This window comes from Ictidomys tridecemlineatus, chromosome 15, assembly GCF_052094955.1.
Source record: "Ictidomys tridecemlineatus isolate mIctTri1 chromosome 15, mIctTri1.hap1, whole genome shotgun sequence".
Classification (NCBI taxonomy): Eukaryota; Metazoa; Chordata; class Mammalia; order Rodentia; family Sciuridae; genus Ictidomys; species Ictidomys tridecemlineatus.
In genome coordinates this window covers 2412450-2481950 of record NC_135491.1, presented here as the reverse complement: position 1 = coordinate 2481950, position 69501 = coordinate 2412450, and the positions used below count along the sequence as shown (strand labels likewise).

The window sequence follows — 69501 nt, the reverse complement described above, 5'->3', positions numbered from 1 at the left end:
CCCTGAACCCAGGACACTCATAGCCATGAGCACATCCATGACCCTGAACCAGGACATTCACAGCCATCAGCACAGCCATGACCCTGAACCCAGGGCATTCATAGCCGTGAGTTCAGCCATGACCCTGAACCCAGGACATTCACAGCCATGAGCACAGCCATGACTCTGAACCCAGGGCATTTATAGCCATGAACACAGCCATGACTCTGACCCAGAGCTTTCACAGCCATGAGCACAGCCATGACCCTGAACCCAGGGCATTCACAGCCATGAGCACAGCCGAGACACTGAACCCAGAACATTCACAGCCATGAGCACAGCCATGACCCTGAACCCAGGACATTCACAGCCATGACCCTGAACCCAGGGTATTCACAGCCATGAGCACAGGTATGAATCTGAACCCAGGGCATTCACAGCCATGAGCACAGGAATGACCCTGAACCCAGAACATTCACAGCCATGAGCACAGCCATGACCCTGAACCAAGGACATTCAAAGCCATGAGCACAGCCATGACCCTGAACCCAGGGCATTCACAGCCATGAGCACAGCCATGACCCTGAACCCAGGGCATTCACAGCCATGAGCACAGCCATGACCCTGAACCCAGGACATTCACAGCCATGAGCACAGCCATGACCCTGAACCTAGGGCATTCACAGCCATGAGCACAGCCATGACCCTGAACTCAGGACAATCACAGCCATGAGCACATCCATGACCCTGAACCCAGGACATTCACAGCCATGAGCACAGCCAGAACTCTGAACCCAGGGCATTCACAGCCATGAGCACAGCCCTGACCCTGAACCCTGAGTATTCACAGCCATGACCCTGAACCCAGGACATTCACAGCCATGAGCACAGCCATAACCCTGAACCCAGGGCATTCATACCCATGAGAACAGCCATGACCCTGAACCCAGAGTATTCACAGCCATGACCCTGAACCCAGGACATTCACAGCCATGAGCACAGCCAGAACCCTGAACCGAGGATATTCACAGCCATGAGAACAGCCATGACCCTGAAGCCAGAGTATTCACAGCCATGACCCTGAACCTAGGACATTCACAGTCATGAGCAGAGCCATGACTCTGACCCAGGGCATTCACACCCATGAGCTCGTCCATGAACTTAAACCTAGGGCATTCACACCATGAGCTCAGCCATGACCCTGAACCCAGGGAATTCACAGCCATGAGCACAGCCATGACCCTAAACCCAGGGCAATCACAGCCATGAGCACAGTGACGACCCTGAACCCAGGATATTTACAGCCATGAGAACAGCCATGACCCTGAACACAGGGTATTCACAGCCATGAGCACAGCCATGACTCTGAACCCAGGGTATTCACAGCCATGAGCTCAGCCATGAACCTGAAACCCAGGGTATTCACAGCCATGAGCACAGCCATGAACCTGAACCCAGGGTATTCACAGCCATGAGCACAGCCATGACCCTGAACCCAGGACATTCACAGCCATGAGCTCAGCCATGAACCTGAACCAAGGACATTTACAGCCATGAGCTCAGCCATGACCTTGAACCCAGGGCATTCACAGCAATGAGCACAGCCATGACCCGGAACCCAGGGCATTCACAGCCATGAGCACAGCCATGATCCTGAACCCAGGCCCTTCACAGCCATGAGCACAGCCATGACCTTGAACCCAGGGCATTCACAGCCATGAGCACAGCCATGACCCTAAACCCAGGGCATTCACAGCCATGAGCACAGTCATAACCCTGAACCCAGGACATTTACAGCCATGAGAACAGCCATGACCCTGAACCCAGGGTATTCACAGCCATGAGCACAGCCATGACTCTGAACCCAGGGTATTCACAGCCATGAGCTCAGCCATGTACCTGAAACCCAGGGCATTCACAGCCATGAGCACAGCCATGACCCTGAACCCAGGACATTCACAGCCATGAGCTCAGCCATGTACCTGAAACCCAGGGTATTCACCGCCATGAGCACAGCCATGACCCTGAACCCAGGGCATTCACAGCCATGAGAACAGCCATGACCCTGAACCCAGGGCCTTCATAGCCATAAGCACAGCCATGACCCTGAACCCAGGACACTCATAGCCATGAGCACAGCCATGACCCTGAACCCAGGGCATTCATAGCCATGAGCTCAGCCATGACCCTGAACCCAGGACATTCACAGCCATGAGCACAGCCATGACTCTGAACCCAGGGCATTTACAGCCATGAGCACAGCCATGACTCTGACCCAGAGCTTTCACAGCCATGAGCACAGTCATGACCCTGAACCCAGGGCATTCACAGCCATGAGCACAGGTATGAATCTGAACCCAGGGCATTCACAGCCATGAGCACAGCCATGACCCTGAACCCAGGATATTTACAGCCATGAGAAGAGCCATGACCCTGAACACAGGGTATTCACAGCCATGAGCACAGCCATGACTCTGAACCCAGGGTATTCACAGCCATGAGCTCAGCCATGAACCTGAAACCCAGGGTATTCACAGCCATGAGCACAGCCATGAACCTGAACCCAGGGTATTCACAGCCATGAGCACAGCCATGACCCTGAACCCAGGACATTCACAGCCATGAGCTCAGCCATGAACCTGAACCAAGGACATTTACAGCCATGAGCTCAGCCATGACCTTGAACCCAGGGCATTCACAGCAATGAGCACAGCCATGACCCGGAACCCAGGGCATTCACAGCCATGAGCACAGCCATGATCCTGAACCCAGGCCCTTCACAGCCATGAGCACAGCCATGACCTTGAACCCAGGGCATTCACAGCCATGAGCACAGCCATGACCCTAAACCCAGGGCATTCACAGCCATGAGCACAGTCATAACCCTGAACCCAGGACATTTACAGCCATGAGAACAGCCATGACCCTGAACCCAGGGTATTCACAGCCATGAGCACAGCCATGACTCTGAACCCAGGGTATTCACAGCCATGAGCTCAGCCATGTACCTGAAACCCAGGGCATTCACAGCCATGAGCACAGCCATGACCCTGAACCCAGGACATTCACAGCCATGAGCTCAGCCATGTACCTGAAACCCAGGGTATTCACCGCCATGAGCACAGCCATGACCCTGAACCCAGGGCATTCACAGCCATGAGAACAGCCATGACCCTGAACCCAGGGCCTTCATAGCCATAAGCACAGCCATGACCCTGAACCCAGGACACTCATAGCCATGAGCACAGCCATGACCCTGAACCCAGGGCATTCATAGCCATGAGCTCAGCCATGACCCTGAACCCAGGACATTCACAGCCATGAGCACAGCCATGACTCTGAACCCAGGGCATTTACAGCCATGAGCACAGCCATGACTCTGACCCAGAGCTTTCACAGCCATGAGCACAGTCATGACACTGAACCCAGGGCATTCACAGCCATGAGCACAGGTATGAATCTGAACCCAGGGCATTCACAGCCATGAGCACAGCCATGACCCTGAACCCAGGGCCTTCACAGCCATGAGCACAGCCATGACTCTGAACCCAGGGCATTCAGAGCCATGAGCTCAGCCATGACCATGAACCCAGGGTATTCACAGCCATGAGCACAGCCATGACCCTGAACCCAGGACATTCACAGCCATGAGCACAGCCATGACCCTGAACCAGGACATTCACAGCCATCAGCACAGCCATGACCCTGAACCCAGGGCATTCATAGCCCTGAGCTAAGCCATGACCCTGAACCCAGGACATTCACAGCCATGAGCACAGCCATGACCCTGAACCCAGGGCATTCACAGCCATGAGCACAGCCATGACCCTGAACCCAGGGCATTCACAGCCATGAGCACAGCCATGACCCTGAACCCAGGGCATTCACAGCCATGAGCACAGCCATGACCCTGAACCCAGGGCCTTCACAGCCATGAGCACAGCCATGACTCTGAACCCAGGACATTCACAGCCATGAGCACAGCCATGACCCTGAACCCAGGGCATTCACAGCCATGAGCACAGACATGACTCTGAACCCAGGACATTCACAGCCATGAGCTCAGCCATGACCCTGAATCCAGGGCATTCACAGCCATGAGCACAGTCATGACCCTGAACCGAGGACATTCACAGCCATGAGAACAGCCATGACCTTTAACCCAGGGTATTCACCGCCATGAGCTCAGCCATGACCATGAACCCAGGGTATTCACATCCATGAGCACAGCCATGACCCTAAACCCAGGGCAATCACAGCCATGAGCACAGTGACGACCCTGAACCCAGGATATTTACAGCCATGAGAATAGCCATGACCCTGAACACAGGGTATTCACAGCCATGAGCACAGCCATGACTCTGAACCCAGGGTATTCACAGCCATGAGCTCAGCCATGAACCTGAAACCCAGGGTATTCACAGCCATGAGCACAGCCATGAACCTGAACCCAGGGTATTCACAGCCATGAGCACAGCCATGACCCTGAACCCAGGACATTCAAAGCCATGACCTCAGCCATGACCCTGAACCCAGGGTATTCACAGCCATGAGCACAGCCATGACCCTGAACCCAGGTTATTCACAGCCATGAGCACAGCCATGACCCTGAACCCACGACATTCACAGCCATGAGCTCAGCCATGAACCTGAACCAAGGACATTTACAGCCATGAGCTCAGCCATGACCTTGAACCCAGGGCATTCACAGCAATGAGCACAGCCATGACCCGGAACCCAGGGCATTCACAGCCATGAGCACAGCCATGATCCTGAACCCAGGCCCTTCACAGCCATGAGCACAGCCATGACCTTGAACCCAGGGCATTCACAGCCATGAGCACAGCCATGACCCTAAACCCAGGGCATTCACAGCCATGAGCACAGTCATAACCCTGAACCCAGGACATTTACAGCCATGAGAACAGCCATGACCCTGAACACAGGGTATTCACAGCCATGAGCACAGCCATGACTCTGAACCCAGGGTATTCACAGCCATGAGCTCAGCCATGAACCTGAATCCAGGGCATTCACAGCCATGAGAACAGCCATGACCCTGAACCCAGGGCCTTCATAGTCATAAGCACAGCCCTGACCCTGAACCCAGGACACTCATAGCCATGAGCACAGCCATGACCCTGAACCCAGGGCATTCATAGCCGTGAGCTCAGCCATGACCCTGAACCCAGGACATTCACAGCCATGAGCACAGCCATGACTCTGAACCCAGGGCATTTACAGCCATGAGCACAGCCATGACTCTGACCCAGAGCTTTCACAGCCATGAGCACAGTCATGACCCTGAACCCAGGGCATTCACAGCCATGAGCACAGGTATGAATCTGAACCCAGGGCATTCACAGCCATGAGCACAGCCATGACCCTGAACCCAGGGCATTCAGAGCCATGAGCTCAGCCATGACCATGAACCCAGGGTATTTACAGCCATGAGCACAGCCATGACCCTGAACCCAGGGTATTCACAGCCATGAGCTCAGCCATGACCATGAACTCAGGGCATTCACAGCCATGAGCACAGCCATGATTCTGAACCCAGGGCATTCACAGCCATGAGCACAGCCCTGACCCTGAACCCAGGGCATTCACAGCCATGAGCACAGCCATGACCCTGAATCCAGGACATTCACAGCCATGAGCACAGCCATGACCCTGAACCCAGGGCGTTCACAGCCATGAGCTCAGCCATGACCCTGAACCCAGGACATTCACAGCCATGAGCACAGCCATGACTCTGAACCCAGGGCATTTACAGCCATGAGCACAGCCATGACTCTGACCCAGAGCTTTCACAGCCATGAGCACAGTCATGACCCTGAACCCAGGGCATTCACAGCCATGAGCACAGGTATGAATCTGAACCCAGGGCATTCACAGCCATGAGCACAGCCATGACCCTGAACCCAGGGCATTCAGAGCCATGAGCTCAGCCATGACCATGAACCCAGGGTATTTACAGCCATGAGCACAGCCATGACCCTGAACCCAGGGTATTCACAGCCATGAGCTCAGCCATGACCATGAACTCAGGGCATTCACAGCCATGAGCACAGCCATGATTCTGAACCCAGGGCATTCACAGCCATGAGCACAGCCCTGACCCTGAACCCAGGGCATTCACAGCCATGAGCACAGCCATGACCCTGAATCCAGGACATTCACAGCCATGAGCACAGCCATGACCCTGAACCCAGGGCGTTCACATTCATGAGCTCAGCCATGACCCTAAACCCAGGGCATTCACAGCCATGAGCACAGCCATGACCCTGAACCCAGGACATTCACAGCCATGAGCACAGCCATGACCCTGAACCCAGGACATTCACATCCATGAGAACAGCCATGATTCTGAACATAGGGCATTCACAGCCATGAGCACAGCCATGACCCTGAACCCAGGGAATTCACAGCCATGAGCTCAGCCATGACCATGAACTCAGGGCATTCACAGCCATGAGCACAGCCATGACCCTGAACCCAGGGCATTCACAGCCATGAGCTCAGCCATGACCCTGAACCCAGGACATTCACAGCCATGAGCACAGCCATGACCCTGAACCCAGGGCATTCACAGCCATGAGCACAGCCATGACCCTGAACCCAGGGCATTCACAGCCATGAGCACAGCCATGACCCTGAACCCAGGGCATTCACAGCCAAGAGCAAAGCCATGACCCTGAACCCAGGGCATTCATAGCCGTGAGCTCAGCCATGACCCTGAACCCAGGACATTCACAGCCATGAGCACAGCCATGACTCTGAACCCAGGGCATTTACAGCCATGAGCACAGCCATGACTCTGACCCAGAGCTTTCACAGCCATGAGCACAGTCATGACCCTGAACCCAGGGCATTCACAGCCATGAGCACAGCCATGACCCTGAACCCAGGGCATTCAGAGCCATGAGCTCAGCCATGACCATGAACCCAGGGTATTTACAGCCATGAGCACAGCCATGACCCTGAACCCAGGGTATTCACAGCCATGAGCTCAGCCATGACCATGAACTCAGGGCATTCACAGCCATGAGCACAGCCATGATTCTGAACCCAGGGCATTCACAGCCATGAGCACAGCCCTGACCCTGAACCCAGGGCATTCACAGCCATGAGCACAGCCATGACCCTGAATCCAGGACATTCACAGCCATGAGCACAGCCATGACCCTGAACCCAGGGCGTTCACAGCCATGAGCTCAGCCATGACCCTGAACCCAGGACATTCACAGCCATGAGCACAGCCATGACTCTGAACCCAGGGCATTTACAGCCATGAGCACAGCCATGACTCTGACCCAGAGCTTTCACAGCCATGAGCACAGTCATGACCCTGAACCCAGGGCATTCACAGCCATGAGCACAGCCATGACCCTGAACCCAGGGCATTCAGAGCCATGAGCTCAGCCATGACCCTGAACCCAGGGCATTCAGAGCCATGAGCTCAGCCATGACCATGAACCCAGGGTATTTACAGCCATGAGCACAGCCATGACCCTGAACCCAGGGTATTCACAGCCATGAGCTCAGCCATGACCATGAACTCAGGGCATTCACAGCCATGAGCACAGCCATGATTCTGAACCCAGGGCATTCACAGCCATGAGCACAGCCCTGACCCTGAACCCAGGGCATTCACAGCCATGAGCACAGCCATGACCCTGAATCCAGGACATTCACAGCCATGAGCACAGCCATGACCCTGAACCCAGGGCGTTCACATTCATGAGCTCAGCCATGACCCTAAACCCAGGGCATTCACAGCCATGAGCACAGCCATGACCCTGAACCCAGGACATTCACAGCCATGAGCACAGCCATGACCCTGAACCCAGGACATTCACATCCATGAGAACAGCCATGATTCTGAACATAGGGCATTCACAGCCATGAGCACAGCCATGACCCTGAACCCAGGGAATTCACAGCCATGAGCTCAGCCATGACCATGAACCCAGGGCATTCACAGCCATGAGCTCAGCCATGACCCTGAACCCAGGACATTCACAGCCATGAGCACAGCCATGACCCTGAACCCAGGGCATTCACAGCCATGAGCACAGCCATGACCCTGAACCCAGGGCATTCACAGCCATGAGCACAGCCATGACCCTGAACCCAGGGAATTCACAGCCATGAGCTCAGCCAAGACCATGAACTCAGGGCATTCACAGCCATGAGCACAGCCATGATTCTGAACCCAGGGCATTCAAGGCCTTGAGCAGATGAATGAGAAGTTGCCTTTTAACCAGTGACCTCAGTGACCCTATGGTGACATAGAGAGAGTAGGACAAGTTATTCTAAGTGAAGGCATAGCTTACAGCAAGTCCTACTGAGGGTGAAAAAGAGTAAGAAAAAAGATAAATTGGTTACTGCAAACCCACAGTTTGTGTTCTAATGGTGCATGAGAGTCACCCAGCAGGGGTTGTTTGGGCATATTTATGAATGTATGTGACAGATTTCTCTATTTGGATCCCAGCACCTTCCCCTGCCCTCCCCTCCGCACTGCATCCCATTGGTCCCTCTTTCTAGTCCACTCACCTCCCTGATCTTGAGGACACTGAGGACATTTACAAATCTCAGCCACAATGACCCCGGGCAGAGAGAGGGCAGGTGCACCTGGCCCAGGTGGGGGATGGAAGTGGCCTATCACAGCCTCAGACAGAATGATGGAACATCTGTGCTATCGTCCAGCAGCCTGGAAAATGCAGGTGAAGGGCAGCACCCCCAGTCTACACCGTGCAGGAGGGACACGTACACAGAGAGGGTTGGGACTATCCCACGCCATGAGCACTGGAGCCCTGCTGTGAGGGGGCGTCCTCAGCCCACGTTGTCCCAGTGTCAGCAGCCACCACAGCTAGATGGCCAGGCCCACTGGGCCCCCAGGGAGTGTGGGAGTGGCCCTCAGCTTGCTTGATGTCATCTCAGGTCACCCTGCCTGTGTGTTTTCTGTCATCTGCGCCCATGAGCTCACCTCTAAGGCATCCCCACCCAGATCCATGACCCGCAGTTTCCCAACATGTTCACCCAAGAGTCCTGCACTTCCGATCTTTGCCCTCGATACTTGGCACTGAATCCAGGGGGTCTGCACTGAACCGCAGCCCCACCCCCTTTATTCTGTACCTTGAGACGGGGTTTGCTGCGTGGCCAGTCTGGCCTTCGACTTGAGGTCCTCCTGCCTCAGCCCCGGGGAGCCCCTGCGGCTGGCCCAGCCCTTCTGGGTGGCTCTGGGATGTGTGTGGAGAAGGAGATCTGTGCGGGGAGCCTCGGGGTTTGGCTCATTCTTCTGTGTGGGGTGTCCAGCTTTCCCAGCACCATTAATGAAGTGGTCCTTCGCCCACTGTGAGTTCCTGCCAGTTTGGTCAAAAGTCAATCAATGGTCAGGCTGAGGCAGGAGCATCCGAGGTCAAAGCCAGCCTCAGCAATTTAGCGAGATGTGAGCGTCGTAGCAAGACCCTCTCTCTAAACCATCATAAAAGGCTGGGATGTGGCTCAGTGGTCATGGGACCCCGGGGCCAATCCCAGGGCTGGAATGGTCACTCCGTCCCAAACGCATGGCCCCACCTCTGGGCTCGTGGGTCTGTTTCTGTGCCAGTGTCACACAGCTCCTGTCATACAGCCTTGCCGATGGCCAGGCCCAGCAAAGCCTCCACCTTCCCTTCCCTGGCTCCAGAGGGTCAGGCTATTCTTGTGACTCCAGGAGAATTTTAAATAGTTTTTCTATTTCTGTGGGAAAAAAGATCTTGGCATTCCCACGGGTCAGCACGTTCTGTCCATGGCTTTGGGAACAGTGGCCTTTCCACCTCATTTCCTGCAGTCCCTGGGCCTGGGCACCTCTGGACGTCTGTGTTACATGTCCTCGTTACTCTGAGGCTCTCAGTGGACACCTGTTTTACGTCCTGTGTTACATGTCCTCGCATTTTCCTTTCTGACACCACTGTGCATGGAGTGGTCCTCTAGATGTCCCTTTGGACAGCTTCCTGTTGGTGTGTAGCAGTCTCCCTGCTCAGGATGGGGCCGTGGCTCTGCAGGGGGTCCGCCAAGCGCACCTGAGCCTGGTTGGGCTCCCAGCAACGCAGACAGGGAAGGATGCGTGTGCGCTGCGTTGACTCCGCACCTCCCTTCTCTGAGTTGCTGACCAGTTCTCCGGTCCTTCTGGCGGAGTCTTGAGGCATCTGCACAGACAAGGCCTCGAGGGTGTCTTCTTCCTTCCCTCCTGGGAGCCTCTCAGGGCGGGGTCAGCCTGGCGGCCCTGGCGGGGATCTGGGACAGCCCTGCACGTGGGTCTGAGGGGAGACCCCTGGAGCAAGGGTCGCTGGCCCGTACTTCAGGGAGGGAGGGTCCTATGCACCCAGGAGGCGCTCAGCACTCACAGAGCTGTGTCTCCACAGGTGAGCTCTCAGGAAACAAGGCCCTGCTCAAGGTCACACAGGCAGGGGACAATAGAGGGACATTTAAATAAAGCCAGCTTTCCCCCAGAATCAGATGTGGACCCCATCATCGTCCCTCAGGTGGAAGGCAGGACACGGGTGGAAGAGCGTCCCCTGGAAGGAGACTGGAGCCCAGGAGGCAGGGAGGGGTCTCTTATGAGGAGCCGTTTCCCAAAACACTCTAGTCCAAGCTCCAATCAGAGAGAGCTCTATTGACCAGGCCAGGGACTGTCACCCACCTGTAGAGACTGCAGCTCTGGGGACAGCACAATTTCCAGGCCTGCGTCTTGAGAATTTAAGGACAACAGCACAGGCTCTAGTGTCACTCAGAAGTCGCCTACGGCAGATTCACTCTGTCCCAGGAGGGGACACAGGACCCCCGAATGCTGTTCCCAACAGCTCAAGGCGCGGCTCTATCAGGCCCCCTTCAGGCTGGGCCTCTCAGCAATATCCCCTGGTGGTCAGTACAGATTCTATGGTGGACAAGGCCTCTCCTCTGAGTGGTCAGCCCCCAGTGACCCCCTGGACATCCTGGTCTCAGGTGAGGAGCCCAGAGGGTGCAGTCAGGGACCCAGACTCTGCACAGCCCTGTTGGGGAGCCCCAGGAGGTGATGGCCAGGGTGATGTGGGGTCTCAGGAGAGAGACAGGGAGGGACAGAGAGGACAGAGACAGGGGGACACAGGGAAAGGAAGAATCAGAGACAATGAGACAGACAGAGAGCACAGGGTCCTCAGAGAGAGGCCCTGGGAGGTCTCAGCTCAGAACAAGCTGGGGCCACCCTCACCCTCCTTCCTCTCTCTAGGACAGCTCCCTGTCACACCCTCCCTCTCAGTGCAGCCTGGTCCCACAGTGCCCAAGGCAGCTCGGTGACAGGAAGATGAGGAGGAGTGGAGGCTCCCGGGGAGGGTCCTGCCCCCAGAGGAGGTAGAGAGTGGGCACCTCCCACTGTGGCACGTCCACTGCTCAAGGTCAGGCGGAACTAGGAGCAGGAGGGATGTAAGGAGACTGGTGGCCCTCAGAGGGGGCAGGAGGAGACTGGGGATAGGAGAGACCCCCTCCCCTCCTGAGTGAGTCTCCATCTCAGAGTCAAAACCTGAGAGTGTCCACCCCAGCACCCACTCCTATGGCCAGCAGACCCAGGCTGGGGTGGCCTTGGGCAGGGCCCTGCTGAGCTCACCTGTGGCCCACCTCACTGCCCACCTGGGACGGGGAAGGTCCTGCACCTGCTCCCTGGGGGACCCTGGGCTCACTGTCCACTCGGCCTCTGCTCCTCACTCTCCTTTTACTGTGTGGCCTCTGCAGCAGGGTGACGCTGGCCTCGTGGAATGCCCCTGAGGTGTTTTCCCTCCTGTCATCTGGAACAGCTGAGACGCCACTCTACTGCTCTCTAAATGTCTGGAGGTGGCAGGAAGCCATCCCCACCGTCCTGTGATCTGAAGGGGACGTCCACGTGGCTACTCAGTGCCCTCAGCAAGGACGGCCCGTCTCCCATATTGGTCCTGACTGAGCCTGGGCAGGTGCACGTGTGTGGGAGAGAGCCGTCCTGCAGGTGCACGTCTCAGCTTGGCATCCTGGGGGTCCTCCTGGTCCCCTGTCCACAGCTCATTGGCACGGGCTGAGTGTCCGCTGTTTCCCTGCGTAGCTTACTAGGGTGGGCCCAGTGTGTGGCCCTAAGCCCTGACCCTCCCTGTGTGCAGGTGGCCAGTGTCTGACTCTTCTGCCTCTCCCTGATTTCCCTTTCCTCCCATTACTAATTGTGGCTTTGGTTGGCTCCTGTTTCCTGGTTCCTGAGGTGGGTGGCCGAAGGCGGGTCCAAGGGCTGGCCGTGGTGCTGGTCCTGTGAGCGCCCCTGAGATGCAAGACGAGCTGCATAGGCTGGGCTTCCATTTGGGGTTTCTCTCGAAGGAAGTGGATTTCCCTTTTTCAATTCCTCCTTGACTGCTGGGTATTCAGAGCCTGCTGTTTGGTTCCTGTATTTGTGAAACGTCAAGTTCCTCCTGACCTGAGGTCGCATGTTGTCCCACTGTGTGCAGCAGCTGGTGCTGGGACCTCTGTCTGCTCCATCTCTGAGGCTGTCCTTGGGCCCCACATGCTCTTCCTGGAGACCAGCCATGCGCAGTTGAGAGGAACGTGCACTCTGCTGGGTGGAGCATCCTGTGAATGCAGAGAGGTCCGTCTGCTGAGGTCCTGTGAAATCCCTGCTTGTTGGCTGCTTTCTGCACGGATGACCGGTCCACTGTGGGACAGGGCTTGGCCTCCCCTCTTCCTACCTCTCAAGGGTCTCGCCTTGCTCTGGCCCCGTTTCCTTCACAGGGAAGGGAGCTCCGGGGTTGGGAGGTGTTTCCACAACCGCATCTTGTGGAAGAGACCCTTGGGCTGTGGCAGTGGTCATTCGGTCCCTTTCCACCCTTCTACCTGAAGTCTGAATTCTAACCCTGAGGTGACAGTCCCTGCTTTCTGTGGCTCCTGTTTGCGGGGACACCACGGTCATGCCCTGGCTGTCACCTCCTGTGTCCTCAGGAGAGGCGAGGGTCCTGTACGCAGCACACACTCGGGCCTTGCTGTGGTCCACCTAGACCCTCCATGTTTTTAACTGGAGAGTCCCATCCATGAACTGCAGGTCACCACGGTGCTGAGGCCGGCTCTGCCCTCTGGTCATGTTTCTCGGTTCCTTTGTCTCCCTGGGTTCCTCTGCCCACCCTCCCGTCTTCCCTTGTGATTTCGAGGGCCTCTGCTTCACCCACCTCCTTCCTTTCTCTTTTCATCTGTGAACAGCTGCGATCTCTTTCTACACAGAACTAAGGTCCAGCACCGACGACTTCTTGTTAGCATTGCCTCATCCTCAAACGTGGACACTCCAGCCTTCTTTGTCGTCTCACTCCTACAATGTGTCCCTCCACGGCCACTCTGAACAGAGTGTCTGCTTTAGTGATTCACGAGTCGGTTCTTGGTTCCTTCCCATCTTCTAAGATGGTTGACAAGGAGGAAAAGGGTCTGACCTGGGTGTGGACATCCTCTGCTGTTACTTCCTAGGATGCTCCTGATGCCCTGCAGGTGAGGTCGGCCTTGCTCACTCTGTGTCGTGGGGTGTATCCTCGCTGGGCCATCTGCTGGAGCTCCCTCTGACGGGGCCCTAGGGGTGGACGGTGGTGGTGGACGGTAACGCGCTGCCCTTCAGGCCCAGGGCTTCCTCTCCCCCCATCCCCCTGCTGCTCCCTGCTCCCCTCCTGTTCCTTCAGAGCTCTGTGAGTCACTCTTCATGGATCTGCACAAGGTGAGAGCCCCTTGGTCAGGTCGTGAGGACCTGCATGATGTGGTCCATTCCTTCCCCCTCCTCCCTCTCTTGTCCCTCCTGCCCTCCACCAGGGCCCTCCCTCAGGGCAACTGGTCCCCCTTCTGTGTTTATGAGTCTCCCTTCTCCCCCTTTTTAACTCTAGCTCCCACGGAGGAGAGACCAGGTTTTGATTTGATTTTCTGAGTCAGGCTGGTTCATTCACATGATTCTCCCCTCCCACCCGTTCCCCAGCCAACGACAGAATTTCCCCTTCCTTACGGCTGAGGGGAGCTCCTGTATATGATGCCGCATCTTCTTTGTCCATTCACTGGACGGGCACCTGGGCTGCTCCATCCCGTGACGTGGTCACACGGGGTCCATTCTAGTCTGGAGGCGTCTCCAGACTTTACAGAGTGGTTGTACTGATTCAGCCCACAACACTGTCAAGTGCACTTTACCCTCCTCCCAGCTTGGATGACCATTGCGCTCCTCACATTGGCCTTTCTGTCTGCAGCGAGGGCGAACCTCAGTGGAGTTTTACTAGGATCTTCCTGATTTCTGGAGACGTTGAGCCTTTTATTCATACACTTCTGTCCCTTTGCGTTCTCACTGTCACAGGTGCCTGCTCCGTTATTTGGCGCCTCCACGTGTCTGTCTGGTCCAAGCCTTTGGGGTTCTCCCTACACTCTGGACGCTGAGGCCCAGCTGAAGGAGCAGTGGCAAGACTTTGCCCCACTCCGTAGGCTCTCTCTTCTTGCTCTTCACTGTTCACTTCATGGGAAGCTTTTAGATTTGATGCCGTTCTACTTATTGATTCTTGGTTTCATTTCTGGACCTCATCTTCTTATTTATCAGTGAAGCATGATTAACTCTGGGAAAATGGAAGGTTTATTTATGGATTTCTAAGTTGCATTGTTCTCATTTCATGTACAAACATAGGAATCTACTCATACACCAATATTTAAACACCTACACTCTGTAGGAGCACATGTCATTTGGGAACATACACATTTAAGCTGCATGTATGTCTGTCACCCTGGGGTGGACCACCTAGTGGCCATGGGCGGTGGAGGCAGTGAGCAGACCCAGGGGTGCTGGCTCAGCTCTCTGAACCCTTCAACCCCCTGCTGTTCCCTGTTTCTTAGAAGCAGCTGGTGCCACCAGCCCCTCCCACAACCTGTCAGACCCCAGCACTGGGGAGTAAGTGTCGCAACCCCCAGCCGGCAAAGGAAGACACGACACAGGATTCTTCTTTCAGCAGTTTATTCAGGCCTTTACTTATGTGTCTCTGGACACTTCTTCTTTTCCAACCAGCACCCCCCAGCCTAATAAAGCATACCAAGCCGCAATGCAAAGCCACCACGTGGACCTTTCTCATAGGGTGTTTTACAGCAACGTGCCATCTCTCCCAAAATAAGGAGTTGTTTATCACAGGTCACGGCGCTTATCAGCGCCATCTTGTAATGGCGACCACGGTCCGCTGACACGGCTCACCACAAGTAAGGGCACTGGGTTATGGGCTGTGCTCAGGGGTCAGTCCCATCCAGATAGGTGGGCGATCTGTGGACCTGAAGGGTCCCTGGGGTGACCTGGGTTGCACTGGCCTCCGTGACCCCTTGGTCCCCATTGCAGCCTCACCCCATAGGGACCACACCGTGGACAACGTCATCCGCATGGTCCTGGCTGGCTTGGTCCTGCTGGTCCTCAGGATCCTGCTGTTTGGGACTCGGCACAGCCAGAGAGGGACCCAAGATGAAGGCAGGAGGTGAACATGGAGGGAGCAGTGCATCTCCCTGCAAAACGGAGCTGGGGAAACACACCTGATGCTCCCAGGAGACGGGAGGAAGTCGGGTGTGCATCAGGAGGGTTGGCTGGACGCTGAGTGGACGTGGCTTCCAAGGGAGACGTCTGGGCTGAGGGTTGGGATCCTCCTCCAGGAGGTGGGGGTAGAGCCTCCTAGTCCCCCTCCTCCTCACACCCCAGGACCCTGGGTGCACCCACAGCCCAGGACCCCCACGTGTTCTTGTCCTCAGTCTCTGGGCCAGGATCCTGTGAAACATCATTAAATATTAATGACCACACTCCCCTCCTGATATGAAGTCTCGATCCTCTCTCTCTCAGCATGGATTTGTAGTAACTGAACAGAAGAGTGAAAGATGCCTGACTTCCCAAGCGGAGTCCACGCTCACATGTGGCACCCCCCGTGGGCCCAGAGCCCCTGAACTTCACCAGGTGTCACTCTTGGTTCCCAGAGACATCATTGCTTGACATTGGCACCCGGTGTCGGAGGGACAGCCGGATGGTGCTGGTCCATTGCCCTGTGAAATGAACAGCGTCCCAAGTTGTCCCTTTGCTAGTTACTGTGGGGTGCACACTCCCTGCCAGCCAACTGTTGGTGCCAGTCTTCCTCCTGGATATGGGTGGGAGGCTGTGGGTGGGACGTCATGAGGGCCAGGGAGTCCACTGTGCCACAACCAGGCTGGCCTCAGCGTGCACCGGGCACCTACGCTGCCTTCACGTAGCGATCGTGATAATTGTTCTCCCAATTAGTTGTGCATTTCAAAAAATTGTGATGCCAAGGTCCGGGAGACCAGGAGCCAGGCAGCAGCCGCCTTGTGGGGTAGAATGGGGGCTGTGAAGTCCAGCACTCTGTGGAGAGGGAGGCTGGCCTAGGTAACCACGAGAGGGTGGTGGTGCTGGCTGGTTAACAGGAGGAGAAGGGCCCTGGGCTCAGGAATCAGCCCTGGGGAGAGAGTCCCACTGAAATCCAGATAGAGTCACCGTGTGACAGGAGTGGGGCTCTTAGAAGTCACATGATTGAAGATAGAATCCCACCCACCAGGACAGGGGCAGGCAGACTGTCACAGGGAACTGTCCTCTGTCCTAGACAGCAGCACTTCAGGTCTGTCCCCTGGGTGGGGGAGGACACCAGGAGATCCTCTCCACACCCCACACAGAGGCAGCCTGGGCCACCAACATGGCTGTAACACAACCTGTGAGCAGCTGGGAGGCCTGGCTGGGTGCTGCTGGGGGACCTGCAGCCACCTGGGGGTCCTGATGCACAGAGCAGGTCCACCAGGAGGGGGCAGCAGTCCCCTTCCTGGGCTGAGCCTGGGTGGACAGCCCTCAGCTCCTGGGTGAGGACCCAGAGTGTCCTGCTAACTTAAAGGGACCCGGCTGCCCCTCAGTGGGTGAGTCAGGCGGCCATGCCACCCTGGGTGAGGACATGAGCACACCTGATGTGGCAGTGAGCTGCTCCAGGGTCACCTCCCCTGCCGGGTGTGGCTGCTGTCCTGAGCATGGGTGACGAGCAGCCTGGAGGGTCCCCTGCAGTGTCACCTTCTGTGGGGCTCTTTCTCCACACAGAACTGGGCCCAGATGTAGCAGTGGACACAGGCAGGACATATGGGGTCTTAATATTTAAGGTCCCTCCAAACCCATGTGGGAAGTGGTCACCATGGGCGGGGGGGACTTGGGGAGTGACTGAGGGCAGGGCCGTGTCCCCATGCCTGGGGCTGGTGTCCTCATGAGGCCATGGTGCTGAGGGGAGCTCTTCCCTCCCACCTTGTGCAGTGAGAGTGACATCTTGCAGCAGAGAGGCCAATGCCGGCAGCTGGACCTGGCCGTCCCCACCTCCTGACCCCTAGGAATCCTTCCTGTGATGACTGGCCGCAGGGCATTGCTGAGGTGCTGTGTGGCCTAGGGGACAAGTGACCTGAGCCTTGGTGATGTGTGCCTCTGGACAGGGGGACGTGTGGGCTGGGGGACCGACACAGAGCCCAAAGCCGGGTCTCTTCCCATCCTCCAGGGGCACTTGGTGACCTTCACTCTGTCCTGGGCTTCAGGACATGCTGCGTGGGACGGTCCTCTTCCCCCAGGGAATCCGTCACCATGGCCTGGAGAAGGCCTGCTGCAGACCCAAGGCCTGACCTCCCTCCCCTCTGGTTTCCTCACCCCGCACATCAGCAGGAGGAAACGCGTCCTGAGTCCTGAGTCGTCTTCCTCCAGGATTGGGGAGACTCGGGCAGGAGCCCACGGCTGCCGGTCACCAGGACGTGCTGGGGTGTTGTGTCCTGGAAAGATAAGCTGAGGTCCTGCCCAGACGTGCGTGAGCGTGAACCCCGCTGGGAACAGGAAGTTGCAGGTGACCTAGTTCAGGTGGGAGGGGCAGGGGTTGGGGTGCCCGAGTCCCAGGCTGCTTATGCACCAGAGAGAGGAGGAGCAGGCACAGGGAGACAGCAGAGGCAGCTGGAGTGAGAGTGGACACAGCATCCTCAGACCACAGAGCAGGAGGGTGTGAGGTGTCCAGAGGCCGGGGCAGGGGGCAGAGGGCCACCCCAGGGGGCAATTGAGCCCTGCCAGGGGATCCTGTCCTAGAAGGCCACCAGGTGGCACAGGGTCTCTAAGTGACAGCCCTGTCCTGATACCTGGAGTTCCTGCCAGCTGTGGTGCTGCCCATCTGAGGTCCAGCCCCCTGAGAGGACAGGCTGGGGCATCAGAGCCCAGAGCTGGAACCATCCTGCAGGACTAGCAAGACTCGTCCCAGCGACCTTCACTGCTGGGCGGGCAGAGCTGATGGGAGCTCTCCTGTCACAAGGGACAGTGACCCTAGGGAAAGAGCAGGAGGACCCCGGGAGGACAAGCGTGTCGGGCCCAGGCCCAGCTGAGGGTTCTAGGGGGGACGGTAGTGTGCAAACCCCCCGCTGCCTCCGTGACCACGCAGGGCTTCACAGTCAGTCACCCTGGGAGGCCCAGATTTAAAGGCAGTGACAGGAGCCATCAGGCCCAGAGGAGGGTAGTTAGGGGAAGTGAAATTCCATCCTATGTGTGTGCATTACCCATCCGCACAGTGTGAGCACACGTCCCCACACGCACACACACTCACACACACTCACACACACAAACCTCTCAAAACAGAAAAAAGCAAAAAAAACATGAACTACAGTTGTTGGGACAAAACCTCAAGAAATCTCTGAGACGGGGCCTCAGGCTCAGTGAGCAAAGTCTGTGGACAGGAGTCCTCCAGGCGCCCTCCAGGTGGTGCCCAGCCACTGTCACCTGAAGGGAAGATGGCATATCTTTGGACAAGAACAAGAGCGAGCTGGAATGGACCTTGGCTGCAGGTGTTGGGTAAGGAAGGTCTTTCTGTTCAGGGGCCTTAGCGGGGGGTTTACAAGAACAGGGGTCCGAGGTTTCTCCTGGCAGACCCTTTCTCCTGGTTCCTTGTCCTGCACACAGGAGGCAGTGCCCTTGGGGACCTCCGACTCAGTGCCCGCCCGTGCAGTCTCCTCATCACATAACTGAGTACAAGTCTGCAATACAGAGTCCCTTTCCTATATTTAAACATCATATAACTATCCAGAACACCATCCAAAGGCCTGATATGACTCTGAGACATCTACAGTGCCTCACTGGGGGCTCCTTCTTCCTGCCCAGGGGGGTGTAAGCTGCCTGAGAACTTAGAGATAATTAGTGGAGAACAAACGACTCTAAGAAGTTATGTAAGTCCCCAAGAATGTCAGGGTCCAAAGTGCTTTAGGTGGCCATTTGGAGCCATTGTCTGAATCACATTGGGCCACGCTTGGTTCCTTCAGGTCTGGGCCCAATGGAGAAGCTTAGGGTGAGTCAGCAGACATGCCAAAGGGAGTCAGGGAGGGTGCTGGGTGGACTTTCTCCCTTGGGGAGCCTGAGTACTGGGGGATGGAGGGCCCAGCGTCCTTGGAGTCTCCAAATCCAGAGACATGAGGAGAGGAGTCTGCCCAGGACGGGCCGTCACCATCGCCAGGAGTTCCAGACTGACCCCAGTGGAACCACGCTCTAATGGAGTGGAGATCTAGATCCAGTGCTGGGAGAGAGAGAGAGACAGAGAGAGAGAGAGAGAGAGAAAGAGAGAGAGAGAGAGAGAGAGAGAGAAACTAGACCCCAAAAAGGAGACTCCCCAGGGAAGAGCCTGTGGGGGACCAGGTGGCCAGAGCTGGATGAGTGCCTGAAGCACTCCACTGAAGGACACTCCTGCGGGTGTCACCACAGCAGCTGGGATCCCTGAGGGACAGCAGGGTCGATGGTGAGACGCACCTGATCCGCGTCCCCGCACCCAGATGTTGGGACAGAAAGCTGGAGTGCGAGACAGGGTGTCACACTGGGTATGAAGGTTTATTGACCGGAACGGCCAACCAGGCTGCCCGTCGGGGGCACAGCAGTGAGTGTCGCCAAATGGAAGCTGATATACGTTTTGGACAGAAAACAAGAGCCAGCGGGACTGACCTTGGGTGCAGGTGGGTAAGGAAGGTCTTTTCTGTTCAGGGGTCATGGGGGAGGGGTGAAGCAACAGGGAGTCTTGAGTCTCTTTTTCTGGCGGTCTACAAGTCTTGGTTTGGGGTCAAGATGGAGTCCCAGATCCAATTTGGGGTTCTGAATGTCGAGGACACCCCGTTCACAATGATGTGGTATTTAAATGTTTATTTTAATGTTAATATTTAAAGAAAGAAAAGCAGAAGCGTGTGTTAAGAATGGGGGTCTACAGGGGGAAGGAAAAGAGGTGAACACCACACACCAGGAGACCCTCCAGGAGAAGTGGGCTGTGTCTGCTGGGGGTCACCCTGCTGAAGGGGGTCTCTGCTCTTCACCTGGATCTGACTCCATGACCACAGGTGGCCATTCACTGCTGCAGGAGTGACAGCAGCACACCCCAGGGGTCCTGGAGCGCCTGGTCAGTGGGCGGGCCCCAGCCCTGACCCTGTGGGTCCTGAGGGTCAGCCTGGGCCTGCTACAGGGGACACAGGCCCAGGGTGGGAATGAGGAGGCCTCCAAGGAGCGTCACCCAGAGCCAGACACGCCTCTCGGGGGAAAGCCAATGGGGCCTCCCAGACCTGCCCCTTCCCTGGGACAGCCAAGGGCTGGGCGGGGCCCTGGGGAGGGACACAGACCTGGAGGAGCCTTGAGTGGACACAGGGAATACGGAGGCAGCCCCGCCCCTCACCACCTACCTTCTTCTGGTCCCAGGAACCTCTAGGGGAAGGAGGCCGCACCCCCAGGGCCCTTCCCTAGAGCTGGTCACTTAGGTCTGGTTGTACATGGAGGGAGGGGGACATGGCACAGTCACACCCTGGCTGTTCTGGGACTAACCTGGCTTGAAAAACTGACACGAATATTTCAGAGAGGAAATCCCAGACCAAATACTCAGACAGAGTCAGAAGATGAACTTTTTAAAAACTGACAGTGCATTCTGCCATGAGCTGACCCCTCTGCTCTCACAGGGAGGGGACCAGCCGCCACAACTGAATGAGGGCACAGCAGGTTGGCACAGAACTCAGGTCACGTAGTCACTGCCCTGCCCAGTAGGTTGAAGTGAGACCAGGACAAAGTGGGGACTTCAGAGGGCTGAGTAGGACACAGAGGAGGCAGGACACCCACAGAGGAGGGTCTCCAGGGAGACGGGGTGGGGGGTGCTGCTGCCTGAGAACAGGAAAGAAGAGTCACACAGGACCTGCTCAGCAGAGAGGCCACACTAGACCAGGAGCCCCCAGGACCTTCCCTGGCCCCTGCGTCCTCTGTCCCCCACACGAGCTCCAGCTGGCTCACAGCCAGGTGCTCAGGGTCTGCTGCTCTGCGCCCACCTGCAGCAGGAACCTGCACCTTCCCCAGAGCCCCTCCAGGGCTGGGAGACGACTGCCCAGCAAGGACCAGAACCCTGTGCCCAGGACGGGCTGAGGGAGCCCCGGGGAGGCCCTGGGAAGAGGACCAGCCCCGGGTCACCCTCACCTGGAAGGGGCCGGCTCAGGAGGGCACCAGGGAGTGTGCTGCTGCGTCCTGGCCCTAGAGGGACGAGGACAGGTCAGGCGACAGCAGAAAGGGTGAGAGGGCAGCACTGCTGTCTGAGCCGCCTGCAGGGAGCCCAGGCCCTCCCCACCCAGTCCTGGGGACAAGAGCCAGGCTCTGGGAGGGCAGTTCCCCTTCCTGTGGGCAGCTGATGTGACACCCCACACAGGCAGAACCCGGCCTCCAAGTGGCCACACCCTGTGTGTGACTGTCCTCCAGCTCTGTGACCTCCTCCATCTGGACCCTGGGACCACGGGAGGACACACCATGACCCCCACCCTCACGGCCCTGCTCTGCCTGGGTGAGATGTGAAGGAGGGAGGGGACACCCTGTTCTGGGGAGACCCAGCCCACAGCCAGGCCCTGGCCACCAGGAGACCCAGGGCCCAGGAGGCTGTGGGGGGACAGGGCCTGCTCAGGCCTCAGGGGCTCCCCTCTCACAGGAACTCTCTTCCAGGGCTGAGTCTGGGCCCCGGGACCCGAGGGCAGGCAGGTGAGTGTCCCCAGCTGTCCAGGTCCTCCTCCTGGGGACCAGGAGCCACCCTGGGCAGTGGGTGGAGAACAGAGTTGGGGGCTGAGGCTGGGGAGCCTGGAGGGGGCTGGGCTGAGGGCTGGGATCTGAGGGGCTGTGCTGGGACCCACATCTGATCCCCTTGCAGGGACCCTCCCCAAGCCCACCCTGTGGGCTGAGCCAGGCTCAGTGATCGCCTGGGGAAGGCCAGTGACCATCTGGTGTGAGGGGTCCCTGGAGGCCCAGGAGTTCCGTCTGGATAAAGAGGGAAGCTCAGTGCCCTGGGACAGACACATCCCCCTGGGGCCCAGGAACAAGGCCAAGTTCTCCATCCCATACATGACTGAGCACCATGCAGGGAGATATCAATGCCTCTATCTCAGCCCTGCTGGGTGGTCAGAGCCCAGTGACCCCCTGGAGCTAGTGGTGACAGGTGAGAGGACACTCAGGGGTCCCTGCCCCAGGCTCTGCCCTCAGGGAGGGGGTCTGCCCCCAGGGGTCCCTCTCACAGCCCAGCTGGGGGTGGTGTGGAGGAGGGAGCCATGAACACCTGCCTCCTTCTCTCCTAGGATCCTACAGCAAACCCTGGCTCTCAGCCCTGCCCAGCCCTGTGGTGACCTCAGGAGGGAACGTGACCCTCCAGTGTGGCTCAGGGCAGGAATATGGCAGGTTTGTTCTCACCAAGGAAGGAGGACACCACCTCACCTGGACCCTGGACTCACAGCAAGACCCCAGTGGGCATGTCCAGGCCCTGTTCCCTGTGGGCCCTGTGACCCCCAGCCACAGGTGGACATTCACATGCTACGGCTACTACAGGCATGAACCCCAGGTGTGGTCAGGACCCAGTGACCCCCTGGAGCTCCTGGTTTCAGGTGAGGAATATTCTTTCTTGTTCTATTCAGTTTTGAGGAAAATGATGTATTCCTGGAATTTTGAACCCAGAAGTGTCCCAGGTAAGGGCCTAGAACCTGGGGCTCCTGGGCCAGAGTCGCCAGGAGTGACAGGGTGACCTGCAGGCAGGACGGGGGGAGGCAGGGGGTTGGCAGGGTCCAGCCCTCAGCCCAGGCTCCTCTTCCTCCAGGGGTGTCCAGGAAGCCCTCCCTCCTGACCCAGCAGGGCCCTGTCCTGGCCCCTGGAGAGAACCTGACCCTCCAGTGTCACTCAGACGTCACCTATGACAGATTCACTCTGTCCAAGGAGGGGGCACAGGACCTCCCCCAGCGCCCTGCCCAGCAGCCCCAGGCTGGGCTCTCTCAGGCCGACTTCCTGCTGGGCCCTGGGAGCAGCTCCCACGGGGGTCAGTACAGGTGCTACGGTGGACACAGCCTCTCCTCTGAGTGGTCAGCCCCCAGTGACCCCCTGGACATCCTGGTCTCAGGTGAGGAGCACAGAGGGTGCAGTCAGGAACCCAGACTCTGCACAGCCCTGTTGGGGGGCCCCAGGAGGTGATGGCCAGGGTGATGTGGGGACTCAGGAGGGAGAGAGACAGGGAGGGACAGAGAGGAAAGAGACAGGGGACACAGGGACAGGAAGAATCAGAGACAATGAGACAGACAGAGAGCACAGGGTCCTCAGAGAGAGGCCCTGGGAGGTCTCAGCTCAGAACAGGCTGGGGCCACCCTCACCCTCCTTCCTCTCTCTAGGACAGCTCCCTGTCACACCCTCCCTCTCAGTGAAGCTGTGGCCCACAGTGTCCTCAGGGGAGATTGTCACCCTGCTGTGTCAGTCACAGATCAAGATGGACACTTTCCTCCTGTGCAAGGAGGGGGCAGCTGATCCCCCCCTGCGTCTGAGAGCAGAGTACCGAGCCCCACGGTACCAGGCAGAGTTCTCAATGAGAGCTGTGACCCCAGCCCTCGGGGGGACCTACAGGTGCTATGGCTCTCACAGCTCATCCCCCTACCTGCTGTCACGGCCCAGTGCCCCCCTGGACCTGGTGGTCTCAGGTGAGTGACCCTGACCCCATCCTCTGTGAGCTCAAGGATTCCCCCAGGGCCCTGCCCAGGACAGCTCTGGGTGGGATGGGAGGGAGGGGCCTAGGGAGGGTCGGCCAGCGGGACTCACCCCTCAGAGAGGATGACCTCGGGACAGCTCTGGTGGGGGTTTCCCTCTAGTGGACGATGCACAGTCACGTGCTCTTCATGAACCTGTTGGCCACAGAGGTGTCTCCTGAGAAGTCTCTGCTCAGGTCTTTGCCTGTTCTCTAACTGGATTCCTTGGTTTTGTGCTGGGAAACACTGTCATATGCACAGGGACAACTGGTCCCCTCCATTCTGCCGTCCCTCTCTGCCCCCTGAGGACCTCTGCTGAGCAGGAACCTTTCAGTTGGACGCTGTTTTTGCTTGTGTGGCCTCTGCTTTGGGCTCTTATCCAAAAGTCCCTCCCACTGCAACTTCCTGAGCCGTCTCCTCTGTGTTTCTGTCTAGTGCTGCCAGAGTCTGACTTTAGATTTAATAATATTAATATTGATCTTATTTAGATTTTGGGTTGGTTTTGTAGATGGTGAAGACCAGGGTCAGGGTTCCTCCTCCTTCGAGTGGGTGCTCAGTCCTCCACACAGTGGCTAAGGGACTGTCCTCTCCCATGTGCTCAGCTCTGTCCAAACACGTGGGGGTGGGGTGTGCACTTGATCTGCCTCCCTCTGTCTGGATCCCTAGGGCTCTGTCTGGCTGAGCCAGTGCCCTGTGGCTGTGCCTGGGAAGTCTTTGCCCTGTATTTTGGATCAGGTGGCGTAATGGTCTGGCTGGGCACTTCTTGCTCAAGATTGTTAGCTCTTCAGACACATTTTTAGGTCCCCCCAAACCTCTATCATTTTTTTCTGATTCTGAGAAGAAGGTCATTCATATTTTTCTAAGGATTACATGGAATCTGTCCATTGGGACAGCATTATTTCTTGGAAGCCACAGACAGGAGTGACTTGATACCCACTGTGCCTTCTGTTTACAGCTTGCTGGGCACAATGCTGTGGGGTCCGTCTGCCCAGAGCTCCGTTTAAACCCTTGGTTGCTGGCTGGCTTTCTGCCGGGATGATCAGTCCCTGAAGAACAGGGCTGGACACCCTCCTCTTGTCACATCAGGGTCTCCCCGGGCTCTGCTAACGGTGGCTTCACAGCACAGGGTCCTCCGGTGCTGGGTGGGGTGTCCACAGCTCTATCTTCTGGTTGAGGAGCCTCCCTGGTCATCTTAGTGGCCCTTCCATGTCTTCCTGCCCTTCTTACCTGTGGTGAGTTCTCCTAACCCTGAGGTGACAGTCCCTGCTGCCTGGGGCTCCTGTTGGCAGGGGTAGCTCTGCCCTCCCCTGGCTGTCACGCTCTGTGACTTAGGTGAGGGGAGTATCCCCTCTGCAGCATGCAGTTGGGCCTTGCGTCGTCCACCCGGCCCCTCCCTGTTTAAATGGAGGTTCCACCCATTCAACCCCTGGTCCCAGGGATGCGGAGGCCTGACCTTACACCTTGGTCCTGCCTCACGGTTCTGTGGTCCTCCTTGGCTCCCGTCGCCCACCTCCCGTTGGAGGGTTCCTGTCTCACCCTGTTTTCTTCCTTCCCTCTCCTCTGGGCACCAGCTGCAGCTCCTTTATTCACAGACTCAGGGGGTAGACATCGGTACCTGGTTCTTCATATTGTCCCCTATTCAAGACACTTAAAGTTCAGGTTTCTTCACTCAGAGTGTGAAGTTTTCTCCTGCCATTTTCTACATCATGACTACTCTAAAAATTTTTTTCTGCTTTAATAATATATGAGTAGGTTCTTTGGTTCCTTCACATCTTCTAGAATAGTGACAATAGACACAAAAAGCTATTTGGGGTGTTAATATTAGCTTCTATTGAGTCACTATGGATGCGTTCCTGAGAGTTTTCCTTTTTCCTTGTTGTTACGTCTTTGTTGGTATCACACCATGACACAGGACACTGGGTTCATGTTGAGGTCATCCTATGACAGCAGGGAACACACTTGCTCCACTTCAGTCTCTCATACTCCACGTCCCTCCCCTCCCTCCTGCCATCCCTCCTCCTGTCTGGTGCTCAATCTTCTATTCCTTTAGATCTTTGAAATTACTCCTTTGTAGAAACCCATGGAAGTGAAGTCCACCTGTTCCATTCACATGGGGCCATGGCAAAGTGTGGTTTGGGTCATCCCTGCCCTCCCTTTGCTATCCCTCCTCCCTCCACCAATCCCACTCCTCAAATTAACCCATCTCCTTCCTATTTTTATGAAAAGATGAGTATGATTTTTAACCTCCCTCCCACTTCCCCTTACTCTGCCTTCCACATGTGCCAGGACACATCCAGCCCTGACTTTGCGAGTCTGGCCTGGTCCATTTCCCATGACCTTCTCCAATTCCTCCCATTCTCCAGCGAATGACAGGATCCCATTCTTCTCTGTGGCTGAGTGCAACTCCGTGGTATATGGTGCCCCATTTTCTATGTCCCTTCATCTGTGGGTGGGCACCTGGGCTGGGCCATCCCTTGGCTTGGTCCGTGGTGGTTCTCCTCTAGTCTTTGAAGGGTCTCCACATGCTGTCCAGAGCGGTTCCCCTGATATTCAGCCCACCCCAGTGTGGGGGTGCCCCTTCACCCTCCTCCTCACCAGCACTTACTGACACTGAATTCTTCATCCTTGCCCTTCATCGGGGACTGAGATGGAGTCTCAATGTAGCCTTGATCCTGATCTTTCTGGTTTCTAGAGAAGTTGCCTACTTTATTCATAGGTTTTTTCCCATTGGCAGCTCTTTCCCTCATAGTGTCTCTTTGTTACTTTGCCCATCTCTTTGCATTTCTGCTTTAATCTTTTGGTTCCTTGTATCCTCTGGACATCAGGCCCAGTTTGAGGAGGTCAGGTAAGACTTTGTTCCATGCTGCAGGCTCCCTCTTCTCGCTCCTGTTCCCTTTGATATGAACCTCTGTGATTTGAAGCCGTCTCCATTATTGATTTTGGTTTTGTTTCTTGTGCTTATCTTCTTATTTATTAATGGAAGGTTTATTAATGGATTTCTAAGTCACATTGTTCTCATTTCATGTACAAACCTAGGAATCTACTCACACACCAATATTTAAACACCTACACTCTGAGGAGCACATGTCATTTGGGAACATACACATTTAAGCTGCATGTGTGTCTGTCACCCTGGGGTGGACCACCTAGTGGCCATGGGCGGTGGAGGCAGTGAGCAGACCCAGGGGTGCTGGCTCAGCTGAACCCTCCAACCCCCTGCTGTTTTCCTGTTTCTTAGAAGCAGCTGGTGCCACCAGCCCCTCCCACAACCTGTCAGACCCCAGCACTGATGAGTAAGGGGCACTGGGTTATGGGCAGTGCCCAGGGGTCAGTCCCATCCAGACAGGTGGGCGATCTGTGGACCTGAGGGGTCCCTGGGGTGACCTGGGTCTGCACTGACCTCCGTGACCCCTTGGTCCCCATTGCAGCTTCACCCCACAGGGACTACACCTTGGAGAACGTCATCCGCATGGGCCTGGCTGGCCTGGTCCTGCTGGTCCTCGGGATCCTGCTGTTTGGGACTCGGCACAGCCAGAGAGGGACCCAAGACGCAGGCAGGAGGTGAACATGGAGGGAGCAGTGCATCTCCCTGCAAAACGGAGCTGGGGAAACATACCTGATGCTCCCAGGAGACGAGAGGAAGTCGGGTGTGCATCAGGAGGGCTGGCTGGACCCTGGGTGGACATGGCTTCCAAGAGAGACATCTGGACTGAGGCGTGGGGTTCTCCTCCAGGATGTGGGGGTAGAGCCTCCTAGTCCCCCTCCTCCTCTCACCCCAGGACCCTGGGTGCACCCACAGCCCAGGACCCCCACATGTTTTGGGCCCTGGTTCTCTCACAGGTTCCTGTGATACACTAAATATGAATGGCCACATCCTGATATCAACTATTGATTCTCTCTCTCTCTGAACATGGATTTGGATTAACTGAACCAAAGCAAAAGATGCCAGATTCTCAGAGGAGTCCACCCTGACAAGTGGCACTCCCTGTGGGCCCACAGTCCCTGCATCGTCTCCAGGTGCCACTTTTGGTTCCCCAGAGACATGATGGCTGGGCATGTGGCATTGCCACCTGGTGTTGGAGGGACAGCCAGATGGTGTGGGTGGACTCTTCTGTGAAACAACAGTGTCCCACTTTGTGCCTCTCCTCATTCTCATGGGGTGTAGGTCCCCTCAGTCACCTTCACGGTGCCAGTGTGGCCTTCTGGATCAGAGGCCAGGATCCAGTGGGGGGGACCACCATGAGGGAGGGGGAGCCCGCTGTGGCCAGCCAGCATGGCCTCGGCAGCTCTGGGCACCTACGCTTCCTTCCCTGAGAGGTCGTGATAACCCATTCCCAATTATTTGATGCATTGCAATAAAACTGTGATGCCAACCTCAGGGGACACCAGGAGCCAAGCAGCAGCCCCGTGGGGGGAGAAAAGAAGTCTGTGCAGTCCAGGCTCCTCAGTATCAAGTGCAGCTGGCCTGGTCACCACGGGAGGTGCTGGTGCTGGCTGGTAAACAGCAGGAGACATGGTCTGGCACTGGGGAATCAGCCTGGGGACAGGGTCACAGGGTGACAGCAGTGGGGATCCTATGGGTAAATGCCATCAGGTAGAAGCCCACCTACAAAGAGACAGGCAGGCAGAGCTGTCCCAGGGAACTGTCCTCTGTCCCAGACAACAGCACTACAGGTCTGTCCCCTGGGTGGGGGAGGACAACAGGAAATCCCTCTCCAAACCCCCAACAGAGGTAGCCCCGGGCCACCCTGGGGAGGGAGGACAGAGCCCACCCTCCAGGCCCAGGCTGTGACTGAGGCTGAGGCTGGAGGAGGCCTAGAGAGCCCCTTCCCACTCCCCAGGGAGCAAGGGCAGGGCAGGCCAGCAGGTGAGGGGCTAGCTGGACCACGTGACAGGTGCCCTGTGCCACCAGCTGTGTGGGGACCCTGTGTACATGTGATGGCACGGGAGCTGTGACCCTGGGCATGCAGGGGCGCTGTGTGTGCAGTGAGCTGTGTGTGGAGTGACCCTGCCTGAGGCTGAGGGGAGCTGGGCTGCAGGAATGCAGGGCATCAGGCCCAGCCCTGGGGACGCCCTCTCCCCAGGACACTTACCACCCTGTGGCTGAGCGTCCCTCTGTGAGCAGCTGGGAGGCCTGGCTGGGCGCTGCTGGGGGACCTGCAGCCACCTGGGGGTCCTGATGCACAGAGCAGGTCCACCAGGAGGGGGCAGCACGTCCCCTTCCTGGGCTGAGCCTGGGTGGGACAGCCCTCAGCTCCTGGGTGAGGACCCAGAGTATCCTGCTAACTTAAAGGGACCCGGCTGCCCCTCAGTGGATGGGTCAGGCGGCCATGCCACCCTGGGTGAGGACAGGAGCCCACCTGATGTGGCAGTGAGCTGCTCCAGGGTCACCTCCCCTGCCGGGTGTGGCTGCTGTCCTGAGCATGGGTGACGAGCAGCCTGGAGGGTCCCCTGCAGTGTCACCTTCTGTGGGGCTCTTTCTCCACACAGAACTAGGCCCAGATGTAGCAGTGGACACAGGGAGGACATATGGGGTCTTCATATCTAAGGTCCCTCCACACCCATGTGGTGAGAGGCCCCACTGAGGTGGTGGTGAGGGGTGGGACTTGGGGAGTGACTGAGGGCAGGGCCGTGTCCCTGTGCCTGGGGCTGGCGTGGTGCTGAGGGGAGCTCTTCCCTCTGCCCTTCTGCAGTGAGAGGAACCCCGCCGGCCGCACCCCAAGGGCAGGCGGCCAACTCCATGTCCTCCTGCAGCAGAGCGCTTGCAAGTGTCTGTTCCTTCTAGAAGCCACAGGGCGCTCAGGCCACCGTGACGGCTTTCACCCAGCTCCTCCCCTGAGCCGGGAGCTTTCCAAGGCCTCCTCCCCTGCTCCCCTGCTCCCCTCCTCCCTCCCCTCCTCCTCCCTCCCCTCCTCCCCTGCTCCCCTCCTCCCTCCCCTCCTCCTCCCTCCTCCTCCCTTTCCCCTCCTCCCCCTGTTCCTCTCATCCCTCCCCTCCCCCCTCTCCCTCCCCCTCCTCCCCTCCTCACTCCCCTGTGCCCTTCTGCCCTCCCCTCCTCCCCTGCTCCCCTCCTCCCTCCCCTCCTTCTCCCTCCCCTCCTCCTTCCCCTGCTCCCCTCCTTTCTCCCCTCCTCCTCCCTCCTCCTCCCTTTCCCCTCCTCCCCCCTGTTCCTCTCATCCTCCCCTCCCCCCTCTCCCTCCCCCTCCTCCCCTCCTCACTTCCCTGTGCCCTTCTGCCCTCCCCTCCTCCCCTGCTCCCCTCCTCCCCTGCTCCCCTCCTTCTCCCTCCCCTCCTCCTTCCCCTGTTCCCCTCTTCCCATCCTCCTTCCCCTCCTCCTTCCTCCCTCCTCCTCTCCTCCTCCCTTCCTCCCTCCTCCTCTCCTCCCCTTCTCTCCCTCTCCTCCTCTTCTCCCTCCCTCCTCCCTCCTCTCCTCCCCTGTTCCTTTCCCTCCTCCCCTCCTCTCCTTCTCCTCCCTCCCCTCCTCCCTCCTCTCCATCCTCTCCTCCCTTCTCCCCTCCTCTCTTCCCTCCTCCCCTCCCCCTTACCCTCACTTCCCCTGCTCCCCTCCTCCCTTCCCTGCTCCCCTCCTCCGTCCCCTCCTCCCCTTCTCCTTTCCCCTTCCTCCCCCTTGATCCTCTCCTCTCTCCCCCTCCTCCCTCCCCCTCCCCTGCTTCCCTCCTCCCTCCTCTCCCTCCCCTCCTCCCTTCTCCCCCCTCCCTCCTTCCTCCTCCCTCCCCTCCTCCCTCCTCCCTCCCTCCTCCCTCCTCCCTCCCCTGATGGGGTTGTGAGGCTGTACACCTGGGTGTGAATGTCTCTCGGTGTGAGGATTTTCCCTCTTGAGGGTAAATTCGAGGAGTGGTCTCGCTGGGTCACAGGCGGCTCCAGGCCTGGTGCCTTGCGGAGCCTGCTGTGACTTCAGGTGGCTGTGCTGACTCGCAGTCCCCCACAGTGTCCATGTGCCCTCTCCCCGTCCTCTCGGTGAGGTCCGGCCCCCGCCCCTGCCGAGCCCCACTGTATACTTGTAGGACTTTAACTGTGCAGAGTCAGTCGGGTGCAGTGTGGCCATGTGATGTACGTACACACCTGTGGTGGTCACACCTCTGAACCACGCACACGCCCCTCTCCACGCTGAGTCCCTCTCCCTGTGTGTGCCTGTGACGCGCTGGTTTGGCCAGGGGACGGCTTCTCCTTGGGCCTGGAGACCTCGAGCCCCCCCATCAAGCCCATCCTAGGACGTGCTGGGCTGCGAGCCGTGTCCCTGTCCCCCGTGTGGGACACTGAACAGGTGCTCCACCTCGAGTTCTTGGTCCCTGCCACCCGCCTCCTCCGACCCCATGGTGACCCTGTTCCACGTGCCAGCTCTGCGACGACGTCCACCATGAGAGACCTCACAGGCTCTGGCCTCCTGGGAGGTGGCACCTCCCTCCTCCCAGGCACCAAGCCCTGTCCCAGCCGGGCCCCACCTCGCGCAGCTGCTGGGAGCAGAAGGCCTCGGCTCTGGGGCTTTGTCGCGGGGCGCTCAGCTGCCTCCCGGCCTCTGTCCCTGGAGGCCAGGGGTCCCACCACCCAGCTGTGACGACCAGAAACCTCTCCAGACATCTCGTCTGCCCCCAGCTCAGGCGCGGCTCGCCCAGGAGCGCCGCAGAGGTGTGGAGCGTCCTCCGTTGTTCCCGATGACAAGGACGCGGGTGTTGGTGGGAGCAGCTCTAACATTCGACCCCGGGAGCTTCCCGAGCGTGGGGGGCGCCCTCGGCAGCCACTGGACCCCCTCCCTGTGCAGCTGACGCCCCCCACCCTTCTCGGAGCACCAGGTGGCCACGCTGCTGGACAGCTCGCCTGGACAAAGGCGGCCAGCTGAGAAGACCGCCAAGACCCCTACCCTCTTGGTCCAGGGCGGTCAGCACAGAGGCACCAAGGCCAGGAGGCTCCCGGAACCTTCCTCAGCACCCCGCCTGAGCGGTCCCCGCGGGGACATCATCCTCGGTCCCGAGGCCCCCAGTGCTCGGGGAGCCACCCCTGGCGCAGGGCGGAGTGGGGCCGAGCGGGTGTCCCCCCCAGCCCGCTCCTCCATCCTGAGCTGACCGGCCCCTGGGCGTCCGCACAGGATTACGGAGTGCGTCACAGGATTGCTGTGACGAGGACACCAGGAAGCCGATGCCAGCAGCAACGTCCCTGAGGTCAGGGGTAGCAGGGGAGTGCGGGTGACAGCTCAGTGGGCAGGCGGGGCCCGGGGAGGGCGGAAGAGGCACGGGACACAGAGGTGGCCGCAGCGCAGGGAGAGGGCCCAGTTCCCCGAGTGGTGCCCTTTGAAGGGGCTGACTTCACGTCACGTGAGATTCACCTCAATAAAAACAAGCCCTGGCCAGGAAGGGGTTCAGTGCCTTGAAGAGCCGGGCACAGAATCGCCCCGTGGTCCTCCTGTCCACCACACGTGGGGACGGCCACAGGGATCGCAAGAAGGATGCCCGTGGGTATTTGTGGGCACAGTCACAGCAGCAGAGCGCCCAGCAGCCCAGAGGTGGAAACAAGCCAGGTGTCGGCCGACAGATGATGGTTTATACACACGACGGAATACTACTCAGCCGTGGAAAGGAGTGGGGTTCCTACCCGTGCTTCAAAACCAACAAACCTTGGAGAGACTTGCTAAGGAAATGAGCAAAAATACAAATAATAAATGAGTCTGCCTTTATTAGGCACCTAGCGGAGTCAGTTTTTAGAGATTAGAGGAAATCAGAGACTGTGGGAGGAAGAGTGGCGAGTTACGGCTTCAGGATTACAGGGTTAGTCTGGCACAATGGTGTCTGCGTATGATCTGGGAGGCTGAGGCAGGAGGTCACGAATTTCGTCAACCTCAACAATTTAGCAAGACCCTGCCTTAAAATAAAAATTAAAAAGGGCTGGGGGTGTAGCTCAGTGGTGTAGTAGTGCCTGCCTAGTATACGCAAGGCCTGGGTTCAATCCCCAGGACTTCACACACAAAAATTCAGGGTTTCTGTTTGGGGTGATAATAATGCTATAAATAGACAATGCTCCTGAGATAAAGGAATCATATGAAAAAATGCTCATCACCTCTAGCAATCAGAGAAATGCAAATCAAAACTTCTCTAAGATTTCATCTCACTGCAGTCAGAATGGCAGCTACTATGGAGACAAACAGCAATAAGTGTTGGTGAGGATGTGGGGGAAAGGTACCCTCATACATTGCTGGTGGGACTGCAAACTGGCACAGCCAACATGGAAAGCAGTGTGGAGATTCCTTGGAAACCTGGGAACGGAACCACCATTTGACCCAGCTATCCCTACAGGGACACAGCCACAACGATGTTTATAGCAGCACAGTTCACAATAGCTAAACTGTGGGGCCAACCTAGATGCCCCTCAGTGGATGAATGGATAAAGAAAATGTGGCATTTATACACAATGGAATATTACTCAGCAATAAAAGACAGCAAAATCATGGCATTTGCAGGTAAATGGATGGAGTTGGAGAAGATAATGCTAAGTGAAGTTAGCCAATCCCCAAAAAACAAATGCTGAATGACTTCTCTGATTTAAGGATGTTGATTCATAATATGCTGGGGGCGGGGGAGAGGGTGAAATGAACTCTAAACAGGACAAAGGGGAAAGGGGGAGGGGGACAGGGAGGGGACCTGGGGGAGTAAAGACGGTGCAATGTGATGGTCATCATTACCCTGAGCACATGGTGAAGACTCTACTTTGTGTACAGCCAGAGACAGGAAAAACGTGCCCTCTACGTGTGATTTGAATTGTGGCCACATATAACAAGTTAAAAAAATTTTAAATGCCAATAAAAAAAAATAAAAGAAATGCTATATAAATAGATGGTGTGATGGTCACCCAGCGCGGTGAATGTCGTTGATGTCCTTGAATTAATGTTTAAAGTGGCAATTTTTACTTCATGTATATTTTATGTATAAAAATACTCCAAAAAATATTTTAGACAGGAAATGCTGTCAGGTCCTCCCCCTTCCGTCCACCTGTGTCCCCAGAGTGAAGGGAGGAGGCGGCGTCCACGGCTGGCTCTGACCCGGCTCTGGGTCCTGCAGGGGACTTTCCACGGTGGCCAGGAACGGGAGCGTGAGGCCCGGCTGCCGGGGAACACGGGGCCCTTCGGTACCAGCTGAGGAACGCCCCGTACCCGGTGGGAGCCGAGGTCCCCCTCCCCGAGTGGACGTGAGCTCTGCCGGGCGCCACCAGTGCCAGTACAGGCAACGTACTGGTCAGAGGGAGCCCAGCCCTGGAGCTGGTGGCGACAGGTAAGGGGCCGACTGTTTTAGAGACTTGCAGACTCGCTGAGGGGCCGCTGCCAGGCTCCCTGTCCCAGCACCAGCTCCGCCCAACTGCGCCCCGCGGCTCCTTCCTGATAGCGGCTGGCCCTTGGCCAGGGCCCACACGGGTGTGGATGTCCTCAGCTCCTACAGGTCCTGCCCCGGACCTGCCCAGGCTCTCGCTGCAGGCTGTCACCTCTGCAGCCCCGTCCCAGCCATCGAGACAGCTGGGCCCAGGCCCCCAGGACTCCCCACACCTGGGGGTTGGGGGAGGCTGTACTGGGCCTCGGGTCACCTCAACAAGACCCGGGTGGGGACTCCGCCCCCACTGCAGCCAGGCCTGCTTGAAGCTCGGTTGGTGGGACTCTGGGTCCGTCGGCCACCACACAGTAGGACAGCTCTCATCTCTGCTCTCAGCAGCTGCGGCCCCTAATAAGGAGGCAGCAGACGGGGGCCCGTGGGATGGAGAAAAGACCAGCAGACACACGCCCAGGCCTGGGCAGGCTGGCCACCCGGCGCTGGGCGAGAAGACCAACTGAGCAGGTTCTTCATCCCACGGTGAACTGTGGGGTGTCTCAGCCACAGTGACAATCTGCAGGACACAGCGCCAGAGAGGCAGCAGGGACGTCCCACTGCGCTCAGAACTCTATGCTGGGAGCTGGTGCCGGACCCAGCGGAAACTGATACAGCCACGCACCCTCCACATGGCCCCAGGGCTGGCGTCACCACGGCCACTGGGGCCTCTTGACCTCACCTGCCCACGTGGCCCCCTCTAAACCTTCCCACTTTGTCTCTCACAGGAACTTCTGGGGGACACCTCACCTCTAAACCACAACAGCAGGGTAGAAGGGACAGGGGACATGGTTAATGAAATGGACCAGCTCATGCTGTACGTACAAACCTGTCACGGTGAAGCCCACTCGTGTGTGTGGCCATAATGCCCTAGAAAAACTAAATGGCAGAAATGAACAGAAAATGAAATCACCAGAGCCACCTCCTGTGTCAGTTGTGATTGAAGTGGTCACTCGGGATGTGAAATCCGTCCCTTGCAGCCTGCTTCTGGACCTCCCTAGGGTACAGGTGTGCTGTGAGGTAGAACTGGAGCTGAACTAAGTAGATACAGAAGACCCAGCAAGACCCAGAGAGGAGCTCAGAGGGGAGGGGAGGGTTCGTTCCACCTCAGACCCGGCGTCCTGGGAAGATGCTTCCCATCTGCAGGCACCGTCGGATCCCAGGTCCCCAGACACCTCTCAGTAGCCGGGAACACCTCCTACCGCATCTGCAGGAACCGTCTGGCTCCCAGGTCCCCAGACACCTCTCAGTAGCCGGGAACACCTCCTGTCCCGTCTGCAGGAACCGTCTGGCTCCCAGGTCCCCAGACACCCCTCAGTAGCCGGGAACACCTCCTGTCCCGTCTGCAGGCACCGTCGGATCCCAGGTCCCCAGACACCTCTCAGTAGCCGGGAACACCTCCGCATGGGCTCACCTTTTAGTGCCTCAGTTCGCTTATTTGCAAAGTGCAGAATATCGTGGCCAACCTCTCTGGGTTACCATGAGGACTCAAGGTCACCACTGGAAGCTGCTCAGAACAGGGCTGGACGGCAGGAGGCGTCTTTCAGGTCGGGTGAGCACAAGCCGCCCTGAGGCAGCTCTGCTCCAGGTCTCTGCCCGCGAGGGTCCTCCAGCCCCAGGTCAGCACTGGGGAGCTCCAGGAGGGGGGAAGAGTCGGCCTGACAAGAGCTGGCAGGACTCTGGCTGCACAGGGGGCTCCCGGCTGTGACCACAGGGAAGAGGACCAGTGAGGACAAACCTGGGCACCCATGGCCAGACGGAGGGGTCCCAGATGAGGACCGTGGAGGAATGCAACAGAGGTTGTTCTTTCCTCCTCCTGCGTCTGACTACAGAATAGGCTTTTTGTATCATCTCCACTAAAGAAAAGAAAGTGAACGTAAACGTATCTGGTGAAACGCTCTGTTTCTGTTTGTGTCAGGCAGGGAGGAGCAGGCTGGGCCGCTCTCTGAAGCTGCCCTGGGCAGGGTCTTGATCAGAGTAGAGGGTCGGGGCTCTGAACTGGGGGAATCCACCCCGACACCCCCAAATCGCTGATGGGGGGAAGGGAGAGGGAGGGACAGCAGCCACCTGGGGAGCCGCGTCCCCAAAGTGACACCGGAGCTCGGGTGGAAAGGAGATCAGAGGAAACCTTCAGGAAGACGAGCGTGGGGTGGATTTGCTGTGAGCGACGGGGAGATGGGGAGAAGACCGCGTCCGGGGCGATCACGCATCAGGGTTAAGCGTCGGGAAGGACGGGTCTGTGTAACCAGAGGACCCTTGGGGTCCGAGGACCTCTGCAAACTAAACGGAGCAGGGGCCGAGGCGACAGGATCCATCCTAGACACCCCCAGGCAGGACGCGAGGAGGCCAGGGCGGCAGGGGTACCCCAGTAATGGACCCGAGAGGGCAGGCCATGGGGAGGCCAGGGGCAACCTGCGTCCCGGGTGCTGACCTCGCGTCTCCATTGCCCTCTGAGAGGCTCCCGAGGCCTGATGAGGTTCCCACAGCGGCTGAAGCTAGCTGACCGTGACCCTGGCCTGGGCAGACGCTCCGTGCCCGGATGGGACGCAGTTAGACAGAACGAACAAACGTCTGCTCTCAAGGGACCACAGTCACCCTAGAACTGAAAGCTGAGCGTAAAACCTTTCTGATGACACTGAGAACTGCCTGTCAGTGGGCGGCCACCTGTCATCTCTAAGGCCTGGGGACGTGGCTTCAGCACCTTACACAGGAGCCGCTGCTGTGGAGGAGAAGCTCGGAGGGGGGCTGCGCCTCGGGAAGGGCTTCCTTCACCAGAGCGGACCCTGGAGCTGGCAGGGCTGGTGCAAAACCCACTGTGAAAACCCAAACGGACGCTTCTCCCCGAATCAGGGATCCACGGGGCACCCCCTCCACCACTCGGACCCAACCCAGGCCTTGAAAGGCCGGCCCCAGGGCCCGAGCAGGGACTCAGAGGGACCCAGACACAAAAGGAAGAGGCCAAACTGCCTGTTGGCTGACGACAAAACCCACCAGAAAGTGGGTGAACTGAGCCCAGCTCAGAAAGAAGGTCGGGGTCCCGGGTTTTCTCTTGTGTGTGGGAGAGAAAAACGCGGGGAGGGGGCCTCGGGAAAACAGAAGGGAGACCAGTAGAGGAAGGGCAGGGGACCAGGGGGCAGGCGAGATCCGGCTCAGTTACGTGTGTGGAGCCAGCTCAGTTACGTGTGTGGAGAGCACAGCGCGTCCCGCGGCTGTGTGTCATGTGACAATAACAAAGACCCGAGAAGAGGAAGACCACTCAAGTAAGCAGTGTAGGACCCCAGACCCCATAGGTTCAGCCACAGCCGCAGAGGCCCTGGCCGCGCTGGGAATCAGGGAGGACGGGACCCTCACCACACACAGAGCCGGGTGCGTCAGGAGCCGGGCAGCAGGGCGGAGCCCAGGTGCCGCTAGCCACCCAACCACAGGGCGGCCCAGGGACCGTCCACCCCGATGTCACTGGAGCAGAGGCAGAGAAGCCCTGCCAGGTCGCACAAGATCCCATATCCTGGACGCACACTCTGCTCCTGTCCCCCAGGGCCCTTCACGTCCACAGATGGACTCCGCCTGGTCCTTGAACGTGAGCCCTGCCTGGCTTCCTGCTCCACCTGCCAGAAGCCGACCCTACGGGGGTGACCCAGGCTGAGCACAAGGCCTCTTCAGGACCTGGTGGGCCAGGGCAGGCACCTCTTCCACCTGGGGAGGGTCCTGTCCCCTGTGCTGGTCATTGCCATGGCCCGAGGGCGATGGTGGCAGGAGACCCAGCACTCCAGGCCTGCACGCCCAGCTGCACGCCGCTCACGGTGTGAGTTAACACAGCGTGGGCCCAAAGAAGACAGAGCCAGTCTCGAGGTGCCTTCGTGGGGACAAAAGGCTCCTTAAACAGCAGAGACACAGGCCGTTGTCCCCACAGGCCATGGGACACTCAGGAGGGGAACAGGGGAACCTGCCTTCCCTTCTCCCAGGCTGGCCAGCGCGGGAACCCCTGGGACCCAGGAGCACCACGTCTGGGGAAGCTCCCTCCCTCCGCCCACAGAGAGCACCTGAGCTTGGGCGGGGTGTGAAACTCCCTGGCCCGTCCCCGACACCCCAGAGGTGGCTACATCTAGGCAGCACCCTCATGTGCCTGTCACTCACCCAAAACCGCTGCACGGACTTTCCCACGGTCTGGGTTTGACCAGACCATGGTCCGTGACCACGTGCACTGACCGGAGCTCCTGGAGTGGAGCGCCCCGTGAGCATTCCCCCTGTAATGAAGAGGGTGGTAAATCAGACAAAGGGCACAGGCTGCAGAAAGGGGCGTCTCCCAGGACGCGTGGGGGGAACCCAAGGGCAGAGCACCTCACTTTCAAAATTGTCTAGACACTTTGGGGAAGAAAATAGAGAAAAAGAAAACCAGGCCCAGGCCCAGAGTGGGAGGGAGAGTTGTGAACATCTGGTAAAACCTCGGTGTGGAAGTCCCGGTGCACAGGCGCCGGCCACACCTACCACATCCTGTGCCTGTCCCTGGACTGCCGGCTCAGTCCCCATCCGGCTGCCCCGTCCCCGTCTGGCTGCCCCGCATTGGCCTGCAGAATCGTGCCATGCCACCCACACCGGTGGCCCTGCTGTGCCTCGGTGAGTCTCTGGTGGAAGGGCCCCAGGCCAGGTGTGGTGGGCACTGTCCTCATACTCCCTGCGTTCCAGGGCTGCACCTGAGCCTGAGGACCAGCATCCAGAGTGGTGAGTCCTCCCCCAAGGCCCAGAGTCCCCCAGGGGTTCAGCTGTCCACCTGAGAACACTGGGGAGCAGGCTCGGCGGTGCTAGGAGGGCTTGGGCCAGCAGGAGGCGGGAGCCGGGGCAGGCCGGAGGCTCCCTGCACCACAGCCTCCCTTCCCTTCCAGAGGTCCTCTCGAGACCCGTCATCCAGGCCAGACCCAGCTTCATGGTTCCAAAGGGACAGTCGGTGACCCTGTGGTGCTGGGGCACCCGGGAGGCTGAGGAGTACCGGCTGCATTTTGAGGGAGGGGTTGCTGCCCTGAAGAGACCGAAACCACCTGGACTCGTGGACAAAGTCAAGTTCCTCATCCCCACCGTGACCTCCAGCACAGCAGGGCAATACCACTGCTTCTACCGCAGCGGGGAGCTCTGGTCCGAGCCCAGCAACGCCCTGGACCTGGTGGTGACAGGTGACCCGCCCACTCCTAGCAGGACCTGGTGGTGACAGGTGACCCGCCCACTCCTAGCAGGACCTGGTGGTGACAGGTGACCCGCCCACTCCTAGCAGGACCTGGTGGTGACAGGTGACTCACCCACTCCTAGTGGGACCTCGTGGTGACAGGTGACCCACCCACTCCTAGCAGACCTGGTGGTGACAGGTGACTGACCCACTCCTAGCAGACCTGGTGGTAACAGGTGACCCGCCCACTCCTAGCGGGACCTGGTGGTGACAGGTGACCCACTCACTCCTAGCAGACCTGGTGGTGACAGGTGACCCACCCACTCCTAGCGGGACCTGGTGGTGACAGGTGACCCACCCACTCCTAGCAGACCTGGTGGTGACAGGTGACTCACCCACTCCTAGCAGACCTGGTGGTGACAGGTGACTGACCCACTCCTAGCAGACCTGGTGGTGACAGGTGACCCACCCACTCCTAGCAGACCTGGTGGTAACAGGTGACCCGCCCACTCCTAGCAGACCTGGTGGTGACAGGTGACCCACCCACTCCTAGCAGACCTGGTGGTGACAGGTGACCCACCCACTCCTAGCAGGACCTGGTGGTGACAGGTGACCCGCCCACTCCTAGCAGGACCTGGTGGTGACAGGTGACCCACCCACTCCTAGCAGACCTGGTGGTGACAGGTGACTGACCCACTCCTAGCAGGACCTGGTGGTGACAGGTGACCCACCCACTCCTAGCAGACCTGGTGGTGACAGGTGACTCACCCACTCCTAGCAGACCTGGTGGTGACAGGTGACTGACCCACTCCTAGCGGGACCTGGTGGTGACAGGTGACCCGCCCACTCCTAGGGGGACCTGGTGGTGACAGGTGACCCACCCACTCCTAGCAGACCTGGTGGTGACAGGTGACCCACCCACTCCTAGCAGACCTGGTGGTGACAGGTGACCCACCCACTCCTAGCAGACCTGGTGGTGACAGGTGACTGACCCACTCCTAGCAGGACCTGGTGGTGACAGGTGACCCGCCCACTCCTAGCAGACCTGGTGGTGACAGGTGACCCGCCCACTCCTAGCAGACCTGGTGGTGACAGGTGACTGACCCACTCCTAGCAGGACCTGGTGGTGACAGGTGACCCGCCCACTCCTAGCAGGACCTGGTGGTGACAGGTGACCCACCCACTCCTAGCAGACCTGGTGGTGACAGGTGACCCACCCACTCCTAGCAGACCTGGTGGTGACAGGTGACTGACCCACTCCTAGCAGGACCTGGTGGTGACAGGTGACCCGCCCACTCCTAGCAGACCTGGTGGTGACAGGTGACCCGCCCACTCCTAGCAGACCTGGTGGTGACAGGTGACCCGCCCACTCCTAGCAGACCTGGTGGTGACAGGTGACCGACCCACTCCTAGCAGGACCTGGTGGTGACAGGTGACCCGCCCACTCCTAGCAGGACCTGGTGGTGACAGGTGACCCACCCACTCCTAGCAGACCTGGTGGTGACAGGTGACCCACCCACTCCTAGCAGGACCTGGTGGTGACAGGCGGTGAGCACTGCCTGGGCGGTGAGTGGCTCTAACTGTCCACGGAGGTGGCTCAGGTGGAAAGGTCACACTGTGCGCGTCTGGCCACAGTGGGAAAGTAACATGTTTTCAACACCACAGAGTGTCCTGTCCCTGGGTCTCTGCAGTGGTGGCTCTGGAGGGGACTGTGGTATGGCATCATGCTGCCGATCCTACCCTCAGCCCCGAGGAGCACAGGCCGAGGGCCACTCCCAGAGACACTCCTACTCAGTCCTGGAAGCCGGGCACTGAGAGCCTGGGTCTTGAAGGAGTGCTTGGTAGGACATGGCGGTGACCAGGGCAGATCTGGGACAGGGGAAGGGGGACAGATTCCCGAGAGTAGCCTGTGGCCTTGAGGACCGCGAGACAGGAGGTGGGGGAGCAGGGTCAGCATGCTGTCCTCCCACCAGCCACCTTTTCTCCCAGGAATGTACGACACACCCACCCTCTCTGTTCAGCCCGGACCTGAGGTGGCCCTGGGGGACAGCGTGACCTTCTTTTGCCACCTAGCGACAGCAACCAGCACTTTCTTTCTGCTCAAAGAAGGGAGGTCCAGCCGCCCACAGCGTAGCCACGGGAGCACCCAGGCAGAGTTCCCTGTGGGCCCGGTGACGGTGGCCCACCAGGGGATCTACAGATGCTTTGGCTCCTACAACAACCACGCGTGGTCCTTCCCCAGCAATCCTGTGATGCTCCTGGTGACAGGTGAGGACATCCAACCTCCCCTCTCTTCTGGAGCCTAGGGAACCGCAGGTAGAGACGGGTGGATGTGCACAGGACCTCCGTATCTCAGCGACCCAGCTGGTCAATGACCAGGGACTGCAGAGGGGAAGACCCCTAACCTTTCACCTTCTCTCTCCAGGAGGTGCGGGGAACAGCAGTCTTGCACCCACAGACCCCGCGGATTCCCCTGGTATGTGGCCGCACTTCTGAGCAAAGGGGAGGCCGAAGGCTTCTGCACCTGGCACATGTCGGGGTGTCCACTGAGCACACTGTGCGAGCCCGGGACAAACAGCCTTGCCTGGGTGGCCCTGGCCCTGGCCCAGAGATCCCTTGAAGGGAGTCAGGATGGATAAGGAATTCCTTATCACCCCCGGAGGAGAAGAGGGCGTGCCAGAGGCCGAGTTAAAAGCCACTGGGGGGGGGGCATGGCCAGATGGAGTAGGACCGCCCAGAGGGGCCCCACAGAGGGAGGCCTTTGAGGAAATGCCCCAGGAGTGCAGGGAGAGGGTCACGAGCTCTGTGGAGGGAGAGGGGATGGCCGCAGCTCTGGGCTGGAAGTTGGCCAGAGTGATCAAGGATGGGGTCAGGATTGGGAAGGACCTAAGGAGGCGCGGGGGACAGGGACGGGCAGCTCACTCACCAGGGGCAGAAAGGGTGGGTTGGCCCCTGCCTGTGTGCAGGAGGTGACGTTGCCTTCACCAGGGGCCAGGCTCCCCGCAGGAGCTCCTGGCAGAGGACGGCAGTCGTCGTGGGGGCTGAACTGGTCCAGGGGTGTCGGTCCTCCTCTGCTCCACCTGCCAGATGAAGCCACTGGGTCTCCAGCAGGGAGGGGCCTGGGAAAGCTACGGAAGCAAAGAGCCTGCACAGCCACCAACCTCACGCCTCCCCTTGCCTGTCACCTACAGATTCCTGCGACCCCTACCTGGTGACCACAGAGTCGGGGTCCCAGAAAGGTGATCAAAGGGGGGGGCACAGCCACGCCCTGGAGGAGGAGGGAGGGAGGGGCACGGCCACGCCCTGAGGAGGAGGAGGGAGGGGCAAGGCCATGCCCTGGAGGAGGAGGAGGAGGGAGGGGCAAGACCGTGCCCTGGAGGAGGAGGAGGAGAGAGGGGCAAGGCCACGCCCTGGAGGAGGAGGAGGAGAGAGGGGCAAGGCCACGCCCTGGAGGAGGAGGAGGAGAGAGGGGCAAGGCCACGCCCTGGAGGAGGAGGAGGAGAGAGGGGCACGGCCACGCCCTGGAGGAGGGAGGGGTATGGCCACGCCCTGGAGGAGGAGGAGAGAGGGGCTCGGCTACGCCCTGGAGGAGGGAAGGGTATGGCCCCGCCCTGGAGGAGGAGGGAGGGAGGGGCACAGCCACGCCCTGGAGGGGGAGGGGGAGGGGCTCGGCCACGCCCTGGAGGGGGAGGGGGGAGGGGCACGGCCACGCCCTGGAGGAGGAGGGGGAGGGGTACGGCCACGCCCTGGAAGGGGAGGGAGGGAGGGGCCTGCACTGCTCCAGCAGCCCCTGCTCTTCTCCCGCAGACCCCACCCGCTGGGACCACACAGCCCAGAACCTCCTTCGGATGGGCCTGGCGTTCCTGGTGCTGGTGGCTCTGGCGTGGCTCCTGGCTGAAGACTGGCTGGACAGGAGGAGGGCTGCACGCTGGGAAGGCCGGAGGCCGAGAACGCGAGCTCCTGGAAGAGGGGCCGAGGGACAGTGCCCACAGGAGGCACTGAAGCTGGCTCCTGGGCCTCAAGCCATGTGAGCTCTGCTTGACCCTAGAGGACAGGTCATCGCGGGAATTGGGCATCAGGAGGTGACTGCACAGGGTTTGGCAAGGCCTCCTGGGGGAGGCCGGCAGTGGGGCGGAGACGCTGGACGCCCCCTAGACCACCCGGAGCTCTCCTTGGGGAGATGTTCTGGCACCTGGAGAGGACCCGGTGAATTTTTAAATCTGAGTTTTCTGTGGAATGTCAGGAGATGTCCAGTCCGGGCTGACAGACAGCCCAGCCGGAGCTCCAGCGTCACACTACCCCCGCGGCCACGATGCTATTCTCTGTGCCATGGAGATGGGGCTGGGACCCGCTCTCCTCACTCCCAGGTCCCCATTCTGAATGTCCGCTCCTCCGTCCCTCTTTGACCAGGTGTTCTAAGGTCCTAGAATTTCTAAATTCTTATCAAACTGCAGTCTCCCCACACCAACTTCATTCCGAGCTGAGAGGGACTTGTTGGAGTGAGTTTGTGAGACTCGGATGTTTCATATCCTAATTTACGGCAGGGAGAGACGCTTGGGAAAATAAGGTACAAGTTTTTGTCCCGAGGCTTACATGTGGGCCCAGACCACCAAGGCCTGGGTCCCCTCCAGTCCCACCAAAATCTCTCCCCAAACCTCACAGGGTGAGCCCAATTGCCACAGTTGCGTGACGCGTTTTGAAATCCTGAACATATTCTATATCCCAGCAGAAAATGAAGGGTGAGGAGGAAGAGCACCAAAAACTTCTGTTGCCAAGCTAGATGATATTCAAATAAAATCAAATTAAAATTCAAAATGAATGCCGACAATGTCCACGATGAACAAAATCTCAGAACTGTGAATGACGATGCGTGTTAGTCTATTGGGGTTGTCACGGCAGGGAGGTGGCCAGTCAGCAACACCTTAGCTCTCAGCTCTGAGGACCAAAGTCAAGGTCAGGCAGGGCTGGCTCCTCCCAAGGCCCCTCTGGGGCTCCCTGTGTCCTCCAAGTTCATCCCTCTGTGTCCTGATCTCTTAAGGACATGAGGACATAGCAGCAGGCCTCTTCAGCAGCCTTAATCACTTTTCCAAGTAACCTGGGGGGCCACGTTGGGGTGGGGAGGGGGTCCCAACTCAACCGTCACAGGACCTGACCCTGCACCTGCCTGGCCTTGACCCACGAGCCCTCCCCAGCCCTGGCCCTGTGTGGAAGTGTAGCTGCCCCCACTCCTGCTGGCTGGACACCAGGCTGGGTGCCCAAGTCGTGGGCTGGCTGCCCCCTGCTGGGTCACAGCATCCTGAAAAGTCACAGAACGGGGGTGAGAGACACAGCTCTTTCGGGGAATTAAGGACTGCGAAGCTCTCCGCCTTCGCCCAGGAACGGGCTTGTGTCAGATTCACCTCTGAAGCCCCCCATCCCAGGTCCCGCCACCCGAGAACTTTCAAAACGAGCGCAAGAGTGAGGAAGGAAAGTATCCGGAGCCAGTTCTGTGGGCACATGAAAGAACAGTGTGCTCGTGTTCCTGTGGAGACGAGCGGGGACTCACGCAGCCACCACCAGGAGGTCACCGCGGGCAGGAGGAGTGTGACCAAGCGCGGAGAGCAGATCACCCAGGGCAGCGAGACCCCGGCAAGGCCTAGGCCTCCTCCCGAGGGCAGACAGGGGCCACCAGGGGCTCCAGGGACAGGTAGGGTCACACGTGTTTGCATGTAGGCATCGGGGGTGAGCCCTCAGGTGACGTGGGACACTTGGAAGAGGAGGACAAATTCCCTGAGACTGTTAGGGGGCTCCTGCGTTATTCCAGGTGAATTGGGGACCGCACGGAGAAGTGGCTACCTTTGACACTGTTCAGGCACAGAAACCATGTTTCATTGTCTGGAGGGACGGCTGAGGAGGTGGCAGGGTCCCTGGAGCTAACAGAGTGGACCCTGGGCAGACGAAGGGCACCTGACCTCCCCTCCTGCTGCCCATTGGTGTGGATGTCGTGCGGAACCCTGGTGGGCACAGAAGGGGACCTGCTGGCAGAGAGCGCAGCTGGCGGCCCCTCTTCACACCCTGCCCTGGAGCTTCACCCCAGCTGAGTGGAGAAGGATGGACCAGTGCCAATTGTGTCAGGCTGGGCGGCTCAATGGAGGGCACTCGCCGGGCACATGAAGGCCCCGGACTGGACCCCCAGGACGGGAGAGCAACTGTACCTTCTCAAGGTGTGCGATGAGGTGCCTGGATACACACACACACTGTAGTGACACCACCACTGGGAGAGGAGGGCACACCAGGAATCGGCTCTGCAGGGTCCAAGGGAACTGCGAGGTGCTGCTCATCAGCCGCCAGGCTATACTTGCGGTCCCAGGACTTGTCCCTCTTACAACTGAAGTTGTGCCTGTGACCCACCCGGCCCAGTCCCCTGCCGCCACCCGACTCTGCTCTGTGAGCTTGGCTGCTCGGATCCCTCGATCACGCAGCCTCTGTCCACAGGGACGTGCGCACTGCCTGTCACGTGCCCATAGAACTTTCCTCCCTTCTTCTTCTCCTAGTTTTGAAAGTTCTTGGGGTGGTGGGGCCCTGGGATGGGGGGCTCTGGAGCTCAGGGACCCCGTGGGTGAATCTGACACAAGTGTGTTCCTGGGTGAAGGCGGACAGCTGCAGGGTCCTCGAGTGGCTTGTCCACCCGGCCGTCATCTCCAGCCCAGCAGTGCTGCGGCAACGCTCCCCTTAGCTGATTGCACCCCTTGCACTCGCCCGCTGACGGACCACAGGTTGCCTCTGAGTCTTGGTGGTCCGCAGGGGAGACGAGGACAGGAAATCTTCCCGTTCCACTCCACAGGTCCACCACAGAGGCAGGAGGTAAGGACCAAGACCCAAAGTCTGCCCTGGGATGGCTGCCTTCCCGGGGTCAGACACCTCGGCCTCCCGCTGGGCCATCCTGGCGTCACCTGAGATGAGCGGCGATCCACTGCAGGCTGAGAGGGGCTGGGATTCCAGACCAGGAGGCACTCGGGGAAGAAGGCCCACCTCGCCCCACCCCACCCTGCCCGGGGTCGCCCGCCCTGGCTGACCCCTGTGCCCACCCCAGCCCACCCCAGCCTGGGTCTTGGCCCTGCACTTACTTCCTCGGTGCACTTCCTGTGGCCAGCACCGCAGGGCTTCCTGGAAGGCGCAGCAGCCCCCTCCGCTGTCACCACCCCCTCCATCAGCAGATCCGCCCTCTGACCACTTCCTCCTCGTGGACACCTCGCGGGCCCTCAGCCCTCCCGCTGCCTGGGCTCTATGGTGGCCACAGGTGCACTGCAGGTCCTCAGGGTTCTGAGTCCAGCCGCCCGGGATGCTGGCTGGGCTCGCGGCACCCAACGCCCAGCCTTCCGCTTCTCTAAGACTGAAGCCCCGAGCTGCTCTCTGAGCCCTTCATCCACTTCCCTCCTTCAACTGGACTCACCAGCGGGACGATGCCACACCTGCTCGTGACACCTGCTCTCTCCACCCACCCACCTGCTCACACCACTGCTGGAAGGCCCCACACTAACCAGCCACGCGAACCAGAGGCCAGGTGGCACGTCGTGTGCATAGGGAGTGGGACCCCAGGTGACCCACGTGCACTCCTGGGTGCTTACCCCAGAGAACCCAAATCCACATCCTGTAGTGACACAAGTCACACAGCCAAGTCATGGAACCAGCCCAGGCGTCCTTCAGCAGATGAGCAGATGAAGAAGATGTGGTGTGCATGGGTGTGCACGTGTGTGCGCATGCGTGTGCATGTGTGTGTGCGTATGTGTGTGTGCATGTTTGCGTGTGCATGCATTGCGTGCGTGTGTGTGTGCATGTGTGCGTGTGTGTGCGTGTGTGTGTATTAGTGGTTCCAGTCAGCTACATAGGAGAGTGAAACCATGTCCCTGCTGGTACGTGGCGGGAATTGGGGAACATCGTGCTGAGTGAAATGTGAAGCGGGAAGTCAGGGATGCTCTCTCATCTGTGGAAGTTGGAAACGAGGAGGGAAGTGGTTTTCATAAAATAGCACAGCGGGTAGGATGAGAGGGAAAGGGGGACAGGGAAATGAAACTGACCACAGTGTGCGTGTGTCGTCACACGACCTGCCGTGAACCCCCCTGCCCTGTATGATCCTGATGCACCCATCACAGGACTTTACAGGGGGGCACAGACGTCTGTTTCCTGACAAGTGACATGTCTGCTGGGACCTTGAAACTCCAACCTGGCAAATGTCTTCTAGGTAAAGATTTTCACGGCTTCTCTGACGACACGGGTAACCTCCAGCCGCCTTCCCGGCCCCGTGCATCTTTTGTAGATGGTAGGAATACCAACTCACGTTCTGTGCGCAGTCACTGGTGAACACTTTTTTTCCTGGTGCCGGGGCTAGAACCCAGGGCCCGCATGTGCTCACCCAGCATGCCTCAGGGTTGCTTCATGGTTGCCAGTCCTGCTGGGCCCGACGTATAAACTCAGCTTTCTCTAGAGCTGCGGGCACAGGGACACCACGTGGGGGTGGGTAGCAGCCACACGCCAGGCCGCACGGGGGTCTTGGGATGGCTGTAAATGCAGACATTCACCCAGTTACTGTGCTCTCACCTGTTCAGGAAAAGAAGGGGTGCTTCCAACCTCACCCCGCCACCCACCTCCCTCCTGGCTGAGGTAAGCGAAGTCCCCGCAGTGATGCTGCAAACACCCGGGGACGGCCCCTCCCTCGGTCGCGGTGCTGTGGCCCCGGCCTCCCCAGTGTGAGCCCATCTCTCCCACTCTGCACCCTCCTCTTTCCGTGCCACCTCCTCTCCTGCTGCGACCTCTACACCTGCAGGGGTCACTCCTACTCCAAAGTCCACTTTCACAGGCACAGTAGTCACTGGGGCTTCTGCCCCTGGGCACACCTGGGATGCCTGGAGCCTCGCTGTGATGGCAGCACACACATCCCGTCTCCCACTGTGACCTTCTCAGGAGAGGAACTGGGCCGGGACTTAACCCTCACAATCACAGGCAGCGACTTTCAGAGCTTAAGTCACCCAGGGAAATTCCATAGCCACGGAGCAAGTCACTCTGCGTCCCCTCCCCTGGCCCCGGAAACACCCATCTGTCCCTACGCATTTCACTATTTTCTATTCTCTTTTTAAATCTCACGGGTCTTGCTGGCCCCAGTGGGCAGGAAACAGGGATACAGCTGCACCCCCGGTGCACAGGGGACCCCACCCTGAGAGGGCCTGGCGCTAGGTGTCAGCCATTCTGGGGCTGAAGCCTGTGAGGGGGTCTTGCCTGAACAGTGTCCCCAGGGTCCCCTCCCCCAGTCTCCCCACTGGGTAAATAAAGATGGGGCAGGAGGTTTTTCTCACGTACCAGAGAGGAGCTGTTAAAACCTCAGCCCCAGGATGTCCAGAGCCCCTGTCCCACATCCTGTGCCTCCTCCGCACCAGGACAGCAGGGCAGGACCTCTCTGGGCTGGGGGGTGGGCATGCCTTTCTGATCTTTGCAGGACGCCAGCAGCTCCCCATCATGTGACAACAGCAAGTTCTCTCAGCACTGCCCACGGTCCCGAGGGCAGCAGTTCACACTCCAAGGACACCCACCTCAAAGGGGCTCTGTGCTGGTCCTCCTTTGCTTATGAAATAAATAAATCTCTCTGGGGAAATCTCTGCCGAGTTCCACTAAAACATATTTAAAGGGCTAGGGATGCAGCTCAGTGGTAGAGGTTCGCCCCGCGCACGAGGCCCTGGTATGATCCCCAGCACTGCACGATATGTAGATATGTCACCCAAGTGCACAGGGGGTTTGGAGCACTGTGGCCCAGGGCCAAGCCCCTGTTGCCACAGAGTCCTGCCCACCTGTTGACCCATGTGGCCACTTCCCTGCTCTGAGCGCAGGGCTGAGCAGCGTGGCGGGGTCTACATGCCTTCGGTGCCTAAAAGTGACTATCTGGCCCTTTGGGGGAAAAAAATCTGCCAAATCCCAAGTTAGGATATAACAAGAATACTGACCCTGTGGCTGCCGCTCAGCGGTGGAGCGCTTGCCTGGCACACGTGGGGCACGGTCGATCCTCAGCACCACACAAAAATAAAGATTGTGCCCATCTACAACCAAAACAATATTTAAAAACACACACTTACACCAATCCTGTAGTCACCAGGCAGCGACTGAATCAGGCCAAGGACAGGAATGGACAGTCCTGAGCACACTCCCAGGCCGCCCTTTCCCAGCTGATCCTCCAGCCACGCCCCTGTGAACCCCCAGCACATGGACAAAGGCAGCTCCAAGCTCAGGACCTTCCCTTTATTACCCCCGAGGTGCCCGTGATCAGAACTCACTGTGAAGAAAGAAATCGATGCTCAAGCCTAAGTTTGACCCCCAGCTCACGGACCACCACCACCTGGCCCCTTGACCTCCACCATGAGAGCGAGACCAGACCCCCCCTGGGACATACAGCCAGGAGCGAGAGACTCAGGGTGTGGAGAAAAAGAACTGGCAGCAGGAGGGAGCCTTCGTCCCCACGGCACTGTCCAGGGTCAGGCCAGGGTTGCTCTCCTTCACCTCCCTCAGCACCTCCTGGACCTTTGCGTTCCACGCGTCCATCTTCAACCTGGGGGACCGGAGGACATCAGCGTTTACAGAAAAGCTAGTTCTATTGTCCCAAAATTCACCACAAACGGCCCAAGTGCCCAGGAAGCTTTCAGGACACTTGCGGCGGGAGACACTTTTGGATCCACAAAATAGCGATCCTGAGAAACGTCCGAGTGCAGACACACGTCCTGCAGAGACCTCGAGAACCCAGCAACGGACTCCCCCAGCGCAGTCCTTTCTGTGATCACCACACAGGGCCTCGCTCCCGTCCCCTCTGCTGGCACACCTGTCCTCAGGCAGCCCCTCCCACTGACCTTCCTGTCCACCCAGGTGGGAGCAGCCCAGGTGCTGCCCGCTGGAGAGACAGGCACTCACCCCAGCCAGATGACCTCCCCAGAAAGACGGCTAAGACAGACAAGTCCACGCGTCTCCCCAGCGCAGAAGCTGGAAGTCCATCTGGATGCAGAATAGACATTCCCAGAGGGCGGGAAGGTGCAGGAGGACAGAGGAGACTGAACAGCACCAAACAGAAGCTCAGCCCTGGCGTTCCACGGCACAGGGAGGGCACCGTGGTTCACAGCGCCTAGCGTACACCTTGAGTCACTAGAAGAGGAGCCCAAAGGCTCCACAAGGTGATAAGGACATGGAAACGTGCACCGTGCCCACTGGGTCGGCACTCACTGTATACGTGTAGTGCAGCGGGGAGCCAGCCAGTGCGGGCGCACCCACGATCCCAGCTACTCACACAGCCAACCGGGGAAACTTGGGAAGACCCCGCTTCAAAATAAAGACAAAGGTCTGGGGTGCAGCTCAGTGGCAGAGCACCTCTGGGTCTGATCCCCAGCACTTCAAAAAATGTGATCACTGTACCCCATGAATACATGCAATTATTACAGGTCAATTAAAATCGTTTTTAAATGTTCAAGGAGATAGAATTCCTGAAGACCCTGATGGGATGAGCACACACTCTATACACGTATCCAGTTATCATGCTGTGCCCCATACCCACGTGCTATTAAAGTACAAAACATTTGAGTGAATGAGTAAATTTTTTCTAAAGCCAAGAAGATATTGGTTAGTCAAACATTCAGTAGAGCCAGGCACGCTGGGGAGCTTCTAATCCCAGCAGCTGCGGAGGCAGAAGCAGGAGGATCACAAGTTCAAGGCCTGCCTGGGCAACTTAGCCAGGCCCTAAGCAACTTAGTGAGAACTTGTCCCAAAATAGAAAATGAAAAGGGCAGGGGGTGTGGCTCGTGGACAAGGGCCCTGGTCCCGAGTCCCAGTGGTGGGGGGCGTTCATAGAACCAAGAATGCCAAAGCGAACCCCAGGGTGAAACATCAACTTGGATCCACATAGCCACCATGTCCAGCCCCGCTCATGCGAGATGGGATGGTGGAGGGTGTCGCTGAGGGATAACAGGGGACAGAAGTAGGTCCAGACCACAACATGAGGCGGGAGGCCACAGGGCTCAAGGTCCCACCAAACTTCTTGGTGGCATTATGGCTCCACTGCTCCAGCCCCCGACACACCCCTGCACTGCAGACCAGGTTGAGTGGTCGCCATGTCGACAACAGCCCCTGAATGAAGCCAGCTGGGACATTCCTGTGGAAGCAGGAGTTGCATTCCTGGAGCGAATGACAGTGGGCTGGCCACCGGGGATGTCACAGGTTCCACAACTTTTACCAGGGGTGAGAAATAGGAACACCGCTTACTGGTCCCTACCCCAATCCTCCCTGAAGAGAGATGGCAGTGGAGGTGGGACGGTGCACAGAGGACCAGAGCAGGGTTGGCCAGCTCCCGGCCAGATCCCGTCCTGCCTGTATCTTAAATAAAGCCCTCCTCCTCTGCCTTGCTCCACCTGGCAGGTGGGGACGGCTCACTCTCCTCTCCCTGGGCCTCTGGATACAGTGTGCACACCTGTGGTCTGAGACCAGGAAACGTGGTCTGCTCTGCTGGAAGGGAGGACGTCTACGAGGGCTTTGGGGAAAGGCCCGAGGAAGCCCAAGACAGATCAAGGTACTGGAGGGCTGCAGATGTTCCCCCGTCAGGGAAACCCCTGGAGAACCAGCTTCCGCTCAGCGGGGACCCGGGAGACGGCAAAGCAGAAACCACACATCCTGGCTGGGGTGTGCGGTGCGCCCACGCCAGTCCTGCGCACCCACAGGTGAGCTCCAGCCTGTGCCCCAGGGGTCTGGGCATCCGCGTGCCCAGTACCGAGTGTGCTGGACAACACTGGACAACACTCCACTCCAAGAGAAGCGCTTAGGAGAAGCGGGCCGTGGACGGACTCCCCTAGGCCAGGGGCTGCTGGGAAAGGGGTGTGTCACCCCGCCTCCCCTTCCTGGGCAGCACTGATCCCTTCCAGGGAAGCCCACGTGTGGAGCAGGAAGACCATACCTGAGCATCCTCAGGGGCCCGCTGCTGTCCCTCAGGGCCTCCAGGAGCACGGTCACTCCGCTCAGTCCCAAGGTGTTCTGGCCCAGGTCCAGAGTCTCCAGCGTCTGGTTGCTCACGAGGGCAGATGCCAGCTCCGGACAGTGCAGAGGGGTGAGGGAGCACCCCCAGAGCCTGTGGAGGGCAGAGAGCTGCTCACTTACTGGAACCCAGTGTGCCGCCCCGTGCACATGCTGTCCCCGGATCCAGCCGGGAGCAAATGGGGCAGGTGATCAGCTCCGTGGTGGTGGGGGGTGTCGTGGATGGTCTTGGAACAAGTGAGTGGGCCAGAGAGGGCTGCCGGTTGCCGGTGACCGTGAGTCCTGCTTCCTCCAGTGTTGAAGTTTAACACCAGAGAAGCTCACCCAGGCAAGCGTCGAGTGGAAAGTGAGAGGCTCGGAGAGATCGCAAACGGACTTCTCCCGGTGGAAGACGAGGACCCAAGGCAGAGTCCGTGGGGTGAGGAAGTCCTGTCCCCTTGGCACGTCACAGTTCCCCCTCTTCTCCTGATTCTTGTCTGTTACCTTGACCGTTTCCCCTCAGCCTGCACCGTGACCGGGGGAGGTGTGAGATGGCCTGGGGGGAGCAGGTGGGTAGCCCAGGGGGCGTCGATCAGCAGCACTCTGCTCCGAGATGCTTAACTACCTACCTTAGTGGCAGGCGGAATAGCAAAGGGCTTCGGAGACATAAATGGTCCAACCTCCCAGAGGTGATTTCCAACTTCCCAGATTCAAACTGGCCTCTGTTTTCTCAACTTGACCCTATTTGCCTCGCTCCACTGACTGCCGTCTGGCTTCCGTAGTGGGCAGGGAAGTCCTCCTGGGAGAGTGGCGTGAACCACCTTCAAGGCAGGAAGACCACACACAGCGCGGACCTGAGTCGTGCATAGGATTACGTGAAAACCAGTCACCTCGGTCCTGCGTGTGAGGAATGTGTCCTCCGTCCACAGCTGTGTGTCACCTGGTCTAGCAGGTATGGATATACCACGCCATATACAGATGGACACAGAACACAAGTGTGCAGTCGTGAGTGACAGTCACACCACACGCACAATTTCAGGGATGTCTTCTGTTTGCTCAAGTACGTAACTGTCTATCATCTCCAAGGCCTACTTTTGTACACTTTGGTGTGTGTGTTATTTGTGTGTGCATGTGTTTGTCTTAGGTGTGCCTTTGTGTGGCTCTTTAAAGAACTGGAGCTGGGCGTGGTGGAGTGCATCTGCAATCCCAGGTACTCTGGAGGCTGAAGCAGGAGGATTTCAAGTTCAAGGCCAGCCTCAGCAATTTAGTGAAAGGCCCTAAGCAAGTTAGTGAGACTCTATCTCAAAAGAAAGAAAGAAAAAAAAAAAACTAAACAGGACTGGGGTGTGGCTCAGTGGCGAGTGCCTTCCTAGCATGCATGAGGCTCTGGGTTCCATCCTCAGCCCCACAAAATAAAACAAACATCCCGGACAACAAAGGTCTGCACTGGGGGTTCCCGACGAGGCAGTTCCACATCATGACGTGGCCACTCTTGAGGTCCATTTCTGCCTGTGGCACACCATCGTGCTGCGGCACCCGCTCTGCCCTCCAGAAGCTCTGAGCCGGGGGACACGCGGCCAGCTTCCTCCTCTTGCTGGTGCAGGTCTCCTCAGGTGCCCTCTGTTCTGCTCTGACCTTCTCAGTGGCTTTTTCCAGACCCCAAAGAAGAGCATGAAAAGAAAACCTCAGGACTCTGTGCTCCTGATTGTTTACCCCGAGACACGTCACACCTGCTACGCGCTTGGACACAGTGAAGGACCCGAGGACTCGCTTTGTCCTAGAGAGTAGTGCCAAGTGAAGAGTGACTGCCACACCGGTCACCAGGGGGCCATGTCATCCAGGAGGCAGGCACGGTCCACACCTCTCGTGTCTGCACACAGTGGGGACAGCTTCGTCTCACCCGAATGCTGTGCTTGGGGCTCCCGCCCGGCTGCTGCTGTTTCCTGGGGCCCTGTGAGCTGGCTCCTGGCTTCTGGAGTCTGTCTAGAGGAGCCAGTCCAGACAGGGTCCTCGGAGGCAGACATCCCCTGCCTGCGCTAGGAGCCCTGAGCTTGCAGAACTTGGTGGCTTGGAAACCCAGCCTTTGCCGCTGAGCACCCTCGGCCCCGTGGATGGCTTTGGATTGTAGCTTCTTACCCGCTCCTCAAGGGCTCTGTTCAGGCCACACTCTTCCTCCTCCACACAGCCGGTCACCTTTGCAGGCTCTGTCTACCCCACCCCAGGCCACTCATCCCAACAGAAGTCTGTTTCAATGTGTCATCCTCCCCAGGGAATCACGTAACCATGGGGATGCTACCCGACATCTGAGTCCCGATTCCTGGGAAGAACAGAAGTCAGAAAGAAGCAAAAGATAACTTCTCAATCTCCACGCATTTGTATCTTTTAAAACCCCCACAGGCTGGGGTGGGCTCGGTGGTGGAGCGCCTGCCAGCATGCCCAGGCCCTGGGTCGGGTTGCTAGCACCACAAAGTGTAACAAATAAAAATGCCTTTTAAAAAGGCTGACTTTGCCAGTGCATCTGTGATCCTAGGGACAAAGGAGGCTGAGACAGGAGGATCCCAAGTTCTAGGTCAGCCTGGGCAACTCTGTCAGAGCAAAAAATAAAAAGGGCTGGGGTGCAGCTCAGTAGTAGAGCGCCTGCCCAGCATGTGCAAGGCCCTGCTTGATCCCCAGCAAGAAACAACACAATGTGGAAAGACCTTCACTGGGACCACTGCCAGGTTCACTGCCTGGTTAACCACAGCCCGGGCAGGGGCAATTAGAGTAGCCAGGGGTGGGCATGGGTGGAAAATAGGAAGCAGCATTGGGATGGGGTCCTCACTAAGTGGGGCTGGGGGTTCTTGCTGAAGGCAGGGGTGACCAGCGGTCACCTGGGGGTGGAGGACGGGACATGGAGTGTGAGCAGGTATGGCGGTGGGGTTCTGGCTACACTGACTTGGATTTCCCGGGAGGCACACAGGGGCCTAGGGGAAGGTTCCTAGGGGAAGGTTCGGGAGCCTGACAATTTGGTCAGAGAATCTTTGCCGCCCTCCGTCCCCCTTCTCAGTTCAGATGCCAGTCGAGTGCCCCAGGCTCTGCCCTGGATCTGACCACCTGCCTCTGAACTGGGGGCTTCCGTGACCCCTCCTGGTGCTCAGTTAAGTGGCTGGATGGGCTCGCAGAGCTCCGGACACGTTCTCACGTAGACCCACTTCTTACAAAGCTGTTTTAAGGTCCAGGTGGACAGCTGGAGGCCGAGGTGCTTGGGAGGGGCTCCCTGGAGCTCCCCTGCGCCCAGGGAGTTGGGGGCTGCGTGCTCCCGGACGCACGTGTTTTCACCAGCAAGGAGGCCTGTTTTTGGAGCTTCCTCAGGTGGGCCTGGTTAACCACATTATTGGTCATCAGTTTCCCAATTTCTACCACTGGTCCCTGGCAATAAGCCCCCTCCCGTGGCTCGTTGTCTAGGGGCTTTCCAAATAGCACCCATTAACACAAACTCAGGTGCGCTTGATAGAGCGTGTTCACGAAGAGCAACAGGCATCTCCACTTTGTGTGTGAGACCGACCAGGGATCAAACCCAGGGCCCTCTGCACGCTAGACAAGTGCTCTTCTGCTGAGCCAAATCCCCAGGCCTATTTTGTATTTAATTTAGAGAGAGGGTATCACTGAGTTGCTTAGCACCTCGCCTTTGCTGAGGCTGGCTTTGAACTTGAGATCCTCCTGCCTCAGCCTCTCAAGCCACTGGGATTACAAGAGAGCGCCACCACGCCCAGCTCCCCAGGCCTTTCGATCTTTGCTACAGGGTCTCTCTGAGTTGCCCAGGCTGGCCTTGAACCTGCCACTCCCCTGCCTCGGCTCTGCCTCTGCCTCAGCGTAGCTGGGATTATAGGCCTGTGCCACTGTGGCCAGCTTCTTTCACTTGGTTCAACCTTGGGAGCTGTTTCTGGGAGGGGGAAGACAAAAGGTCAAATATTTAACAAAAGACACACCTACTAGAAAAATCCTAAAGGGGCTTTTGAGAGAGCCAGGGGCCCTGCACAGAGCTCAAAGTGTATGTCTCCGATTGCCTCCTGATCGCCCACCTGACCCAGGGGATCCAGAAAGGGGCTTGCACCAAGGATCCTGATTCCCAGTCCCCCAGGCCAATTAAGTTAGATTGGCCCAGGGCAGGCCAGGTGCCTCCTGTGAGTCCCCATCACAGGTGAGGACCACCCAGCAGCAAGGCCTGGTGGGAAGGAATCCTGCCCACCCCGCCCAAGGGCCAATCGCAGAGCCAGGCAGGTGGAGCGCCTCATATAGCCCCATCCTCTTGCCCGGGTGCACTCGGGAGCAGGTCCTGGCCCTGGGGAGTCAACTCCTTGTCTCCTCTGGGGAGCGGCAGTTCCCGGTGGGGTTCGACCCTGGAACTCTCTGAGGCTGGAGCATTGCCGTGAGCCTTGGAGGATTTGCGAGGGGCCTCGAGCTGAGCTCTCCCCTGGTGAGTACAGATTTGGAGAGAAGAGCCCCCAGTGATTCTGTAGTTTTTCCTTTATTTATTTATTTATTTATTTATAGTTCTCGGCGGACACAACATCTCTGTTTGTATGTGGTGCTGAGGATCGAACCCGGGCCGCACGCATGCCAGGCGAGCGCGCTACCGCTTGAGCCACATCCCCAGCCCCTGTAGTTTTCCCTAACATTGGTTTTGTCTGAGTTTTATAAAATGCACTTTCTTCTAATATTTTGAGTTATTGATGGACCTCTATTTTGTTTATTATATGCAGTGCTGAGAATCGAACCCAGGGCCTCACACATGCTAGGCAATCACTCTATCATTGAGCCACAGCCCTAAAGTGAAATTTCTATCCCATTAAATTTACCCACTTTAGATGAAGAGTAGCTTTGGTTGGGCTTATGCAGTAGAGCAGGTACCACCTGGGTTAGGACAAAGGGCGCACTCCTGACAGAGGTGGGAAGCGAACCTCGGGTCAGCAGGCTTTTCTCTATTCTGTATTTAGTGGCAGAGTCTACTGTGGACCCTGGCAGGGCTCATTTTCAGGGCAGAAAATGGCGGCCGGCTGAAGCCAGGGTCTGGGTTATCTGGGCTTCCTTTAGGGTGGAACAGGAATGTGAATAGGGAGTTCCCTGTAGCTTGGCAGCGTCAAGTGACCCATTAGGGTGGAGGGTCTGGTGCCAGTCAGGTGATGTTCCTCTGTGTTCCTTTGCTCGGGTTGAGGCCTGGGGTTTTAAATGACAAAAGCTTAGGAAAATGACCTCAAACTTATTTTCTATACCCTTCAACTCCCCCCTCATCGGGCAGCATTTGCACCTCCCAGAGAAGGTCCCTTGGCCCCGCCACTGCGGCGGAGGCCTGTGCCTGTAGTTTTGAGCTGGTGCCCTCTCTGCAACTTGGATGGTGAGATCTTGATCCCCCAGGACTTGGGTAGAGCGTCACAGAGGCTGGGGGCGATGACCTGTGCTCAGGAAGGTCACAGGTCTGTGTCCCACGCCCCACACCTGTGGGACTGCGCTTGCAGGAAGGGGAAGGCTGAGCAACCAGGGTTGTCCAAGGGCCCTGCCATCCCAGGCTAGAGCAACCAGGTTGCTTCCTGCGTCTTTGCAGCCAGAGTTTAACCTGCAGGCCCTTCTGCAAAAGCTGACCTGAACGGGGATGAATGAAGGAGTTTTAATCTCCATTAAGGATCCTCCCAAGCCGGAGGACGACCTACAGAGGCCCTTGTGGTGTGAGTGGAAGAGGCCACCAGCAAAAAACTGACAAATTCTGATCCACAGATTCCCAGACAATTGGCTACAGAACGTGACCTGCACATCTTGGAAAAGATGAGTTGCACGGAATCATCTCCAAACCTAGGTAAGGACACTGGGCTTTTGTAACCCAGAGTAGTCGTCCCCAGGGGGTTCAGTGACACCTGGAGTGTTGTTGCAACTTGCAGCCTCTGCTCTGATGTCTAGGAGGTGTGAGGGCCACCTCACTGGGGGATCCTGCCACACGTGTTTCTCTCGCCTTCTGTCTACCCCAGGCTTTTCCCCCACTCTGCTCTCCCTGTTGTGGTAACTTGATGATTGCAGCTGTATTGCACAAGTATTTGTGATTTTATTTTACCTCCTTTGATGGTATGTTCCACATTTTTAAAACTTTTTGTTTGGGAATAATTTTATACTTATAGAAAAGTTGCAAAGACGGTACCAAGAGATCCCATGCACCCTTCACCCAGCACCCCCTAATGTCTACAGCTCCCCTTTGTCAAAACCAAGAAGTATGGGGCTGGGGCTCAGCAGTAGCGCACTTGCCTGGCATGTGTGAGGCACTGGGTTCAGTTCTCAGCACCACATATAAATACATAAATGAAATGATCTATCAACAACTAAAAAAAACCTAAAGAAACACAAACACTAAGTAAACTTCATGGCGCTGTTAATGAAACTCTAGACAGAGATTCATTGGCCTCTCCCTAATAACCTTGTGAGAGTAGAAGCAAATGTGACTCCATCCTGTAAAACAACCATGCCAAGGAGAGGGGTCGTGACTGGGGCAAGATGTTCTTTTCCTTTTGCTATAGAAACCTTTAAGAACACGGGACTGCCTAATGGGGCATTGTTTCTTTAACTAGGGTAACGGGGCTCTGATTCTGTAACTGGGGTGACTGGACTGAGATTGGTTGCACTCTCCTGCTTCTGTAACCTGGCTGGCTTGCATTGGCTGGACCTCCGAACATCCCTTTTGCGGTTTTCAGGCTTGTAAGGAGCGCCCTTGCAATTGTTAGGGGCTGATTAAGGGAACAGCTTTATGTTCTGGTCGGTCACCACTGGTGTGCTTCAATAAAGGCTTGATTCGATTATACATGAGTGGTCTGGATGTCAGTTTAGGAAACCCCGGGACGAAGCTTTAACTATAACATCGTGTTGGTTTCCAGGTCCAAACCAGGAACTCCCTGCGCATTTAGAAGAAGATGTCTCCCCAGCCATGAGTACTCACTTTCTCTCTTTCACGAGTTATGTGGGGTTTTAGGGTTTGTTATTTTGTTTTTCAGTACTGGGGACCAGATCCAGGGCCTCATGCATGCTAGGCAAGCACCTACCACTGAGCTGACCCCAGGCCTTCAAGTTGTGCATTCAGTGTCCTTGAAAAATGAGTTCCTAATTAGCTACCAATTAAATCGGCATTCTGTGGATGTTCCAGTTCCCACATAGAAGAAATTCCACCCAATTCTATTGCTTTGAAAGAAAAACGTCCACTCAGCATCTCCAGGGTAGGAGGGGAATTTCTTCTATAGGAAAGTTCTAGTAGTGAATTATTTTAGGCCTCAGATCCTGTGGTCTATGTCAGAACTGCACAACTTAATTCTTGTACCATTTATGGGTTGCAATCGCTGCACAATTCTGTCTTCTGTGCTGGGGTTGGAACCTGGGGACTTCCCTGGGTGAGGCAAGTGCTCCACCACTGAGGTGCCCTGGCCCTGCTGTTGCACTTTGAAAACAGCCGTTCGGTGATAAATGGGTGCAACGTTGTACCAATAAGACGTTATCTGTTAAAAAAAAAAAAAAAATGAGAGGCAGACCACATCTGGAGTGTGACCACAGTTTTCCAATCGCCCCCTGGTTCTCTTCCCTCTTCTTTCTCTTCCAGCCCCGCCCCCTGGTTCTCTTCCAGCCTTCTCTTCTCCCCCCCTTCTCTTTCAGTCCCGCCCCCTGGTTCTCTCCCCCCCATTTTCTTGCAGTCCCGCCCCCTGGTTGTCTTCCCCCCCCACCCCGCCCCCTGGTTCTCTTCCCCCCTGCCCCCTGGTTCTCTTCCCCCCTCCTTCTCTTCCTCCCTGTAGAACGCTCCCTAATCTCCAGACGCGCAGGTTCTTTGCCTGCTCTTCCTGACGTGGCAGCACCTGGTGGCCAGCGGGCTGCTTTGCTGCCCTTGTCCCCGTCCATCTCTGGTTGAGCTTCCTGATGCCTCCCCAGGCCTGCAGCCAGCCTCTCTCGCAGGCGGCTGCTCCTGTGATCCTCTCAGTCCCCCGGTAAGTTCAACTCTTCCCCATCAAAACCCGGCCGGCCGGTGTGTGCCTCCCCTGCCCTCTGTGTCAGCCGCCTGCACCTCCCCAGGCCCAGGTCACAGAGCCTCTCTAGGAAAGTGGAGAGGACCCCTGAGGCCTTTTCTCCTTGGGCCAGCGTGGGTGTTGAGTGGCATGTGAATTCCCTCATGGCTCCCTCTAGAGTAGGGCGCCACAGAACCCTGAAACGGGGTTCCTCGGCTCTGACCTTCAGAAGTCATTAACCCCGTGCTGGGGGCTCAGTGATGGGCTCTGGTGCCACATGACACTGCCCCCAAATGTGTATTGAGGGGTCCCTGGAGCCTGGATTAGCTGCTGCATAAAAGGCTGTTGGGAGCAGCTCTGGTCCTCCCGTTTCCACCATGGTGAAGCATCAGAAGCCCTCGCCAGGTGAGGGGACCTCCCAGCACCTCCCTCTTGGACTTTCTAGCCTCCAGAACTGAGAAGGTCCCATTCTGTATCCATTACTGAGCCTCGGGTATCATGGCCCAGCAACAGGAGGGGATTGGACCCCCAAAGCTGGATTCAAGATGTCTTCCTGGTGTGCGTTTCAGGGGTGCTGTGACAAGAAGCCCAACTGCCCTCACTTTCAGAGCTCACTTGGGCCCCAGACTCTGGAAACCTCTGCAGGAGAACAAAGATGACTCCAGGGAGCAACGGGCTTGGATCATGTTACCGGGGACTGGGGCGGCGTGATAAGTGACAGCCCAGGCCCCTGTGCTGTCTGCCGCCACCGTCCACAGTTGATGTTGTCCCCTGTGTGTCATGGGGCTTAGGTCCTCATCAAACCGAGAGGCCTCATGAGAGCAGGAACCCAGGCTCCTGGAAGCCCAGGAGTGCCGGGCCTGTGCTTCTGGTGGCTACTGAGGGTGCTGGTTTCCTCTGCTTGGGCTGCCAGCGCCGAACACCGCAGACCCGGTGCCTTCTGCAAAAGCTATTTTCTCACCATTCTGGGGGCTGGATGCGCCAGATCAAGGTCTGGCGGGCTGGCCTCTCTCTCTTGCAAGAGAGCTGCCTTCTCTGTGTGCCTCCTGGGCCCCTTGTTACCAGGACACACGTCCCGTCGGCCTCATTTGTCCTCCACGGCGTCTCGTCTTCAGTGTGTTGGGGTTAGGGCTTCAGGGTCAACCCCTGGTGCACAGAGTTCAGTCCATGGTGCCTGCTTTAGACTTCTGATTTTTCTCCTGGTTAATTAGCATGTTTTCCAGCAGTTCGGTGGTTCTACAAGAATAGAATTACTGACTAACTCGGCAATTCTCCTAGGTATATGTGCAAAAGGGTTAAAGATGGGTATTGAAACAAGAAAATGTGAGAGTGTACGTTGGCAGCATGAGTCACAATTCCCAGAAGATAGGCACAACCAGATGTCCCCCGTGGGTGAGTGGACGAATGAAATCCCTGTCCATGCCATGGGCATTCCCCGCCACAGAGGGCAGGACACTGCAGCTTGGAAGGGCAGCCAGCGTTGTTCAGGGCAGGGAGTCACAGAAGGCCATTCCCTCAGGAGCCTGTTTATATGAAACTCCCCAAATAAACCCAGAGACAGATGAGGGTCAGTATGTACCAGGAACTGGGGAGGGGTCGTGATGGGTGGTTCTGGGTGTGAGGGATCAGAAGGAGTTTGGGAACAGACGGTGGTGATGGTCTCGTGACACTGTGGAAGTACCAATTGTACACGTTTCCATCTTTCATGGTGCTGGGGACTGAACCCAAGTCCCCTGCTGAGCTGCCCCTCCAACCTAAAAGTGGTCGGTCTTGTGCATTTTGCCACAATAAAGCAGACCCCGTCCCGGAGGCCTTCTTTGCCTCCTTTGACTGTTGGTGCAGGAGAACCCATGGCCCCGCAGTCCAGCTTCTTCTGTGTGTTACAGAGGATGCCCAGGGGCTCACGATGGAGCACGCCATGCTGCGAGACCTGGAGGAGTCCTTGCAGAAAGAGGCAGGTGGGTGAACTCCCTCTCATGCCACAAATTTGGTGTTTGAGGGCATAGGAGGTAAATCGCCTTCCTGGCATTTGATGTTTTTCAGGAGAGGAGGAGGATGGGAAGCCCAGCGTTCTCGAGCCTAAGCCTGCTTCAGCCTGGACAAGTACATTTTGGCCTGAAGACAGTGACATTTTCTACGACGTCACCCAGAGAAACCAGAGGCTGATACCATTCTTGAGTCCACTTATGGGCCCTGAGGCCAGGCCGCGCACAGTGGTGCTGCACGGTGCTGCAGGCGTTGGGAAGACCACGCAGGCCAAGAGGACTTTGCTGGACTGGTCGGAGTTCAGTCAGAGTCCTCTGCACTGCGCCTTCTACCTCAGCTGCAGGGAGCTCAACCGCATGATCCCATGCACCTTCGCAGAGCTGATCTGCAGGAACTGCCCCGAGATGCAGGACGTCGCCCTGGAGGTCCTGACCCGAGCAGAGAACGTCCTGTTCGTGGTGGATGGCTTCGAGGAGCTGAAGGTGCCGGCGGGGGTGCTGATCCATGACATCTGTAGTGACTGGAACCAGAAGAAGCCGGTGCCCGTCCTGCTGAGCAGCTTGCTGAAGAGGAAGATGGTGGCCAAGGCCACCCTGTTGGTCACCACGCGGCGCGAGGCCCTGCGGGAGCTCCTGCTCCTTGTGGAACAGCCGCTGCTGGTGGAGGTGGAGGGCTTCTCGGAGGCTGACAGGGAGCAGTTCTTCCTGAGACACTTTGAGGACACAGACCAGGCACTGCGAGCTCTGGACACCATAAAGCACAGCCCAGCCCTGCTCCACCTGGGCACTGCGCCCGCCGTGTGCCAGCTGCTCTGCGCAACTCTGAAGCTCCTGATGGACGGTGGAGAGGACCCTGGCTTGGCTTGCCAGACCACCACATCACTGTTCCTGAGGTTCCTCTGTGACCAGTTCACGCCAGCGCCCGGCGGCCATCCCCACCTGCGACGCCCTCTGAAGGCCCTGTGTCTCCTGGCTGCCCAGGGCCTGTGGACCCGGGTGTCCCTGTTCGACACAGAAGACCTGGAGCCACTTGAGGTGGAAGAGGCCGACCTCCGTCCCTTCCTGGACAGGCATGTCCTCCAGAGGGACAGGGACCACGAGGACTGCTTCTCCTTCATCCACCTCAGCATGCAGCAGTTCCTGGCGGCCGCCTTCTACATCCTGCGGTTCCCCGGGGACAGCGAGTGGCAGGGCTCCAGGTTGGACATCAGGGGTGTGCGGGAGCTATTCTCCACGGAGGCCAGAGCAAGGAATCCCCAGCTGGCCCAGGCCGGCCGCTTCCTGTGGGGCCTCCTGAACGGGGCCAGGGCGAGGGAGCTGGAGGCCACTTTCGGCTGCCAAGTGTCCTTGGAGGCCGGGCAGGAGCTGCTGAAGCGCACGTCGGAGGAGGAGGAGCCCGTGCTGTGGGCAGTGGGCCTTCTGGAGGTCTTCCACTGCCTCTACGAGTCTCAGGACCCAGAGCTGGTGAGCAAAGCCACGGCCGCTCTGAAGGACGCATCCCTGCACCTGACCACCAGCCAGGACCTCCTGAGCTGCTCCTTCTGCCTCCGGCACTGCCAGGACCTGCAGAGGCTCTCGCTGCGGGTGGCCAAGGGGGTGCTCCCGGAGGAGGAGGTGGCGCTGGAGCTGGATGCTCTGGATGGAAGGTGAGTGCCCTGCCACGGTCCACTGGGCCTCCAGGGAAGGAGGCCAGAGCCTCCTGTTTAACCCTTGAGGGGGGAAGCATGACACTGTGGCTCTTCTCTGGAGGTGAGCCATCATGGCCAAGGGGGCGACCTGCGTGGGTGGGCTGCAGGAGGTGAGGGAGGATCACCATGCTCTGGCCCCACCATGGGGAGGGCTAGTTAATCCCACGTTCGGGAGAGGCCACCGCATCAGGGCCAGGGAGGCCTTCTTCACCTGCTTGCCACTGTCTGGCCAGGGATGGCCTCGGCCAGCCACAACTGGAGCACCTCCATGGGTTCATGTGAGGGCAGCCGAGCTCCGTTGGCTCCCAGCTACAGCTTGGTTCTCCTTTAGGGCTCACATGTGTTTGTGGATCTGTGGGCCCAGCGTGGTGCCTCTAGAGGAGCCTGCCAGGTGCTCTCCTCAGACCCCGCCCACAGCCTTCCAGACCCCGCCCACAGCCTCCCACAGACCCCGCCCACAGCCTTCCCCAGACCCCGCCCACAGCCTTCCCCAGACCCCGCCCACGGCCTTCCCCAGACCCCGCCCACGGCCTTCCCCAGACCCCGCCCACGGCCTTCCCCAGACCCTGCCCACGGCCTTCCCTAGACCCTAGGGATGGCTGTGCTGCCTCCAGGGGCCCTATGCCTCACATAGGAGAGGACATGCCATCCTGACTTCCGGTCTGCCTCTCATCCTTAACTGCCCTCTGGCTCCATTGGTTCAGTTGCAAATGGTGGAATGACTCCTCCCTCGTAGCTGAACGACCTGTTGTGTGCATGGACCTCTGTGGCTCTACCCGCCCCCCACAGTGGGCACCAGGGCTCTCGTGAGCAGTGCTGCGGTATCCCCATCCCTATGGTCCTCCGGGTTCGGAGGACGTCTGGCTTCAGAACACCACGCCTGGCTGGGCATAGGGTTCGAGTCTCCTGGGTCATAATGTCCTGCGGTCACACTCCGAAGTCACTGCCTGCTGGTGTGGGGCGTTGCCTCTTGCGCCCACCCTGGTTCTGTCACCTTGCCACCTCCAGTCTCTGGAATGGTTAGACACAGGGTTGGAACCAACACGTGCTTCCCTGGGGTCAGAGGTGGTGCCCCTCCAGAATGTTCCCCTTGACCTGGAGTCGGCTCCGCTCCCACCCAAGCAGAGACTGAAGGAGGGGGAAGCTGAGCCTGGCCGTGAGGGACCTGGAGCTCCGACCCCGAGTGGTGTGGGCAGGTCTCCCCTCCCAAGTCTCCCCTCCCTGGTTGGCACCTGCGTGGGCTGTGCGCACTGAGCCTGCAGCTGTCCACGTACCCCGTGGGCAGGAGCCGTTCCCTTGCACTGTTCTCTGGCTCTTCTGCTCATCCCGTCCGACAGCCTGCTCTTGGCTCTGAGACCAGAGGTGCTCAACGACTCATAAATCGTGTGTCGAAGGGGAGCACCCAGAGTGACCCTGAACACCTTGACTGTGAAGGACAGATGTCGATTTTTCTCCTTCGTGACGTTGGGTTGGTAACTTTTCCCTTCTCTTGGGTAGGTTCCAGAGTCATCAGAACCTACATTTTCCCTGGAGCGAGCTCTGCTCTGTGTTCAGCTCCAACAAGAGCCTGGTCTTCCTGGACATCAGCCACAGCTTCCTGAGCAGCCAGTTTGTGAGCACGCTCTGTGACCAGCTGGCCTCTGCAAACTGCTGTCTCCAGAAAGTGGTGTAAGTCCTTTGTCCCAGGCCCACATCCCAAGGGGCACAGCCAAGCTTCTTACTGTTGGATGTTGGAGGAATATTCAGATTCCTGTCCCAGACTCCAACCAGGCGCCGAGACGCTCCTGTCCTTGGGGAGTACAGTGGGAGGATCCCATAAAGCCAGGTTAATGCCGCGTGCAGGAGGAAGAGAGCGTGCTAGCCTCAAACTTGCCATCTTCCTGCCTCGGCCTTCCGAGTCGCTGGGACTAAGGAGTATTTTTTAATGTGAAAGAAAGGTTCCAAAATGTCGCCATCCTGCAACTATGTTTCTGTTCATGTGCAGAAGTATAGAACTCAAAGCCTCATCTTTGTTTTCTGTTCCTTAGCCTCAAAAACATTTTCCCCGATGGTGCTTATCAGAACCTCTGCCTGGCTTTGGGAGGACACAAGACCCTGACACATCTGATCCTCGAAGGCAGTGAGCTGGACGGTGTGCTTTCCTCGTTGCGTCAGGTTTTGAGTCACTGGAGATGCAAGCTGCAATGTCTCAGGTATCTCTCTCTGTCACCAAGACCCCTCCTGGCACAGAGCTATCACAACCTGGGCTGCAAATCTGCATAAATTGGAAGAAAACCTTCCTTATTTTAACTGGAAATGGCAGCACCCGGGGTGCATTGGCCAGAATAGCACACGGGCTGGAGTTCGGTCTCCTCCAGCCTTGAGCACTGAGTAACCTGAACTACCACACAGGGAAGCCCCCAGGCCTAAGGGCTACCCAGAACCTGGAGAGCATCCTATCGGGCCACTGGGGGTTCACGAACCTCCTGGGTCACGAGGCCAAAGGCCTCCCCTGTCCAGGCAAGGACCCCAGGAGCCCAGGCTGCCCTCTCCTCGGCACTCTGGAGATCTGCCTTGGGAAGTTCTCTGCAGAACTGTGCTGGTGTTGGCCACCCCCACCTGGAGTGGCAGCAGGGACAGTCTACAGTGGGCATTAGCCTCTGCTGAGGGAGGGGTTGCTGGGCTCTTCAACAAAGCAAAATGGGGCAGCCAGCCCGTCCCAGGGCAGAGGGCAGGGGAAACCAGGTCCCAGCACATGCCTTGATGGCCATCGCCATTGGCCATTGCAAAGGACCCTCCTTGCCCCCTCCTGGGAGGGTCAACAAGGACAGAGTCGTGTGACTAGAGACCTGGGCCACTGGCTGATTTTTGGCCAGGAAGTTGATACCAAATTGGAGGCCCATAGGAGGCCGCGCAAGCCCAGCCTCCTGTCCCTCCGGAGGCACCTGACCTTGCGCCTGGCTCCCCCGCTCGGTGGGCTCCTCTGCTGTGACTTGGGCTCTGAGAGAAGGTCTTCCCTGTTCCTCTTGAGGTTTCCAGTCACTTCAGCCACGTGGCAGGCACCCCCCTTGGGCCCCAGTTGGGGTACCGACCTGTGACCCTCAGCGTGAGGACACTCTTGGCTCCGATTCGCAGGTGCCAGAGGGAGACGGCGTTCCCACACCTACTCCACAGAAGAGCCCGGCCCAGGCCTGGTGCCAAGGGCTCCTCCTGCCCACAGTCGGGAGCAGAACAAGGCTCCGTGCTTCGGGATGTCCACCCAGGGTTTCTGAATGTCGTTCTAGACCTGTGGTCCCGCCAGAGGCTACTGTGTCTCCTGGGCACTGCTGAAGTGTGGATTCCTGGGTCCTGTCCCAGGTGGTCTGAGTCGCATCCTGTGGACGTGGCACAGGAATCAACACCTCCCCTGGGGGACGCTGGACTCTGCATCAGAGCCGGGCGGGGGGATGCGGACCTGCATTTCTTGCTGGCTCCCAGAAGGTTTGGGCTGCTGGCCCTGGGCAACCGTGACAGCCAGGGCGCTGGACCGCACATGCCTTGGGGCACTGGCACAGCCGAGTGCCAGACCGGAGGCCATCCCACTGAGCTTGGATTCTCGGGAATGACGAGCTCCATCTCCCCCACAGGCTGGGGCCCTGCTCTGCCCCTGTACCGGAGTGGGCGGACCTCTTCCTGACCCTGCAGTTCAATCACTCCCTGACGTGCCTGGACCTCTCCGACAGCGAGCTCCTGGACGAGGGGGCCAAGCTGCTGTGCGCAGGGCTGAGACACCCCACGTGCCCCGTGCAGAGGCTGTCGTAAGTCTCCCCACCTCCTGGGTGTCCTGTGGGGTCTGGGGACGCAGGGGAAGAACGGTGGCCCTGGACCTGCAGGCAGCCCTGTGGAAACCACCCAGTGACCCTACGCCTGCTCCCGTCTCTGGTCCAGGCGAACAGTTCCAGCATCTCACTCCTGTCCTCTCCATCCCCCACGGGGTCACCAGCAGGGTGGGAAGAGGACGAGGAACTGAGACGGGCTTTCGGGACCCCCTGTTTGGAGGCTGCTGGGAAGACTGGGTGTGGGGTGCTCTGCTCACTGGCCTTTCCTGTGACTCCTGCAGGTTGGAGAACTGTCAACTCACGGAAGCCTGTTGCAAGGAAGTGTCTGTCACTCTGGTTGTCAGCCAGAGGCTGACACACCTGTGCCTGGCCAAGAACGACCTCGGGGACAATGGGGTGGAGACCCTGTGTGAGGGCTTGCGCTACCCCGAGTGCCGGCTGCAGACGCTGGTGTAAGTCCTGGGTCTGCCGTGTGCGTGAGGCCCGCAGCTCGGTGTGCGTGAGGCCCGCGGGTCGCTGTGCGTGAGGCCCGAGGGGCTGCTGGCAGCAGACAACTCCTCGGAACTCCCAAGTATGACACTAGCAGTCATAACTGGCGAGACCAGGGAGATGGTGACAAAGAAAACTGGTGCCAGCCAGGGACATAGGTCAGGGTGGAACGCACCCTTAGCCTGCGTGAGGCCCTGCGTGTGGTCCCAGCACAGAAAGAAGTGTCACTGTTACACGGGGCCCTGCGGGGTGTGGCGGGTGCCCAGGTCCGGTTTTTAGAACCGAGTCGCAGAGGCCACATGCCCTGGGCATAGTGGAAGTCATCTGACGCCAAGGACAAAGCCTTAGAGAGAAAGGGGCTGCCAGGTCCGGGCACACGCCTGTCGTCCCAGCAACCCTGAGGCGGAGATGCCGGAGTGCAAGCCCCAAGCCTGGGCAACTTGGGGGACCCCTGCAGCTTAGCAAGACCCTGCCTCAAAATAACAGTTCCCTAAAACGCTGGAGAGGTCGCTTGGTGGCACAGCGCCTGGGCTCCGTCCCCAGCACCAACAGTTGGGGCTACGGTCCCTGGTCCTGTTCAGAGACTGCCGAGCGCTGCCGGCTCTGCGGTCCGGGAAGTCGCCTCCGACAGAGAAACTGCTCACTCGGCTCTGGGCACGTGACTTGGGAGGAGCACAGGCTTACACACGCAGGGCCTGTTGGGCATCCACCCCACAGTCACACACAGTCACACTCGGTCACCCTCTCATACCCACACACGTGTCTCTCTCTCTCACATAGTCTCTCACACACACCCACACAGTCTTGAACACCCACACAGTCTCTCTCTCACCCACACACAGTCTTGCACACCCACACACGGTCTCTCACCCACACGGTCTCTCTCACACACGGTCTCTGTCACACACAGTCTCACCCACACACAGTCTCTCTCACACACACACCCACACACAGTCTTGCACACCCACACAGTCTTGCACACCCTCACACGGTCTCT

The 69501-nt window shown here is 58.3% G+C and overlaps 3 protein-coding genes across 6 annotated transcripts in view; all 3 read left to right on the top strand.

Moving 5' to 3' along the window:
- The first annotated feature begins 21271 nt into the window (after positions 1–21271).
- On the top strand, positions 21272–27906 carry LOC144370686 (leukocyte immunoglobulin-like receptor subfamily A member 6). Of its 4 annotated transcripts, none has more exons than XM_078031472.1 (7): positions 21275–21821; positions 21977–22012; positions 22179–22463; positions 22600–22902; positions 23112–23408; positions 23674–23976; positions 27463–27906. In XM_078031472.1, the coding sequence occupies exons 1-7, from the start codon at positions 21788–21790 to the stop codon at positions 27639–27641; spliced, it is 1437 nt and encodes a 478-aa protein (XP_077887598.1). In that variant the 5' UTR covers positions 21275–21787; the 3' UTR covers positions 27642–27906. The 4 variants fall into 4 exon arrangements, with proteins under 4 accessions (XP_077887600.1, XP_077887601.1, XP_077887598.1 ...); XM_078031473.1 differs by having other exon boundaries at positions 21277–21821; positions 27450–27906; XM_078031474.1 differs by lacking the exon at positions 22179–22463 and having other exon boundaries at positions 21272–21821.
- An 11056-nt stretch (positions 27907–38962) lies between these two features.
- Positions 38963–44352, top strand: LOC144371084 (natural cytotoxicity triggering receptor 1-like). The gene is made up of 6 exons (XM_078033291.1): positions 38963–39027; positions 39204–39547; positions 41527–41805; positions 41963–42013; positions 42729–42776; positions 43345–44352. The coding sequence occupies exons 1-6, from the start codon at positions 38963–38965 to the stop codon at positions 43566–43568; spliced, it is 1011 nt and encodes a 336-aa protein (XP_077889417.1). The 3' UTR covers positions 43569–44352.
- Positions 44353–61457: 17105 nt separating this feature from the next.
- The window catches only part of Nlrp2 (NLR family pyrin domain containing 2), a 12281-nt gene continuing 4237 nt past the window's right edge, over positions 61458–69501 (top strand). Inside the window, exons 1-7 of the mRNA XM_078031480.1 lie at positions 61458–61937; positions 62432–62503; positions 62589–64176; positions 65716–65886; positions 66246–66410; positions 67824–67994; positions 68297–68467. Coding sequence (XP_077887606.1) covers positions 61847–61937; positions 62432–62503; positions 62589–64176; positions 65716–65886; positions 66246–66410; positions 67824–67994; positions 68297–68467 — 2429 coding nt within the window. The 5' untranslated portion in view covers positions 61458–61846. The remainder of the gene's footprint in view (positions 61938–62431; positions 62504–62588; positions 64177–65715; positions 65887–66245; positions 66411–67823; positions 67995–68296; positions 68468–69501) is intronic.

Bases quoted from the DNA above. Each gene is read 5' to 3' on its own strand.
- LOC144370686 (XM_078031472.1), top strand. From the start codon at position 21,788: ATGACCCCCACCCTCACGGCCCTGCTCTGCCTGG. The intron at 22,013-22,178 runs GTGAGTGTCCCC...ATCCCCTTGCAG, and splicing joins CGGGACCCGAGGGCAGGCAG to GGACCCTCCCCAAGCCCACC. The intron at 22,903-23,111 runs GTGAGGAATATT...CTCTTCCTCCAG, and splicing joins CCTGGAGCTCCTGGTTTCAG to GGGTGTCCAGGAAGCCCTCC.
- LOC144371084 (XM_078033291.1), top strand. From the start codon at position 38,963: ATGCCACCCACACCGGTGGCCCTGCTGTGCCTCGGTGAGTCTCTGGTG. The intron at 39,028-39,203 runs GTGTGGTGGGCA...TTGGGCCAGCAG, and splicing joins GTGGAAGGGCCCCAGGCCAG to GAGGCGGGAGCCGGGGCAGG. The intron at 42,014-42,728 runs GTATGTGGCCGC...TGTCACCTACAG, and splicing joins AGACCCCGCGGATTCCCCTG to ATTCCTGCGACCCCTACCTG.